Here is a 71,102-nt window from a genome sequence, read left to right on the forward strand (position 1 = left end):
CCTCATTTGTTCTCTGCAGGGATCACGCGTTTCTGACAACAGTGGGTTTGTTTTCTAAGAGCAGTAATTTAAGCTGACAGGCAAGCTTATTAGAGGAAAAAGCCCCTTCACCTAAACACAAAAAATCTATCCAAATGAGATTTTTAATTTAGATCTGTCTCTGGAATGAATGAAGAGATTTTGCATGTAGGAGAAACTGAAGAGTCTGCATTGCTACCAGAGGAATCACAACGTGCAAATCCATGTTATCTGTGGTGCTGAGTCACATCTAGATGGTGGATGTGCCTCACCAAATACCACACCCTGGGAGTGTTTCAGCACTTCCCCTTCCACCGGAACACTGCCTTAAAAAAAGAACTCGGACAATGTGACGAGAAGTGATCTTTTCCTGCTGCAGTTTACATATATTTAAGACTTTCACAAACATTTGGCCAAAAATTGTACACCATAGTATTTCCCAAGTCACAAACACTACACCAACCACTCTTACAGGATACGCTGTCCAAGCAACCTCAGTCCTACCTCTCACTCCCACACACCCTCCCAAAAGTGTTGAACCCTTGAAGGCTTTGACTGTAATTTTTCAGCCTCTGTAATGCTGCAGCTAGCCTTCCACATTTTTCAGGGACTCAAAAAACCATTTAGTTCTTATATTCACCGTACAACATTTTCAGTAAGTGCCTTCGCGCCCTGTTAATAAGAAGAGTTAGTTCACTTCACACCACAGAGGTGGTACTTTCTGGGTTCACACGCATCAACCTCGAAGCATTTCTCAGATCCTGCAGCTGCTTGGCTGGCTTTCCAACTCCTTCCTCAAATCTTTTTTCCACAACAGGAAGGACAGTTTCGTAAAGGAAGGATGCATTCTGCCTAATGAATGCTTTCTTCTCAGGGTCCTGTTCACACCGTAAACTGTAATCAACGTGCTGCACGGCCACTAGGATGATTTCCACAAGACTCTCCAAAAGAACCATGTGTAGCTCTGGAAAGTAAAGCTTTAACGCTTCCTCCAAGAAGGCCATAGTCTGCTTAGTGAAAGCTACTACGGTATAGCTAAGGTTGACCCAGCAGTCATCGCCAGTGTACTGGTCGAAATTCCCCACCCCGCAGCTCCTCATCTCCTCTCTGAGCTTCCCCAGAGCCTCTGGGGTCATGAGGTTCATCCTTCTCCACATCTCCTCAGAGTTGCGGTGCTTAGTGGCCTCGATGATGATATCCTTGTAGCTCTGTAAAGCACCTTTGATATCCTTTACCAGGAGGGCATGAATGATGAAGGTGAGATCCAGTCCAATCTCGCTGAGCTGCTTGCAGTGCTCTTTGGCTACCTTGGGTATTAATGAAAAGCAAAGCGTTAGTAGCTTGCATGCCCCCTTTACACTTCAAACATGAACTTTTTTTCAATCATTCTCAGAAAGCAGGGAAGCATTTGTCATGTTTCATTTACTTCTTCTGCCTTAAGAAAATCCTTATTAATAAAGAAATCAATAACTGAAAGACAAGCCATGCACGTCAAAAATACTCTGGACAATTACTTTACAACTCCTTCCTTCCCCCATCAGTAGCTACTATAAGTAAAGATACCATAACCTGAGAGAGCTGGTCCCACAAAAAGATTAAGGAAGCATAGTCCAGAGTAGGATTGGAAAACAAACAAAAAGCCTTCAAAATACTCATCGTTCAGATGTGTTTTTACAAATTTTAGGATCTCCTTCTGGTCAATGGCAAATTAAGAAAGAACACATTCTGTGTTTCTGATAAGGGCAGGGTTTTTCTTGCTGTGCATTCTCATCTTAACACTTTCTTCTGATAAACTGAAAAAACACACAAACCAACCCCACATGACTATGAACTGTTCAATGCAGGAAACCTCTCCAGCAACACTCTGTCAACAATTTCTAGGGTTAGAAAGATTTAGGGTTCTAGGGTTAGAAAGATTTGCAAACCTTATAGCTTGCGTTCAGGCCACCTTGTCACACCACCCTCTGTGGTCTCACTTACCTTCACGCACTCCGCTGCAGTCGACAAGCTCTCTTTGCTGTCAAACACCTGCTTACTGAAGGCATCTACAAACATCCTCATGGACGAGCGGGCCCACACAACGAAGGCAGAGTAGCAGCCGTTGTTGCCAGCGAAGTCCGTCTCAAACTCCCTCGCCGTCTCTAGAAGGCTGGTGAAGAAGACGTGGCAGAGTTTGTGGATGTAGAGCAGCGTGGCGCCTTCGATGCGCAGCTGCCGGATGGCCGTGTGCACCGCAGCCGCCCGGTTCTTCAGGAAGAGCTCGCACGCCTTGGTGGACTGACCCAACCGAATGAGTTGGGACACGGCTCGGCGCGTGGCCCGCGGCCCTCCTCGCAGCGAGCGGTCTGGAGACAGCTCGAACACCAGCACGTCCGTGAGCTGCCGGACCCGCTCGTCCACCTTGGCCCGCAGCTCCTTCACGGGCTGGCTCACGGGCTTGTCCCCCAGGTACTCGTTGAGCTTATCTAGGAGGTCCACCGCCCCCTCGAAGTCCCGCTGAGCGATGCAGACGTCCAGGTCCTCCGGCAGCTCCTGGATCCACTCAAGCGAGAGGTCGACCACCTCTTCCTCTGCAGAGGGCTCTTCCTCCTCTTCCTCATCCTCCTCCTCGAAGGGGTTGGTGGACTCGGGGGGCGTCGGGGCGGGCCGGGGCAAGGCCTCCTGCTCCAGCCGTCGCTTCTCGCTGAGGGCCCGGTTGCGCTTGGTCTCCTCCAGCACCTCCAGCCACTCCTTCTTGATCTTGGCGTTCTCGGCCTGGAAGATGCGGCTCTCGGGGAACATGAGCAGCTTGAACATGTCCTTCATGGGCGGGTTGTCCTTGACGTTGACCACCGCCAGCCCGTCGAGGGGGTAGAGGGCGTCGTAGCGGTAGGCGCCGCGGCGGTTGGGCAGGGCGGTGGCCACGAGCAGGCAGTCGTTCATGAGGAAGGCGTGCACCCGCTGGATCTGCGCCATGTGGTCGGCGTCGTACTCCACCAGGTCGCCGTTGTACACCAGGTACTTGCCGGGGCTCTCGGGCAGCAGGTCGCGGCAGCCCTCCACCTTCTCCAGGAGGGTGGTGAGCGTCCGCTGCCGCCCCTCCTCGCCGCCGCCCGCCGCCTCCTTGGCCGACAGCGGCAGGAACGGGTCGGCGGCGGCGGCGGCGCGGCGGGGGCCCAGGGCGGGGTCGTCGCGGTCTGCCTGGAGGAGCAGGGCCTGCGTGACGGCCTCCATGATGCCCTTCTGCTCGGTGAGGATGTGGCTGAGCTGGTACATCTCGCTCTCCAGGTAGCTGATCTCCCGCGCCGTCTCGATGAACTGCCGGTAGTTCTGGTAGACGTTGCGCTTCAGGCTCTGCGCCGTCTCCTCGCTCAGCGCCTGGATGCGCTGCCGGTGCTCCTGCAGGTCCCGGTCGCCGTCCGACTGCTGCGACAGCTGCTTCACGTACTCGCCCGCCACGAAGCCGCCCGACTCCAGCTGCCGCCGCAGCCGGCTGCCGCCGCCGCCGCCTTCCCCCAGCGCCATGGCCCCGCCGCCGCTCCGCCGCCGCGCCTGCGCAAACAGCGCCGCGGACGCCCCCGGCGCGACGTAGCGCCCCGTACGCCGCCTGCGCCCCACCCGCGGGCAACGGCGCCGGGGGAACGGCGGAGGGAGGGCGACGAGGCGGGCGCGTGCGTAGTTGCGAGGCCGCGCCGTTTGTGGCGCAGTGCGCGTGCGCGGAGGCGGTGGGGCCGCCAAGATGGCGGAGGCGGCGGAGGGGGGGGGCGGCGACAGCGACCTGGCGCTGGCGCTGCAGCTGCAGGAGCTGTGGGAAGCCGAGGACGGGGAGGCGGTGGCGGCCCGTGCCGAGCCCCCGGCCGTCCCCGAGCCGCTCCGGCCGCTGTCGGTGGTGGACGAGGCGTGGGAGCTGCTGGACCCCAGCCCCGACGTGCGCGGCCTGTTCGTGCAGCTCAACGAGGCGCTCTTCTGGGGGCGCCTGGCCGCCGTGGAGGTGGCGTGGAGCCCCCGCATGACGCTGTACGGCTCCGGGACGGGGACGGGCTGGGAGCCGCGGGCAGCCCCGTGTCTTGCCGGCGGGGGCCGTGCGGGGCGCCCCTCGGTCCCTATCGCAGGGTTTGGGGAGCTCCCGGGTGCGGGCAGCAGGTGTGCAGCTCAGGCTGCTGGAGTCTTTCCCCCTCTGCTCCTTAGTTTGGGGTATTGAGCTGCTAGAAGCATAATTCGGTACCGACACCAAAATTTGAAATGCTTTCTGATAGGTTAACCCACTACGTAAAGGTTCAGTGAGTCAAAAGAAGCAGAGGGAGGATGAAATTGCAGCAGCCCCGAGTGTGGACCCGTAGCCCCTGCTTTAGATGTTTCTCTCCGTCTGCAGTTTTAATGAACGCAGTGCTTTACTTCCTGAACACATTCGCTTGGAATATTCTTTGTATTTTATTTTTTTTTCAGGATTGCCAGGTATTAATTAAGTGTTCGCAAGAGTTCTAATAAATTATACTTTATGTTTTGGTAGTTCCATCACAGTTTATTAAGAACAACTTGTGAGTTTTTATTCCTCGCTTAATGATGTCGAGTTCTTGGAGTAACTACCAAAAGCGTGTTTCATATTCAGAGCTACTTAGCGTCTGTTGGAAGGGGCCAGCATTTTAACTACGAGTTCTCAATTTACTTCATCTATTGCAAAAACACGTAGCTTTCAATATCTTGTTTCTGTGTCTGTTTCAGCTGTGCTGGAGTGTGTAGATATGAAGGAAAAGGTGGAATGTGTTCTATTCGTTTAAGTGAGCCGCTCCTTAAGTTAAGACCGAGGAAGGATCTTGTTGAGGTATTTGAAAATTGCTCATGAATCTGCACATACAACATAGTGCACCTCACCCCCCATGTTTTACATTTTGTAACGCAATTTTTATGTATGGTGACTTACAGATCATAGAACAGTGGTGACTATTGCTGTGTTTGTGTTGCTTGTGTGGGCATTGTCATTTTAGTTGTATGCTCCTAAATGAGCAGCTCCAAGTAGGAGTCCAAAGTCACTTTTTTTACTGATTTAAAAGCCAAAAAAACACATTTCTTTGCTCCTAAATTGTTCTCTAATATTGGAAACAGAATAGTCTGAAAGTGCAAGTAGGAAAATGGCTGTAGCTTCATCTTTTAGGCCAGTAGCAGAAAGCAAGGATATAGGATATGACTGTAAATATATTTTTGTGCTGCTTGTTATGCGTCTGTCTGACTACTCATTTGAGTTGGCTCGACATTCAGGTTTGCTCAGTGAAATAGAGTCTCAACCTTTTTACAAGTATCTCTTTCTTTGGTTGCGGAGGAGATGACCCCTTTAAAGATCTGACTGGGCTTGAGTATTATTTCTCCTCTTTGGAATGTCTCTTTATAAGTATTGTATGGAAATTGAGTTATTCTACCCATCATATTAAGTATTGTGTTTTTATGACCCAGGCTCAACATGCAAACGCATGAAAATTAGATCAGTACCAATATAAACGTAAAGGAGTAAAATACTTCCAGCTTAATTCTGAAATTATATGTAATGCTTTTCAGTTAATAACTAATAATTTTCATCGTTTCAGACACTGTTACATGAAATGATTCATGCGCTGCTCTTTGTCACTAATAATGACAGAGATCGTGAATCTCATGGGCCAGAGTTCTGCAAACACATGCGTCGCATTAATCGCTTGACTGGAGCCAATGTCACAGTAAGCATAACCCACCCGATGTAATATTTTTTTTTCTTGATTTGGTAACAAGTTTTTCGATATTCCGGATGTGGTATGAGTAATCTAGTTGTTTTTCCTTGGCACTCCGCAGTTGACACCACTGTAAATTTGCATCCAATTCTGACAATTCCATAGTTATTTTGTTGGGGGGTGATGGAGGGAACAAGTTGAGGAAGATGCAGTGGGTTTTTAGTCATATAATTACCATACATACCCTCTGTACAAATTTTCCTTTAAAGTTTGTTTTAACCTGGAAACAACTTACGAGTTCAGAGACAGAATAGCTCCACGTTCAGAATAGTATTTGTGGAAGAGCAGTCTGTTTTAGTTGAGATTTGTATCAGTAGAGGCTGATGAGTGGATGATACTTAAAATTCGTGTCCCTGGTAAGATCAATTCAGATAATAGCTGGAGGGAGAATGCAACACTAGTATTGTTTACAATCCATTCTAAACAATGTGTTGTTTAGGGTGTAATAATAGATATACTTTTAAAGTGGTTTTATTGCAGTTCAAGCAAGATAGCCAGGACATGTGCTTAGCAGAAAAAAGAGGGTTTATAATCTTTGGAAAAAAGGGCGGGCCGCTGAGGAGGACTACAAGGATGTAGCGAGGCTGTGCAGGGAGAAAATTAGAAAGGCCAAAGCTCATCTGGAGCTCAACCTGGCTACTGCCGTTAAAGACAACAAAAAATCCTTTTACAAATATATCAATGCGAAACGGAGGACTAAGGAGAATCTCCATCCTTTACTGGATGCGAGGGGAAACCTAGTTACTAAGGATGAAGAAAAGGCTGAGGTGCTTAATGCCGCCTTTGCCTCAGTCTTTAGCGGCAATACCGGTTGTTCTCTGGATACCCAGTGCCCTGAGCTGGCGGAAGGGGATGGGGAGCAGGATGTGGCCTTTGCTATTCATGAGGAAATGGTTGGCGACCTGCTAAGGAGCTTGGATGTGCGCAAGTCGATGGGGCCGGATGGGATGCACCCGAGGGTACTGAAAGAACTGGCGGAGGAGCTGGCCGAGCCGCTTTCCATCATTTATCGGCAGTCCTGGCTATCGGGGGAGGTCCCAGTTGACTGGCGGCTAGCCAATGTGACGCCCATCTATAAGAAGGGCCGGAGGGCAGACCCGGGTAACTATAGGCCTGTCAGTTTGACCTCAGTGCCAGGAAAGCTCATGGAGCAGATTATCTTGAGGGTCATCACGCGGCACTTGCAGGGCGAGCAGGCGATCAGGCCCAGTCAGCATGGGTTTATGAAAGGCAGGTCCTGCTTGACGAACCTGATCTCCTTCTATGACAAAGTGACGCGCTTGGTGGATGAGGGAAGGGCTGTGGATGTGGTTTACCTTGACCTCAGTAAGGCTTTTGACACCGTTCCCCACAGCATTCTCCTCAAGAAACTGGCTGCTCGGGGCTTGGACTGGCGTACGCTTCGCTGGGTTAGAAACTGGCTGGATAGCCGGGCCCAAAGAGTTGTGGTGAATGGAGTCAAATCTGGTTGGAGGCTGGTCACAAGTGGTGTCCCCCAGGGCTCGGTACTGGGGCCGGTCCTCTTCAATATCTTTATCGATGATCTGGATGAGGGCGTCCAGTGCACCCTCAGTAAGTTTGCAGATGACACCAAGCTAAGTGCGTGTGTCGATCTGCTCGAGGGCAGGAAGGCTCTGCAGGAGGATCTGGATAGGCTGGAGCGATGGGCTGAGGTCAACTGTATGAAGTTCAACAAGGCCAAGTGCCGGGTCCTGCACCTGGGGCGCAAGAACCCCAAGCAGAGCTACAGGCTGGGAGATGAGTGGTTAGAAAGCTGCCTGGCAGAGAAGGACCTGGGAGTATTGGTTGATAGTCGGCTGAATATGAGCCAGCAGTGTGCTCAGGTGGCCAAGAAGGCCAACAGCATCCTGGCCTGTATAAGAAGCAGTGTGGCCAGCAGGTCTAGGGAGGTGATTGTGCCCCTGTACTCGGCTCTGGTGAGGCCACACCTCGAGTACTGTGTTCAGTTTTGGGCCCCTCGCTACAGGAAGGACATGGACGTGCTCGAGCGAGTCCAGAGAAGGGCGACCAAGCTGGTGAGGGGTCTGGAGAACAAGTCTTACGAGGAGCGGCTGAGGGAGCTGGGATTGTTCAGCCTGGAGAAGAGGAGGCTCAGGGGCGACCTTATCGCTCTCTACAGTTACCTTAAAGGAAGCTGTAGTGAGGTGGGGGTTGGTCTGTTCTCCCACGTGCCTGGTGACAGGACGAGGGGGAATGGGCGAAAGTTGCGACAGGGGAGTTTTAGGTTGGATGTTAGGAAGAACTTCTTTACCGAAAGGGTTATTAAGCATTGGAACGGGCTGCCCAGGGAGGTGGTGGAGTCGCCATCCCTGGAGGTCTTTAAAAGACGTTTAGATGTACAGCTTAGTGATATGGTTTAGTGGAGTACTTAGTGTTAGGTCGGAGGTTGGACTCGATGATCTTGAGGTCTCTTCCAACCTAGAAATCTGTGTCTGTGTCTGTGTCTGACATATTGCTATGTATCTTTTCATTTTTAAAACTCTGTTTATTATCTAAAGATCCAGCCAGGTTCAGCTGTTTTAACCAGTAATGTGAAAATCACGGCAGTAATATATCTTGGGGATTAAAATGTAAAACCAAGGTGTGGGGAGCAGGGAAAAGTTGTTTCTCACAGTAGTGGTAGAATAAATTTTTTTCAAAGCGGGACAGTAAAATTCAGTGGAACAATGCAAGGGTTTTTCAAATCACAGAGCACTTGCCAGTGTTCAGGTCCCCCTAGGAGAATAAATCATGTTTATTTTGCGAAGAAGGCACTTGGAGAAGGACTTCCTTTCTACTGTGTCTATTCCATTAGCAGATAAACACTGTTTTTGCTTCTGGACGCATTATCGATGTGCAGAAGTACTTTATCTGTGACCTGTATTATGAAAGAATGGAGTGATGGTGTGTGTGTGTGTGTGTATATATGAAGTTTGTAGAGATAGTGACTAATAAAATCAGAAATTTTTGTATGACTGGTGCTCCTTTTTGTTTTTTAAACCTAGATCTATCACAATTTTCATGATGAGGTAGATTTGTACCGCCAGCACTGGTGGCGATGCAATGGCCCCTGTCAAAATAGAAAACCTTATTTTGGGTATGTGAAACGTTCGATGAATAGAGCACCCTCTGCACGAGACTTCTGGTGGGCTGAGCATCAAGAGAAGTGTGGAGGTACATTCATAAAAGTGAAGGAGCCAGAGAACTTCTCTAAGAAATCCAAGGAAAAAAATGAGCCAGCAGAACTTCCAAATTCCAAGTCAACTAACAAAGGTATTTAAAATATTCTTTTCTTTTCCAAACTGTTTCTGTCCTAACAGTTCCTTGAACACATACAGGTCCGCCCTTATGTGAACTTCATGTTACTATTACGTAGCAAAGAACAGAGCCTATTTTGTATGTGCATTTCTAGGCTCTTTCTCAAGTGTTTGCAGAAGATTTATTTTGCTGCACTGTTTTCAAGCAGCAGACTTTTCATGTGAAGGACAAAATTCTAAGCCAGTGGTTTGTATATGAAAAAGTTACTAGCTTTTCTTTTTTGCAGACAAGAAACACGTGGATGCTAAGAAAGATCTGATTCCTTTTAGTGGAAATGGCTATCGGCTTGGAGGAAGAGATGGTGGACTCTCAGAAAAAAACATAAATTTCATCAGCAGCATTAAAAACAGTGAAAAATCTGATTGGCAGCATCGATCAGCAGGAAGCACAATACCAATCCCTAAAAACGAGATAAAATTTGAAAAATCACCCCGTAATGGTATCTCTTTTCCGTTCTATACTGATGATACCAGTAAGAAGGTGAACTTGGCTTCGAAGCGTGATTTCCCTAAACTCTCTGTTGCTGATACAAAAGCGTACAAGAATGTTGACGGATCACCTGTTAAAATTTCTCGTGCCACGGAAGAACAATCAAAGCAAGGCTCTGCAAAAGGCAAGAGGGCTTTACCATGCTATAATAACAGGCCACCAAAACAAACTTGTTTTGAGCAGGCAACAACGGGTCAGGTAGCATCTGAGAAGAAAGGTTTAGAAAATAGAGTGCAGCAATGGCCAAAAAAGGAAGACAAAACTGCCTTTGAAAACTATTTCATAAAAAAAGAGAGTACTGATACTACTTTAAGTATAAATACACCCGTGAAAACCAAAGCTGAATCTACAGTGTCCTCCTCTGCAAGTTCCAGTGCTACTGAATGGAAGGAAAAAAAAGTCAGTTGTCCTGTTTGCCAGGCTGAGGTTTTGGAGCCGAAAATAAATGAACACCTTGATTCTTGTCTTGTATAAAGCCTCTCGGAGGGCTGCCTTGAAAAAAATAAACCAAGGCTGAAAACACTGCTTGAAAATTAGTTTGCTCAGGGTTTGCTTAGCTGTAGTTGTTTCTGTGTGCCTGTCCTGAACTGCAATTTAAACTACTGTCAGCATGCTGAAGAGTAAGTTCTGTGGAGCTGCACATCAGCACTGACTGGAAAACTAGCTGCTAGTTGTGTTACAAAGACTCTAATGCTCATGTTTTAGTAGGTGGATGCTTGTGCTAACGTTCTTATTGCACAGCCTGGGTATTGCAAGAGAAGGTGGATACTTGCTGAACTGCAAGTTTTCAAGGCAGTTTTAAAAATGAAGACACTTTAAGTCCTGCTAATTTATCTTTGTTCCTAGGACCATTTTTTATATATTTTTGGCTGTTCTTAAAGTTAACTACTTGTAATAGATAAACATTGTCTACTGTAACGTAGTTAAACACCAGATAGTTTTAGAACAGCAAGTATTTTGCTTAAGCCACCATTACACTCTCAGGTGGTCCTTCTAACCTCTGACCTTTTAGAGAAGATAGATGTGAATGAGAAACTCACGGGAAATCCAGAGGGGCAATAAGGATGCTAAGAAATCAAACACAGAATACTTGGTAGATTAGGAGGAGGCTCTAGGCTATGAGAGCTCATTAAAAATAAATAAATAACGGGGCTTTGTTTCCAAGAGGATTTGAAAGCTAGCTATTCTGTTAAAAGTTGCAGTGGTCAAATGCAAGCTAATAAACTTCGGTCTTCTGTGTGTCTTTTGGTCAAGGATCCCAGCTAGGTTCTCCATCCACTCTTTTTTCTGATGTTTTGCACAAACTTGTTGATAGCTCACTACTTCTCAGCATACAGGTATTATGTACGTGAACTGCCCCACGTGGGCTGGCTCTGGTAAGTGAAAGTGAGGAATATTGGTAGCAAGACTGGTAAAGACTGTTTCTGGCCATGTCATAACAGGCTTCACAATTTTTCAGTTTTCAGTTAAGCTTCCAGTGCTTTACAGACCAAAATGGCATTGAATTGACTTTAGCTGACAGTCTTTGTTTTGCTACTTCAGTAAGTCAGCCAGTTTGGTGTTTAGTATTCACCAGGCCAGGCAGTTGAATACTAAAGCCATTGTGCTGTAAATTGTGACTGCTGAGCAGATGTGTATTCTATATAAACCTTCTGAAATGTTTATCGTTCCTTTTGCTGCTGAAAGTACTTAACTGGTTAAACAATTAACAGTTTGATTCCTTACTTGTAAAACTGGTTATAATTAGTATTGTTAGAAAAGGAAAAAAAAAAATGCTGTTTCATATAATACCAATGCTACAACTTTAAATGGCTATATTAGCCTTAGATACACATATTTTATCTTTATATATAATACTTGTAGTTCTTTTTTGAGACAAATAAACTGATGTGCAATAGAATTTGGTAAATTATCTTTACTCCTTGAAATGGTGTATTTTAAAGTTTTGACGCTACAGATGTTTAATATGAATCAGTTTGTTCTTCTTGCATTTCCTGAATAAATTGTTAATTTTTACATTTTCATTAATCCTGGTTTTCACATGACAGTCATGGCCATCTTACATTACTCATCAGTGCTTTCAATTGCTTATCCAGTAGCTCGTCTGGTTTAATAGATCCTTTCTATATCAACATTTTCCCTTTTTATATTTCCCTTTATATTCACCAATATCCATTTTTAAATTGTATTGACCTCTGCCATCTCCACTGTATGTATAGACCGGTTTAACTTCTGTTGCATTTCATTGGAAAACGCTGATTTTTACACAAACTAATGTTTTCTGCTTCTAAAACTTGATTTGGCGTGTTCATTTTCCATACATCCTTCTTAAAACCACAGTGTCTATTAGTATTTCCAGTGAAACGTGACATTACAAGGACAGCATTATTACTCGGAAGTATTTGGACAGCAAGGTGTGGGGTTTTTTTGGTGGTGATGTTTTTTTCTTTTTTTCACGACAAGGGTGGTTACTACAAGTCTCTCACATGAATGTTTTTTTGAGAGATGTTTCTTCTCTATCAGGAAACTGATGAGAAACAATAGTTTGTCTTCCAACTGCAACTGGTGAGAGTAAAGGAGAGGAGCGGATTATGGGTGCTGGCAAATGTATTAGTCATACTGGAATGGAATTTTTTTTAAATGGTCGTCTTTTACATCAACAACGTTTATTTGAACAGCAAATAGAAAAACAAATGTGGGAATTGATCTGTAGTATTCCAGTGAATAATATAGCCTATGAAGCGGAAAAATAGTATTAACTATTAACATTGGAAAGTCCCATTCAAATATAAAATGTCCTAAAGATGCAGTAAAATATCTTTTAAAAAAAAAAAAAAATAAATTTGAGTCAGAAAACAGCCTTCATATCCACCCAGCTTTTTCAGCTGTTTTTAACAAGTTCATGGCCTCATTTTGGGGTATGTTATTGTGAATGCTATTTCAGTCAGAAGTAGTTCTTGAATAGTTTCCATTCCAGCATTATGATAATGAGCACCATGCATGCTTTTTAGAATTTGCTAGTAAATTTGGGTCAAAGGGAAGAAATTTTGCTTTCTGTATCAGTTGTCTTTGTCCTGAGGAGCTTGGAAACCGCCTATAACAACACAGGCTGGTAGAGTTTAATGAATATTGAACACAACTGTGCTCTTAAGTTGCCTTGAAAATGGTTATTGAGCAAGAAATCCTGAAGGTCAAATATTTTCAAGTATTTTTTTTTACTTTTAATGGAAACAATTATCTAGGAAAGTTTGGAGCTCCTGTTTTCCACCAAAGTAGAATTTTTTCTCGGGGATTTCTGATTAATAAATGAGCATCTTGCCAGAAAGATGTGTAATAGGAATAGTCTGCTTTATAACATGTTTAAAAAGTGATAATGTGCCGTTCTGTATTTATCTCCCGTAGTAACAGCCACTGTGTATTCACTTGGGATATCTAGGTGCTATAGGAGGTATAATCTTACAGCAATTCAACCCTAATTTTACTCTGAGTAAGCTGATTAGCAGGCTATTTATATGTCTAGGTGGAAGTATTGATCCTCAGGGGAGGAGTACTGCTGCTTGCCCTGGCATAGAAATTAGGTACCCGAGCCTCCTTTCTAGGATGCTTTCAACAGAGCTCAATGTTCATGTAGAACAACCTTCAGCAGGTCTTATGCTATCATGTGCCACCTGCTGGTGTACTGTGTAATGGTGTGTTCCAGAAAAAAAATAAAATACAAGGGGTAGGGAGGGCTTAGTTGTAAATGGGAAATTCGTGAATAATCCCAAAAATGCAAAGTGGCTTTTCAAACTTCAAGCTTCTCTTCTCACAGCAACAAGATGTACTGTGGGTGTAATTTACTGTAAGGATTTTTCTTCCTCGTGTTGTTCTTCTGAAGCCCCTTGGTTCTGTTTTGTGCTTTTCCATCCACACAGAACATGCGAGCCAGCACTCGTTAATTTTTTGCTCTAAAATATTCAAGTTCTGACTTGCGTTTGATCTATTACTGCTGCTTTGAAGTCTGAAGATTGATTAAACAATTTGTATATGACTCGAAGACTCTGCATTAAATTGCCCTTAAAATGTAAATTACAGGTAGACAGCCATGAAAGTGTCTTGCATTTTCAGTATGTTCTGTCCTCCTATATATTAAAAAACACCAAGACGGCAGGCTGTGTGGGACACCTTGGGATTCTCCAGTGGGCCATTAGATGGCACTCCTTACACTTAAGGAGTCCTTATTTCTTCCTTTCCAGCTGTACAGAGAAAGAGCAGGAAGTGTGGAATTAGCACCTTCTTGTTCCACCTATACCGGCACTCTAGGCTGAAGATGGGTCAGGGCCCCAGACTGGACCATAGCTGAGGTAGAGGAGGAGGAAAGGAAGGGAGGTCTGCAGCCATCTGGGAGCTGAGAAGCAAAGTGTACAGCTAAGTGGCTTTTTCTGTGAGAGTTAAACTTCTCTGTGGGAGGGACTTGGAAGATGAAACAGGGAGCTCCTTTTCAGGAGCTCAGTAAATAATGCAAAAAGGGCATCCTTTTGTGGTGCATGTATACCATGCCTCTTACTGTGAATTTTTTTTTTTTTTGTCAGAATTTGGCATCAATCCAGCTCTACAAGAGAGGCGGGACTGAGCTGTTAAGGAGCCAGAGAGGGTCACAAAATAAAAAAGCGTAGCTGTGCAGAGGAAAAGGATCTGGGGGTGTTGGTCGATGCTCACCTGAACATGAGCCGGCAGTGTGCCCAGGTGGCCAAGAAGGCCAACCATCCTGGCTTGTATCAGGAATAGCATAGCCAGCAGGACCAGGGGGGTGATTGTTCCCCTGTATTCAGCTCTGGTGAGGCCGCACCTCGAGTGCTGTGTTCAGCTTTGGGCCCCTCACTACAAGAAGGACATGGAGGCCCTGGAGCGTGTCCAGAGAATGGCTAAGAAGCTGGTGAAGGCCTGGGACACAAGTCCTGTGAGGAGCGGCTGAGGGAACTGGGGTTGTTTAGTCTGGAGAAGAGGAGGCTCAGGGGAGACCTTATTGCTCTCTACACTACCTGAAAGGAAGGTGTGGGGAGCTGGGGGTTCAGCCTCTTCTCACAGGTAACTAGTGATAGGACTAGAGGGAATGGCCTCAAGTTGCGCCAGGGGAGGTTCAGGTTGGAAATGAGGAGACATTTCTTCTCAGAAAGAGCAGTCAGGCATTGGAACGGGTTTTGTTTTCCAACCTTAATGATTCCATGATTGTATCCAACCAACAGCCATTTTGGGGCTTTCCTCTTGATGGGGGCTTCCACTTTGCCCCCAAGAGGGGTTTTGAGGAGAACCATGCCACGGCTGCCCAGCTTGGATGTGGCTCCGGCCACGGCTCCTTCTCACTGAGAAATCCAGGGCACAGTCCCAAACATGGGGGGCTCAGGCCCACCGCTCTGCTGGTCAGACAGTTCCCCCTGTGTGGACTGCAGCGGCAGCAGCAGGCTTCGAAGAGCGCCTGCCCGCGTCCTCCCCAGCCTCGCCGCGGCCTTTGTCGCCTGCCGGTCTCCCGGCGACAGGCCCTGTGACCTCACACAGGGCCGGGCATCAGAGCAGGCTGCGGCTGGGCACCACTGCTAGTGCTGGTGGTCACTGCCGCTAGTGCTGGTGGTCACTGCCGGAGCTCTGCTCAGCGTGACAGCCATCTCCAGCGTAGTTTTGTGTTCATCAGGAGAGAGCAGCATGAAGTTCAACCTGGCTCTCCTCCTGGCCATGGCTCTGGCCGTGGCTGTGTTCCGCGCATGTGGCCTTGGCCTCTGCGGACACCGCTCCTGGGAAAGGGTCAGGGTCAGCAGGAGCCTTGGCACCAAGCACCAGGTCTCCAACTGGCCCTGCAGCCTCGGCCTTTCCAGCTGCCCCAGCTGGATCCGGCTCAGGCTGAACACCATGGTCCCTTCACAGGGACCCAAAGCAACGTCCCGTCGGCACCGAGCGCCAGCCCTCCGAGCTGCCCTACCCCCTGGGCCACTTCTGGGAATACCTTGCCCAGGGCAGGAGAGTCTGGCTGCTGTGCAATAACTGGGACGCCATCTGCCTCCTCGGCGTGGGGCTGCTTGCCCTCAGCCTCTGGAGAAGTGTGAAGAGATACAGGAGACAGGTGAGTGGTGGAGACGCAGTGTGCAGGAAAGGGCCAGCCTGTGGCGAGCGGACCACAAGGACCTTGGCCACGAAGGCTTCCCAGGAAAGAACAAAACCCAGCAGGCATAAAGAAGCCTTAGCAGGCCCCGAGAGGCCCTCTGCCTCTTCCCCAGCCGCACAGCTGACAGCCACTGGGAGCCCCAAGCATGGACCGGGGCCTGCCGGTGCTGTTGTGAGGCCCCATGACTGCCCGGAGCAGTCCTATGAGGCTGGACGCTCCAGAGGAAGCCGAGCCCAGCAGGACAATTCTCCACCCCGCGAGCCCTCAGCCATGCCCTTCACTGTGCTGCTTCTCTTTTGCTTCCAGGGAACGGTCCGGTGGGCCTCAGCTTCCGTGGGGACAGACCACCGGGGAAAGGACGCTCTGGATGATTGTGCCTTGCTCTGCCGGATGGAGGCCAATGCTGCTGTCGTGGTGAGGTGCCTGAAGCGCCTCTACCAGCTCCGCCTGCAAGAGCTTGGGCTCCCACTGCCGAGGAAGAAGGCACAAAACAAGCACAAGAAAAGAACAGTCCCCTTGCATACCCTCCGCAAATTCATCTAGAGCGTGCACGCCGTGTACCGGTGACAGGAAAGGCAGTGCGGCGAGTGAGTGCCGCTGTCCATGGGTTTGGGGAGGCTGATGCTCCAGGAGAAGGGGGGAGAGGCGCTAGGAACCCATGGCTGTGGGTTGCCCCGTAGGAGCCCATGACCCAGGAGAAGGGGCCCATGTTCCTGTAAGATGGCAGTGGCCAGGGAATGCCCATGACCAGTTGGGTTAGCCCTTGGACTTAGGACCTCCAAGGCCCATGCGAGGGTAGGCATCGCACCGGGAAAAGGGGCAGGTGGAAGGAAGTGCCTGGCTGATAATTCTGGCACAGCATTTTCACCCATCTGACAGTCAATTCTCTTCAGATTGACAGTGAGCCGGTGAGGCAGGACACACCTCAGCCCTCCGAAGGCTCCTGCCGTGAAGGCACCTCCCCTGACAACTGGATGCCAACATCGCCCTGAACACCTCCTCCCTGCACGGGCACCACCGACAATGCCAGCTGTCCCCTGGTGGGCTGCCCGTGCCCTGCCAGCGCAACAGCCAGCGAGGACTCGGCATTCATCTCGTGAGGACCTCCGAGGAGAAGTCCCCTTTTCCATCCTCCCAGAGGCACCGCTGGGACTGCTGGCATCCCAAAGGACATGGCTCTGCTTTGTTGCTCCACAGAGGACAGCAGGAGCATGCGTGTGCAGCAGAGCTGGCTGGGGGACTCCTGAAAATTTCTGTTGGTAGCAGACCGCTTCTCCCAGCTGAATAAAGATCATCCGTACAGGAACTTGTGTCCTTTTGGTACCAAGGGGCTTGGGGCAGCAGCCACACGGGAGGCAGTGGGGCAGGTGAGGGCTGCTGCGTGTGGGTTTTAGAGAACACACCTGCAGAGGAATGGGGGAGCTGGGCTGGGAGAGAAGAGCTGCGAGGTGCCGCCCAGGCGCCCATGCCCCAGGAGGAGAGACCACATCCTGGCAGGGTGCCCGTGTCCCACTGAGGTTTCCTTGGGGGTGCCCATGGCCCTGGGAGGTGGCAGTGGCTGGTGAGTGCCCAGGACCCTGTGAGTCATGTCCCTGGGGGACTAATTCCAGACTAACTCCACTCCTACTTCACAACACTTTACATTTGAAGGCTCTGCATCGGGACCTGGAAAGTTTGGATCAATGGCAGAGGCCAAGGGGATGAGGTTCAACATGGCCAAGGGCCGGGTCCTGCGCTTCAGCCACAACAACCCCATGCAGCGCTACAGGCTTGGGACAGAGTGACTCGAAAGCTGTGCAGAGGAAAAGGATCGGGGGGGCTGGGGGGGTCAATGCTCACCTGAACATGAGCCGGCAGTGTGCCTAGGTGGCCAGAAAGACCACCAGTGTGCCTGGCTTGTATCAGGAATAGCATAGCCAGCAGGACCAGGGGGGTGGTTGTTCCTTGTATTCAGCTCTGGTGAGGCCGCACCTCGAGTGCTGTGCTCAGCTTTGGGCCCCTCACTACAAGAAGGACGTGGAGGCCCTGGAGCGTGTCCAGAGAATGGCTAAGAAGCTGGTGAAAGGCCTGGGACACAAGTCCTGTGAGGAGCGGCTGAGGGAACTGGGGTTGTTTAGTCTGGAGAAGAGAAGGCTCAGGGGAGACCTTATTGCTCTCTACGACTACCTGAAAGGAAGGTTTGGGGAGCTAGGGTTTCGGCCTCTTCTCACAGGAAACTAGTGATAGGACTAGAGGGAATGGCCTCAAGTTAGCGCCAGGGGAGGTTCAGGTTGGAAATGAGGAGACATTTCTTCTCAGAAAGAGCAGTCAGGCATTGGAACGGGTTGCCTAGGGAGGTGGTGGCGTCACCGTCCCTCTGGGGGTTTTTAAGGAAGGGTTGGACATGGTGCTTAGGGACGTGATTTAGTGGGTGATATTGGTGGTAGGGAGGTGGTTGGGCCAGGTGATCTTGGAGGGCTTTTCCAACCTTAATGATTCTGTTTCTGAGTTTGCCCAGAGAGGTGTTGGATTCTCCCTCCTTGAAGACATTCAAACCCTGAGTGAGTAGCTGGGTCAGGGTGACTGCTCAAGGGTAGGGACCTGCACCAGACCTTCTCCAGGAGCCACTTCCCACCTCCCCAGCCCTGAAATTTTGCCTTACAACCCCACAAGTACTTCAGGATTGACCGAAATTACAGCTGAAGGCAGTTAAGACCCATCTTGCCCTTGCAGTGGAACAGCCTAGCGGTGCTCACACCATCTCCAGCCATCGTTTTTGTTTCCAGCTGCTGCTTTTGTTGTGCTGCTTTTTGTATTGTTCTCTCCCTGCAAGGTTCAGCACAGGCAGCTCTCCTCACTGCCCCCTCCCCGGCCACATCCAGTAGGGACAAAGCCCCAGCCCAAGCATCAGAGACGTCAGGCGGAGCCGGGCATGTGGCATGACACGCAGGAAAAAAAGGTGAAAGGAAGCTCTGCCCTGCCAAGCCTGGCAGAGGAGTGGGCAGCTGCGTCACCACTCCTCACTGCCTGGCTGGAAAGGCGATTTTTTAATTGTTGCTTCTTCAATGAGCCGTGAAGGGGGAGTCAGGATTATCAGTGCTTCAGATGACGTGAATTAAAGCTTAGATGTAACCAACTTGGAATGTACCTATAAGAGACTTAGGAGGCAGGAAAAGCATCTGATGGCAGGAAGCGGGAGGGATTTCAGGCACCACAAAACCCCAGAAGACTATTCAAGCTATCTGGCAACATTTCCCTGGCAATTTTACAGAGTTAAGAGGACACCACCCAAGAGGTTTTACTGCTAACATTTGTGCAGGTACTTGCTTCTTGAAATGCAGTTTTGTCAAAGCAGACACGTCCTTAGTGGTAAGTAATGGCTTTGGAGCTTTTTGCAAGGCATTTGGATGCCAGCATTCTCCAGAATAAATGAGGACACCTGAGGTTGGAGCAGGATGCATAAAATTGCCTTAATTCAGGCTTCCTCCCAATTCCTTTACATGCTCTAGAAATGCTGAATTCCCTCAGGATTCTCCTGTAGCTGAGCTCTCCCAGACTAAATGTAAGGCTTTGTACCGCTAGCAGTGCATGTGCTGAACCACTTGTAGGGTTGTGGTCAGTCTGTGCCCACCCTGGAGCAGATACCTAGAGAAATGGGCCTTAACTTCTTCAGAAAGGGCAGGGGCAGCAGAAATCTCTGCTGTTGGGCAAGCATCCCCAGCATTGGGTTGTTGTATGATGTGTTGATCCCAGCCCGTGCTGGGACATGTGCGCACAGGCACTTATTTTTGTGTTGAAGTGTTGTCATTTTCAGGAGATTTACAGCTAGATGCTCTGTTTGTGGATCCTGCACCAGTTTCCAGTATCCTGGAGTCGGTCCCTACCCAAACTTCATGTGAAATGGCTCCTGGGTGTCCAACAGCAGGGACGTGGGACTCGCAGCAGCAGCCGGAGGCAACGCTCCTGGCTGGGACTTGGCACGGGCTCTTCTATAGGCATTTTTTTTTTTCTCTCCTCGGTCAAGGGCTTAGCTACCACTTGACCTCCTGGAATCGCCCAGCAACCCCAAATATTTCCCTCAGCCAAGTATTTTATGATTTAATCCACTGCCCACATGAAGGTAGAGTGGAAACCCCTGCAGATCAGCTGAAAGTGCTTGGGACAATGCTTCAGGACTCAGCGCCACCTGGAAACCAGGGCTCTCATTGGACAAAGGAGAGGATGCAAAAGCATGCAGGGCTCCCCAGGCAGGTGCATTGGCAGAAATGGCACCCGGCACGGTGGGCAGAGCTGCTGTTCTCCATGCACTCTTGCCCAAGGATGCTGGAACAAACTTTCAAGCCTCCTGTTAGCACTGGAGGTGTGACCACCACCTCCTCTGCTCCCTGCTCTTTCATTCTCAGCCCCAGTGGATGTTAGGTTGCAGGTGACATCAAGGTGAAGCAGCCTCACAAGGACCTAAAGAAGAGTTTGCATCGACAAAAGCCTCCCAGCCCAAATGCCCCCCCTGTGGCTGCTGCAAGCTAAAGCAGCGCGGGCCCCCTCTTGCCGGTGGCAGCACTAGGGGGACCCAGCTGCTCGCTGTTGCTTCGCTCTGGCTCGCTCCGCGGTTCCCGACGTGTTTCTGCATTCCTGCTACGTGCCCTACAGATAACAGCTAATGCGGGCAGGTTTGCTGAGTCATAAGTGAAAATGATCACAAAAAAAAAAAAAAAAAAGCAGAAAAAAATGAACACTATGTGCTCTCCTGGTTCTGTAGAAGCCTAATTTTTACTGTAAATACATTCCCTTACAGATTATTTCATACAAAATTGTGGCTCTAGCTACACAAAGTTGCTTCCTACTTGTGCTGTTTTAAATTAAGCTTTAAAAAGAAAAAAAAAATATTCCCATAGTGCACATGAAGAAAAAAACTAACCTAAGAAGTTTAGAAAGTGTTACCTACATCCCTTTAGAGTTCTGCATAGAACAAAACTTTAGGTCCAAAGAGAGTTAAGCTACTACTACAGTTCTTGCTTGTTCTTTAAAATATGACTGTGCAGAACATGCACCCATTATTAGGTTGCGGCTGGGGAAGGGGAAGTGAAGGGAAAATAAATATGCCCACTCCGGCAGCTGAAACTTTTTGCGTTTTGCTGTTGGCACACCATCTTCGCTGAAAGGAGCAGTGTCAGCTGGGTTCTCGTCTCAGAAAACAAATTCAGTTATTACACGTGGCCCTGCGTCCCTTTACCAAATGTTAGTGGTTTCCAGAACCACATTTTCCTTGGAGAAATGGTTACTCCTTGATGTCCAAAGATGCTGCCAAGTGCTCAAATAAAAACAGTTCTGAAATATCTTTCAGCTCCAGGAACTCAAGGTACTGCAGTCACCAACAGTTGAGATTGTATTTGTCAGGTTTGGGACTGGTCATGTTTAGTTTGTTCTAAAACTAGGTGGTTTTGTTTTGCCTTTTTTTTTTTTTTTAATGCATTCATTCCCATTCTCACTGTATGAAAAACCTTCTCTGGATTGCAACAGCAATTAATCAAAGCCCCAAATTCTAGTTTTCCTACATTTTTAGCCTTATGTTTCAACATGTCATCTACTACAATGTAATCCTTATTACTTTTAAAACTTTATTATTTTTAAAGCTTGCTTACATGTACTAATGCAAGCAAGATATATTTATAACACACGATTTATGCTAGTTCTGATTTTTTTTCTCTCTCTTTTTTTTTTTCCTCCTTGGACCTTTGTTTGACCCTTGCTTTCTTTAGGCAGTGAAATACCAACTCACAACCCAATTCAATATGCTGGTATTAGGCTTTCCATTTGTGAGTAAGAATCAAATTTCTACATTTTAGTTAATGCTAAGTTTCTTTTTAAAAGCAAAAAGAAAGCTGAACCACGTCATCTCTTGAAAAGAGCATAGGCAAGGAAGTGGTTCCATCCTAACAAACCACCCCAACACCCAGACAGCCCCCCAAGGAACACTGGATTCACACGGAATATTCTGAGATGAAATTTTGTTTCCCATGTCCAACCAAATTTGAAGACAAAAATGGGTTTCCAGTTTGGACACTGCCCCAGAGCAGCCCACCTGTGTATTTTACAACCCTCAGCTCCCAGATGTGAGCCATGCCCTGCAAACCTTCAGCCACATGAAGATGCTGGTATTGGGGCTTATAAGCTAAACTACCCGGTCACTTTTTCCAGCATTTATTGCCACATTGTACACAAGATAGTTATAATAATCTCTCCCGAAGAATGAATGAACTATAACCAGTACAAATATAACATTTGTGCTTGGTTATATTCCATATTCCTCTCACCCACTCCACATGCCTTTTATTTTGGGCTCAGGCATCAGTCTCTTCCTGTCCTACTTTACTATTTCTATTAAACTCTTCCTTCCTCCCTGTCATGCTAAGGACTTCAGTTTATCCCCAGTGGGTTGGTGATTTGCATCTCACGTGCTCCTTCCACTTTTTTACTTCCACTTCTATGGGAGGGGGGGAAGCTATGGGCTTTTTTTTTTTTTTCTTTCTCATCTGTTTTTAGGAAATGGATAAATGTGCTTACACTCAGTCATCTTCAAAGCTATGGGGAAAAGCTCAATGGAACGGAGTAAGTGGTTGCAAAAGTCAACAGAGCAAATTCTCTGGAACTGGTTTTGTCTGGTAGGGCAGAGGACCTCGAACCCACTTCTCTCAGCTGCTGTCCGCTCCCACCTGGCAGGGTCAGGCAACTCTGATGCAGCAGGCACCTCGCAGAGCTTCTGCAGCAGTGTAATAGCACATACAGGCTTCAGTGCATTTGCAGCAATCGTTCACATTTACTTCACATTCCCCCCCCAAAAAGGCTAAATTGTTATTTTATATGAAAGCCGATTGTCAGAGCCCCAAGGTTTCTGCAGATCCATACCCACCTCCCAAAAATGCAGATGAGATCCAAATCCAAGCAAGTCCCATGAATGTCTACAAAGTCTTTGCTGCTGAGTACTCATAAATTCCCACTACACATTTGCAAGTCCATGCAGCTATCTGCAAGCCTACAGGCAAAGTACATGTGCTAGACTTCCGGATTTTTCAGATTTTGAGTTTGCTTTTGTCATTTAGCAATCTCCCCTCTTCTTCAAAGGATTCAGCAGGCACAAAAGCGGTACTTTCCAGGCTGATTATACTTATCAGCATGACTTAGAGATGTGGTCTTTCCACTCCTGACCTTAGAGTGGCCAGCACAGCCAGATGTTTTACATAAGATACTTGCCTCCCGTGCTCGGGCTGTCAGCTAGCTTCCTGTCAGATTTGCAAGTGGTTTTCTTTAGAGCAACAGCCAAAAGACTTACTTCATCGTTCCCTGGTGCGGCGTTCAACTTTGCAATGCAAACTGATCCCCCTGCATACTGTGCGCAACAATGTGATAATTAAAAATCGCGTCTGCACAAGATGGTTGTGAGTGCTATTAGACTTGTAACTTGTTCAACAGAAAAGACGGGGAAGAGAGTATTTCAAGAGAACCTAAGCTATATGTCACTGAAGCATGGAAAAGCCTCAATCCACACTGGACCAGCTGAGTGCTGCTGCACTTAGGTATGAGCCTAGCACACTGACAAAAGCCACCTTAGAGCAGAGCTGAGCCCAGCAGGTATTGATAGGTGTGCCAGAATGTGCACTACGGCTGGCAGACTCATCCAGAGATCCAGGCAACTCTTCCTGGGCCTGCAAGGACAAACAAGGGCACGTAAGAGTGCTTCACAGGAGCTGGAGCAATGGCTCCACTCAGATGCTTCCTTGATTACTGGATAGCCCTTTAAGACTCAATTGAAAACTGTAGGAAAATGGTGTGGCATCTTGTATAGGCTGCCTTCTGTAGACTCTACTGCTCTCCGGCCGTCTTCAGAGGGCTCGCTATTCCCTAGGAGCCACGTAAAACTGAAGAGCTCCCATTAAACCTTACTAAAGCCTATCTGAAGGGGACTTTCATTTCCTACCTCTTGCACATATCAGAAAGTGGTGAAAACCAAGAACTGTCTCTGTGTAGGTCATTACTCCAACAGGTCAAAACCTGATGCTGTTTTTGATGGAGAAAGTCCATCACATGAAAACTGATCACCACACCCATGTAATTAGGACAGTTCAAAAAGAAACAGACCCTCCTCTAGAGTAAAACCAACTCTGATTTAAAGCACAAAAATCCATATGCCCCTTTACCAGGGGCATTTATAAATTAGTTACTATGGAGTAGTTTTTAAAAGTCACATAGATCACAAATAACCACATTGTTTTCAAGAACCTTTATACATCATCTTTTTTTAATTAGATTAGCTTTACAAGCAACTTGAGAGCTCTTTCATAATGAACACTGCTTTTCAAATTACACAACTTTATAGGCAACCTGTAAATGAATCCTGAATTTCTTTGCCTGCTATAGATAAAGGTCTCATATTTTACAGCTGGCTAACATCATGAATAAAAATAGCATTATGAAGCTTTATCTTTAACCAGGACTAGACACATACAGATCATAAGACAGTTTAAAAAATATTTTTAAAACAAGGACCTGCTTGGTGATGCTCAAGACTGAATATTCAACCGACATGAAATGAACAGTTTCTAAAGGACATTGAAGAAATGGCTGACCTGATTTGTTGACCCTATTGCAATGACTTACATGGAGTGAAAAGTTAAGCACTTTTTAAACCTGTCTGGCAAGCACAAACCTACAGTGTGATTAGAATTTGATACGTTGTGTAACTGCAAAAGTTTGAATTACAGAGGGACTGAAAAGAGTTTAAAGGCTTATGCTGTACATTTCTAAATCAAAACCAACCAAACCTCCATTAAAGTAGTATTAAAGAAGATGAAGTAGAAGAGGTGGCTTTTTGCTTGTCTCATTGATAGCCTAAATGCACGGCAGACAAGACAGTAACGAAGATTTGCACTCCTTGGCCAGGTTGGCAGAGGCACTTACAGTAAAGGAATCCTGTCTTTTTTTTTTTTTCTTTTTTCTTTTTTTTTTCTCTCTCTGGGAAGAAATGAGGAAAGACGAAGAGTACTGTAAAGGGCAAGAACTTATTAAAGAAAAGGAAAAGCAAAATCAAAACAAAACTGGGATTTCTGTTGGTTCTCCTAAATGATATACCAATACTGAATTTTTCCCCTTTCTGTCAGTTTGTTATTAAACAATTAGCTTTTTCATGTTTTACATGAACAATAGTAATCTTTTTAATAAAAAATTACTGAGCTTTCCATAGAAAAGGTCTCTAATTGAATACAAACTATACAGATGCTAAAATTGTCACAAGTTGTAATATATACAGAAATATTTCTGTACACTCACATTGTTTTGGCTAAGTAAGGAAATAAGGGACAGATAGAAAACTGCAGTGGGTAAGTTGATGAACCCCCAAACTCCTGTAAATATGAATGCTGTCTTTTATAGGTTTGCTTTTGTTTTCTGAAGCTTTTAAAGCTCAGGAAAAAGAAGAAAAAAAACAGTGTCCAAAACATCTATTTCTTAAAATTAAGAGTATCAAAGTTTCTCACATCATTTTTATTCTGTGATGTCCCCTTCTCCTTCAAAAAAATGAAAACAATGTAAAAGAAAGTAAAGGTTTTCTTACTAAATATATATCTCAGTATTGATCAAAGGCCAGCGCCTTTTTGGGGAAATCCTTCAGCACAGTGAAAATCTAAAGGTGTATTGCACAAGGAGCCTACAGTGATGCACTTCAGCTTCAGTGTGCCGACCATTTCCTTGATACTATATAATAGATCAAGGTGTCAACTTACAGACTGCACGGGACACCAACATTTGGAAAGGAAATTTTGTAAAAAGTGAATTTTAGATATTCTATTAACTTATATACAAAGGAAAAGGGGATGGCAAGTATTCTTTAGAAAAGGGAGAAAGCTCAAAGTTTTCTGTCAAGTACATAAGGAGGTTCTGGGTACCTCTAATAGCCTAGGAAAGCCCTTGTATGTTCTTGTAACTTGATGGTATTTACCAGGTCCCCAAAGCCAATGACAGCAACCGATAGTGTCAAGTTCACTTAGTGCCAGTCACTTAAAAACAAAACAAAACCAAAAAACCCCAACCCAACAACAACAAAACAAAACCAAAAAAACAGAGACTGAAACTTCCCCTCTGTGGATTCAACATACAAAACCACAAACTGAATGTTACTAATAGCAAGATACTGATTTGCTTCTGTTAATAAGGTTCAAGAGGACATAGTCAAAAAACAATACAGCAGCAATTTTTAAAAGTTAAGATTAGTGTGAGATATGATATAAAACAATCAGGTTTTTAGCTGGTAATTAAAGTGCTCCTTTTCTGACTTAAGCTGTAAAGAAAATTAAAGTGATTATCAGTTACTGGCAACCCTTATATTAAATTAGGTCTTTCATGGCAGAGGAGAACAGTATGAACAGTTTTACAAAAATAGATTCATGTTATTTTGGAGAATACTGTAATTTTTTTTCCCCCGTTTTTCTTTTTTTTTTCTTTTTTTTTGTTTTTTTTTTTTAAGACTCAATTTTGATAAACTGTACCTGGTCATACAAAAATTACCCAAAATTCAAACTTTTACCATATAAAAAAAGGGAGAGATGAATTGGATTCAGCTGGATGACAGGTCTGGCAAAATATAAGGATGAACAAATTCTATGTAGGGCACTTGTTTATGTCCAGATGCATATGCTGTTTCATACTGATTGCTTATCTTCTTCACATAAGCAGTCACAGGCCTGGAGTCACAATCACATAGTACAATGCTTCAGCAGTCAAAAAATCTTCTATTTGATGCAACATTGAAACACTGTTTGCTTCTTTATTAAAATGTTGGTTTGTTGTTGATTTTCCTTTATCTTGTTATTCACATTCAAAAGTTAATAGATAGCATCAAGATTTATCAGGGAGAATAGCAAGGGGAGTTGCTAAATCATAGACTTATAAAACGTCTTTCCCAACCGAGTCAGAAGGTTTATTAAGTTCAACCCTCACACCTTTTTCACCTGCAAAACATGAAAAGGAAATCAGTATTATTTTTCAGCATTTATCAAAGTATAGTTTACAGAATTGCTACACCACTTTCCAGATTAGTTCTACAAAATTATCTTCAAGGATTATCTAGCACACATGATCTATCATTTTTGCACATATGCTCTGTATGCTCAATGAGCTGTGGTTACTCTCCACCTCTGAAAATAGGCAATTATTTGGCTGCCCAAATAGAAAATGGAATACTTCACATCATATGTGCAGTTTGAAATTCACCATCTCAACGAAGGTGAACTTTAAGAACAGCTGTGTGAGAATCCGAGGATTTGGTCCATTGTTCTTGATCACCATATTCATAGTTTCTGGGTATTTATCCTTTTAAAGAAACTCTGAGGGATTTTTAAACTGCAATGTTGCATTTGACTTGCTCCTAAAGAAAAAATACACCTCTTCTGTCCATTTTTTCCTAACAATTAACCTTAACAACTTCAGGTACACACAAAAAAGTTCAGCTATCAAAACATTAACAGACAATATTCCATATCCATGAAAAATTCACATGTATTATGCATGGCTTTGGTAAGACTGACACTAAGCCAAAAAGTTAATAGCTTTCAATTTTTTATTTTATAACTTTATACTTTCCTATCAGTACAAAATAAAAAGATTCTTGTACAATTCTTGCTATGGACACAGAATAAAGAATGCAATTTTAATTGCCAATGAAACCAAAATCACAACAATATGATAACAGGAATAAGTTATAGAGCAAACCAGTACCAAAACTTAAATTTCTTCCTTCCTTCCTGAAGTGCCTGCAGTGCAGGGGGACACTGGAGAGGGAGGGGAGCAGCAGATACAAGCTCACCTGAGCCATTTCTGTGCATTTCTCCAACAGTAGCAGCTGAAGCTACATGGAGACGACCAAAAGGGCTCCGACCGTTCTCCAGCTGGCTCAGAAAGCTGCAGGGTCACACACGGGTGACACGAAGCCTGACTTACAAACACCGACACACTTCATGCGGGGCCAGGCAGGCGTCACCCGGCATTCTCGATGGCCTGCAAAGTGCCACTGCCACCCCAAACGCACGCAGGCCTCGGGACCAGAGACTCGCTAACAAAGCGCTTCAGGCACCAAAAAGACATGAACAGGAATCCGATTTGGAAGTGACTGGCCTAACGTGTTCAAAATCATCATTTTCAGAACATCTGATGAAACTGTCCAGAAACTGGCCGTCTGTGTATGTGCACCTGCAGTACACCTGATTGTGGTTTATTTTTAAACTATCGCAGCAAATGCAAAATCATGATGCATTTACGAGTATGACAGAAGTCCGAGACCATTTCTACTTATAATGCTAATTTGAACAGGAAAATTAGATCAACTTCCTCTTGAGGGAGAAGCCAGAAAAGGAAAACAGATGCTAGATATGTGGAATTGGAAATAGAGGAAGTCACTCCATTCTTTGATTCCAGACTTTAATTTTAGGCTTTTGTTTTTCCAGTACAGAAATTCTAGTCAAGTTAAGTTGCATTCACCTGTCAGATCACTGTATCCTACCAAAAGTATTTACACGGCTCTCAGTTCTGCAGTGCCTCACAAACTCTGGTGTATTTGTTGTGTTCCACACCTACTAGAGAGACACAAGTAAGGAGAAGCTGTATCCCCCATATGAAAAGCCTGACCAGCCTCAGGTCCCACAGGAAGTGTGTGCAGAACAAGGAGTTGACCTGGATTTCCCAAGTCACAGGCTAGCAGCTTAACCACTGGATCACCTTCCCTGTAAAGCCTATATGAGTTAAGTCTTGCTTTTTCCTCCTGCTTTTTTTGCATAAGGGAGATGAGGTTGGAGTGTTATTATTCCAGGGAAAAAAAATAAAGAAAAAAAATTAAAAAAAAGAAAACAAAAAAGAAAAAAAAAAGGAAAAAAAGAAAAAAAAAGAAAATAAAAAAGAGGAGATATTAATGAGAGATTACCTGTTAGATATTTTACTTTAGCTCGTGCTCTTTCATCTGCATCAAAATACCACACTGTTATTGCGTACCTAGGGAGAAGGATGAAAAAAGAACTCCTGAACTATGAAGGAAAACAGACATACTACAGTGAAGCACTTGACATACAATTCAGACTAAATGAGACAAGATTTCTGCAGTTCAACAGATACAACAGATGAAAGCTTTCATAAAGCAAGCAATTTTTAATTTTTTTCCTGCTAGTAGGCATTGTCTGACCAGTCATTGAAAGGGTGACACTGATGCTTTAAGTGTACAATTTTTTTTTTCCCCCAGTGAGTTGTTATTATCGTTCTTGCCCAGGAACTGTAATACAGTCTCTGCCTTGTGACCTCATCTTTGACTTTACGCAACTATTGCTTTACCTCAGCTTTTATTTTACTTTGTCAAGTCCACCTCTGAGTCACACAAATCTTTTTTGGACGTTTGCCATAAGGGAAAATTAACTACCCCCTTCTTACACAGTTCCTTTGGTTTTCCACGGCCCACAGAGGATTTGAATATGAAATGCCAGCTATTGAGAAAAGACTTTAAGGAGCTTTAGTAAATGGCATTTCACCCTCTGCCTCTGCCCAGAGCGTGGAAGGGGGAAGGGAGAGTGGGGCAGCCTTGGGAAAGGCTCTGAGTGCTGACTGCACTTTCGAATTACTTCTTGCAAAGGTACTTGTGTTATCTCACAGCCCCAGTTAATGTTCAGTGCTCTGACCATCAAAACCTGTTGCAACATGTGCAACAGGAAGTTTGGATTAACGACTCCAATGATTTACCTATTAACACTATCTGATAGCATTAGTTAAAATGTCAGGCAGTGAATGCATTCACATTTAGCATCATCTTCTCCCCAAAACAGGGACAAAAGAGGTTTCAAGTTCCATCCGTGACTCAGACTGGAACGAACTCTTGCAATACTCCAAAGAAGAGTTTTGTGTATCAATGGTTATTACCGCCCCACAGCCCTCTCCCAGTTCCCAAACTAAGTCACCTGTAGAGTAAAGAAAAGGGAGAGTGAACGTACCTATTTGCTAACAACTACCTCCTTCCCAATGAAAGCAAGCATAAAACTGAAGCTCCCGGTCAATCTTTAAAAAACACAGAACTGTGCTAATGACAGTGGGAAGGGACCACAGTATAAAGCCATTACACAGAAACAATGCAGACCATTAATCAATATTAATCAATCAATATTAATCAATCAGTATTAATCAATCAGTATTAATCAATACCGCTTGGCTGTGCGTGGTGTCATCCAGCTCTGTGAATTACACGCTCAGAAATTTCTGAGGATTCAAGTACCTCCCCCTATCCACCTTGGCTAAGAGAATGTTCTCTCCAAAATGAGAGATCAGACATCGGTACCAATTCAGCAGCACAGCATAAGTCTATCCAACCATTAGGAAAACAAAACCAAACCAAACCCTTTGCCATAGTGTAACTGGAATGGAATCCAGGTCCCGATCTAGGATCGGGTTCATAATTCACAGTTTAATACATTTCTTGTTAGGAATCCCTCACCTTTTGATAAAAGAAGCATCGTGCAATGTATCTGAGTCCATGAGCCCTACCTTGTAGCAAATGCTGGCTGTACTTCATGAGGGTTGCGGCGATCAGACCAGAAGAATAGCAGTCTATCAAATTTGGGTTCAATATCTGCGAATTGGGCTTTACCTTCTGGAAATATCCGGAGGATGCCTCCACTTACCTACAAATTAAGTATTTAAAAGCAGTGCATTAAATATAATGAAATATTATTTTCAAAGTACTGAGTATCATATTTAAAAGTATTTCAGATGTATTGAGCTGAAATAAAAGCCTTTATCTTTATACATGCTACAGAAATAATGATTCTATGGCTTTCCTGTAAATGCACTTCATGTAGCAAGTTTTACATATTTTTCACCAAGTAATTTCAAAATGCTTGCAAATATTAAACCTCCATTCCTATTTAAATAAATGGCATGGTTTTAGATTGGTTGGCTTTTAGTTGTATCACCTACTTGCAAAAAATAAATGAACAAAACTGAATGATATGATGCAGGTGGCTAAAAATATGCCCATACAGTACAGAAACGTATTTCACATCTGAGTATCACCCATTCCCATTAACGGGATCAATTCATTTAACAGCAGCAGAAGCAATAGTTTGATGTCTTATTTCTATAATTAAGATGAGGAAAGACTAGGGAACTACAATTTAAAGCTAAAACCTGTATTACTCCAATTTAGATCCCTTACAGGCTTTGAAAATCAGTTGGAGCTACCTATACACACCTAGAAAGTATCACGAGATCAGACTGTTTTTAAGTCACGTTAACTTCTTCCTACTGACAGTATTGATGTTGTTAAATGCAAAAGAGGTTTTGCAGGAAATCACATACCTTTGTTCATAAATTAAATAACCAGCTAGTAAATTTTTAAAGTTATTGGGAAAATGCAATCTGTTTTAATTCTAGAGTTTGAAATGCATCCAATTGTTCCAGGAGAGAAACTGTAATCCATGCACATTAAGATGTTCTGTCCAGCCAGTACACTTGTGAAATGTACAGGGGAAGTACACGTCAAGATGCTGTCATAGCAAAGAAAGTTAACAATTTATTTCCTAATTGAAGGATGAAATTTGACATTTCAAAGAGCAGTCAAAAAGATTCAAGTGCACCCATTTCTCACTCAGCTTTCTGATCTGCAAGTTTTATGTGAGTATGTTCTTGGTCTCATTTTCTCATCCAGCTCTTGTAAGAAATGGATTGCACCCGTAAGGAAAAAAAGAAAACCTCCTAGCTGCAACTTGCTATCTATATTTGGTGCCCCCGATTCACACAGAAACTGAATGCTCAAGTGCTCTTCCACTTTTTATTTCCTAGGTATTATGGCAGAAATATCACTTATTTTTTTTCCCCATATACAATGAGAATGAACTTCTGTACAGCTGACTGCACAGCAGTCACAGAACAAACAAAGCTATCTTTGCATTACTCTCTCATGCCATCAACACACCCAGTTAATTATATCCCTTCTCCAAATCTACCTAAACCACTGGATTGCAAGGATAATCCTTATTAAAAAGTTAGTCATCACATCTATGGAGAGTTTTAAACCGATGGCAGTAAATTCTTAGACCACTCTAACTGTTATAAATGCTCATCTATTCTACACCTTGCACCCACAATAACATTAAGACTTAGGCTGATTTGAATTATACTGATACCTTGAAAATAAATGCCTCATCTATAAAGCACCTCACTAACTGCTCGATCAACAAGGCAAAGGACATCCACAAATAACAAAATGTAAGAACAGTACTAAGCACAGACGTTAGGAAGGACATGAACAAAAACCTACAGCAAAGATGCATTAGCAAGTACATGTAAAAAATTATAGAAAGAAGTTGCATACCTTGGCATCCCAGTCTTTATTAAGGTAATATATACATGTAACACATCTTCCATCTCCATTTGGGTTATCAACATGGCGCACATATCCTGTTCCATTGCCTGGATAACAAGCTACCATAGCCTAGAGTCAAGGAAGCAAAAGTGATAATTACTTTCTCTGTGCTGGGGGAAAAGTCTATATTTTATCTGTATTGGCTCCTACATAATCCATACATAAGCAACACAAAATTTAGATAAAAATTCTTTTACCGCTATTTCTAATGAAGTTTTCTTTGTAGTTAAGAATAGCTTTTGAACACGAGCAGATGTCTACAACAAAGGCGTGAAACACATTGTGAGGAACACTGTTAAGGTATTGGAGGTGAGGTTGCTCCCATGTTGCTCAGACTTCCCTCCCTTGACTGAGATATAGGAGAGGGAAAGCGTCTTGTTTATAATTTAGTAGCACACGCTTCTTCTTGTGATAGAGGTACTAGTTCTCCAGACTCAAGTTCACAGCTATCCTTTTCATGTTTTTTTCTTTTTCTTCTGTTTCCAATGTAAAGAGTTCCTCCTCAGAAAGTAGTGCCAAACTTTATTGTAGGAGACTTGTTAGACAACACAATTAGCCCATCTTACTCAATCACTCCAAGTGCATTCTTTGGCTTGTCTTTTGTCCTGTACATAGGAGGTCTTTGAACCTTTGTTGGAACAAGTCTACATGTACAACAAAAACATACCTTTCAGTCAAGTGAGAAATTGAAAATTGACACTGAACAGTAATATCAAATAACCTTAGAACATCAAACCATTTTCAATACAGTAGTATATTTAACTTCCTATGCCGCACTTATCCAAGGTGACTGAAAGACCCCTGGAAGGTGGTTTAGCTCGTTAGGACTTGGACGTGCAGATGTGCATGTGCAACAAACTGGCCGTCTTGCTCACTCATGGTCTGATTAGCTTGATTAGCTGCCTCTTCATGAGCATGGCCGGTTGTGACCAGCACATCTGCACATCTTTATAAATTTCCTGGAAAAAGTAATCATTTCAGGCTTTTGAAAGAGATCAGAACAAAGTTTTCCAAGCCAAGTTATTTCATGTATTATTATTCACGTTATTTCACTGCCACAATACCCAAATGTCTACAGAGACAATGCAACTTCTGCAAAAAGTCATAACATGAATTTCAGAGAAAAGCAAAAAAAAAAAAAAAAAAAAAGTGGGTTTCTACCAGCAATCCAATACATTACGAACCTGAACGAATGTCTGCTGCCAAAAAAAAAGTTTTAGCACAATCATTACAGTACAAATTTAACCTGGTTTCCTTAGAATTTGAAGTCAGACCCCCAGATGTTCAAAATTCAGCTACATTACTCTTATGTAAAATATCAAAAATAATTTTCCCATTAGAATGTTAACTGTGAAAATGTAACACACCAGATTAAAATAATTTCAAATAAACTGTTTCAGTGCATTTTTTGCTTCTTTATACTGATTTACTTTTTTTCCCTTTTTAAAAAATTGTAATAAAGTGAAGCTTTCCACAGTTTCCAATACTTGCAAGAAACTTCTTTGAGCAGGCTGAGAAGTAGTTTAAAGTACTTGTGTTTCAATCAGGAAAATATCTGTATATGATATGCAAGTAGAATGTATTTTGCTATAGCAGTAAACCTTTATAAACTTTATTTCCAGATACACTCTAGTAAGGGAAGAAGCAATTTTTTACTAAATCTTTGAAGGATCTATGAGAACATGTTTTTTCTAAAGAACAGCATAGTGGCTATAAATAACAGTAAAAAAAATAGGCCAAACTATTCACATGAAATGGAACTAACTACCCTGATTGGGCCTTGCACAAAAATTACTCAAAAGTATAATATTGAAATATATTTGTAATTTTGAGATTAGGCATTTCAGCTTCCAAGTCCATTTACTGTAATCATAGCGCAGTCAGCATTACAGGTCTCCCATTATGTAAACATATTACATATATCAAATAATGTGACCTAATATTTGGCAAAGCTATTACTTATCAGCTTTGCAGGAAGATAAACCCACAAAAATCAAAACACTGAGTTAAAGATACCAAATAATGTAATAAGCGTTCTGTAATTTCCTTTCTTAGGGAGAAAAAGGGAAGAAAACAAAAGCGAAGCTGGCCTGGAAGAGGAAGGTATTTGGTTTCCACTGTAAGCCAAACCTCTTGAAGAAAGGCCCATGTACCACAGAGCCCGTGCTGGGCTCCCATGGCACGTATGCGGTGCTGAACACAGATCCTGACTTTTCCTGGATCCAAGCCTGTACCAGCATTCCTAATAATGTGAAAACTTAAATTTAAAAGTTCTGCTGTGAAGTATCACGAAAGTTAAACACTGACATTCACTGCTCCTCAGCACCCGTGTGAAACAGCTGCTAAATCTCTTTCAGAACGAGGAAAAGACTGAGGCCAAGCAGCCACAGCAACTTCAACTTTCACTGAAATCACGAGTTGGACTCAGATATGAAAACATCTCCAGGCATGTAAGCGACCTCAATATCTGTCCGCGCGTTAAAAGACCCTACAGTTACAAGTTTAGGAAGCACTGTTCCCAGGTCACCCTACTCGACACCATATTTTTTCCAAAGGGCATGATTGCCTGCCTTCTGTTTCTCAATAAAGTTAATTTTGCAGCTAGTTGAGCATAAATTTGCATCCTGTTTTTCTCATCTCCTTCCAAGGAAGGCACTGTTTTCTTCACTTCAGGGAAGTCCCCACCTGCATCCCCCAAAGCTGAGCTCTGCCCAGGAAAGCAAAAGAGGATCTTTTAACCTCAAACCTGCTGAAGGGAGAGGACTAGCAGCTCTTGTCAGAAAGTCTGGGGCAACATCAGCTGCTGTCAGCTTAACATCAAGATCAGCCACAGAGATCGGTGTTAGAAACGTTTCGTACCATTTGAGTCTAAAATACAGTCACTGGAAGGAAAAAAAAAGCACTTGTTTTTGACTTTGGAGCCTGAAACTTCTGCTATCGTTAACTGCAAGAGAGAAGAAGCAGTGTTGCAGCGATAAGTTAACTATATGTGTTTGTTATAACAGTAACAATGACTCAGCCTTTAGCCAGAAATTGGAAAGCAAACAAATTTGCACATCAGCCAGTGCAGCACAATATACATGGCGTTGTTCTCCAGCTAGTGCGGCAACTGCCTTTCCCCAGTTGAACTGTGATAAGAGAAGCTACAAACTTAACAATTTGCAGGACGTGAGAAACACATTGCTTTGTGAAACAATGCAAACTGAGCTCGTGTCAAACTGTCATGGACTGCAAGATTAGTCACGTTTCTGTTCTGTGGGAAAGGACAGAAAAGTTACCCATGTAAATAATGATATATTTTTAAACCATTTTACAATACACATAAGCGTGCAAATATGTATGTCAGGCAGAGAGAAAATTTTGGTTTTGTGGCTTTTTTTTTTAAACATTGTTAATGGCAGCCAAAAGAAACAGGCATCTGAGACCAGAATGTCCAAAATTCCTTAACATTTTAGACTATGAACAATACAGTTGTTAGCTCTCTGAAACAAAGCTACCTGTCTCATTCGTTCTCCCATAAAAATAATTAGCAAATTTAACTTAAGACATTACTTCCATTTTTATAATTGACAAGGTCTCCCCTTTTGTGCTTCTCAGGCATTACAGCTTTTAATTGTTCAGCAACCTTAACTTCTGCACAGAATGTATTTAAGTCACACACAGGATTTGTTCACCCTCTGCAAAACACTTCCAGTGTTAACCTTCTTTAATCCAGCAGCAGCATTCTCTCTGCCCGAGCACTCATGCCTAGCACATGAGCGCTGTCCTAAGATACCCTCTGGAATTCATGAGTAATTGAAAAAGTATGAAAGCGCCCTAGCAGCTCTGCTAGCACAACTTGGGTCTGTCAAATGAAATTAATCACACACTTAAGCAGCTGTTGATCACTCATTCACACACGTTCTGCTTCCAACTGTTCAGCTCTGGAAAATTAACTTTAGGCTTTTACCCCAAACAAGCAACACTAAGTTGTTACCAGAAGAATTAATTGAAACCACTTTTTTTTTTTTTGCAAAGCATCTTCATCCTTAGTGTGTCAACCCTTACTGTAATTAGGGATTAAATGAAGGTAACAGAGGGAATAACCCATAGTCCATACAGTTTTTGTTCACTACATAAAGAGGCATCAGCTAAGACACCCAACCCTGGCAGGCACAGCACATCAATTCAGCAGAGTTCTGATGAAAAAAATGAAAGAAACGTGAAGTTGAGTTCAAGGGGAAGCAGTCTCAACCACCTTCACAGAGAAGAATGAGAGCCTAACCCATATAAAAAGAAGGAAGAGTTGCAGGTAAACAGACTGAAGCTTTTTCTCTCTCCTCTCCCATTCCTCTCACAGCTGGATACTGACACGTTTAGATACTTGCTATTCCTTCCTTCTTTTAAGGAACAGTATCAAATTCTTAGGAAAGAGAGGAAAATACCAGTTACATGACAACATTAAATTCTTCCAGGAAAACAAACAAACAACAACAACAAAATAACCCACAATAAAATGAAGAGAGGATGTGTGTTATGTCACATTAATTTATTAATATAAAATAACTTTATTGTTTAGCTCAGATTAAAGAAAGCTGCATCAGTCAAGGAGATGTCACTTTTGCTGTTTGCTGGAGGAACTGCAAATCCCAGTGAGCAAAACAAGATGTCTAAATGCAAGACCGATGACTTCCTAGCAAAATTTATCAGACGCTCTCACAAAGACTTCACTGGAAATCCTTGGCGTGGGTAATTTGACAGATTATTCGAAGAAAAAAAAATACACCACTGGAATGAAGAACCAAAGTAAAGAATAAAACATCTGACTTGTCTCTTTGTGGTCGATCTAATGCATCTCTAGTTCAAGTATTTATTTGTTCATCCTGGAAAAACAGCAGTCCCAAAGAAAGACATTTCAGTTTGAGCACTCGTCAGTCTGAGATTTTTCACAAGGTGTACAAAGTAACAACTGATTGAAAGAAAAAAAGACTGCATTGGTACTACCTGGTGTGAGCACAGTCAAGATTACTGTTTTAGCATGCTAATGTGGTACAAACTGGCTTGAATTCATAGCTCTTCTACTGCAGGTTCTTCACAATCTGAGACGGAAGCTTTCAACAAAGACAATATCAACTGGAGAGAAACTCCTACCAGTTCTACCCAAAACAGAGGAAGTTGAAAGTGGTAAAATAAACTCTTTGGGTCACAGCTAATCCAAGTATTTCAATACTGACTTTCATCCGAGTAAGACTTTACGCTGATATACTCCATGTATTGCAAGTACTCCTGGCAAGTAAGGCCGGGGCACCAGGTGTTTACAGAAGTCAGAACTGTGAAACCAGAAAAGCCGGAGAGAAATATCAACTTTGGCAAAGATTCCCTCAGTAAAGATCTACGCCTTTTAATCACTGTCAACCGAAGAACCTAGAAGAAGAAAGCAATCTTACATGTTATGGGCTTAAAAAATAAATAATGGTGGTTCACATATCCACAAGTGAGAATGGGAATCTCTAGATTTGAGTTAGAAACTAACAAAAACAAGAGATTCACCCACTGCAGCAGCTTTGAAGCCCTCACTGCCTAAACCACCAGCTATCTGGATCCTATTCTGGCAAGCGCAGAGCAAGCTGCTCTTCTAGGAAAAACCAACTGAGGGTAAGGATGAGAAGCAGGGGTCACCCCAGGCCACAGGGACGGCTCTCGGGTGGCCGCAGAAGGCGGTGGCAGCAGCAGTTTTATCAGGAAAGCAGGCTTGGCAAAGCTGCCAGCCCTTCAGCTGGCACACCGTAGGCAAACCGAACGGAGAACAAAGTTGAAAAAACAAACTCAGATAGGTGGGGAGAGAAGGAAAACAAGAGCTGAAATAGCTTCTTGCTCTATAAATAGAGTCAAGCACACAGCTATGTGGGAGGTTTATATTTTCCGTGAACTTCCAGGCAGTCCAGAAAGTAATGGCAAGCTGACCTGTCTCACCCTTCCCCAGGCCTCTTTCGGTGCAACGCCCATTGCAAGCTTTCTAGCTGCTCTGACAGAAGCATACTTGTAAGTAACTTTGGCACAACAGCTAAATGATTTTACCACTTCACTTATTTCTCGCTTTCTAGTCATATTACAAAGACACATGAGGAATCATATGATTTCTCAGCTCAGAGAAAGCTTTGCCCAGTTAGCAGTATGTCTCTTTAGCAGCAGACTCCTCAGTTTCTCCTCAAGTTAACTCACTGCTTTACTCATTAAAATTGCCTTCAGTTTTAAGTGACAATTATGGACTTAAAACATCCACTTCACCCATCCTAATAAACTGACACGAATCAGCAAGTAGAAATGTTCACGCTGCTTAACTGGCCATGTTCAACTCCCCCACACCTACTCCAAATTTACACCAAATGCCTTCAATGTAAGCAAGATGCTGCTTAGCAAACGAGCTCAGGCATCTTTTGGGGTACTTTCATGAAGGTCAGTGGTACCCCCTCTTCACCGTTCAATAAAAATCACACAAAGCTGATTTCCAAATATCATCCCTTTCATTCATGCATGTGTATAGGCTCTAAGAAACTTTCATAGGCTCTTAAATTGATGAATAAATTTCCATACAAATTTGTATAACTCAGCATTTTTTCCAAACGGCACTGGAAGAACTGACGTTGCTCAAGTCTGATATTCAGGAGTCGACTGTGAACACAGGATGAGCTCACACTTTAACGAATAAATCTAAAAAATTTTTAAAAAAGCATACCTAGGAAAGAGAAGCTCCCTTAAAACAATCAAACAGGAGCCATTAACCTTGGGGAGATCTTGAAGGTTCTTGGAAGCTTCGACAGAGAGCACTTGGACAGAGCCCTGAGGAAACCAGGGCAATCAGAGAAACATATCTCCAAAGGCGAACTGATAAGCAACTGAAACCCACATTATAGACAGAAATAACAGGAAGACCTAAAATACGCTTCCTACCTCCCAGACAAGAATTGTAATGTTTTACAGCCGCCAACTAGTCTACTACTTAACTGAGATAACAGCATTGAAACATTAACAAGGTTCTCTCTGCTCTCGCACACCTGAGCTTGGAAAGTTACTAGTCTCAGATCTCCAAATGCAAAGAGAAGAGATCACCAAGCCAGCTTACAAGCTTCAGGGGAAAAAATACAGATGGTATCTTCCTTAATAGTTAATGCACTGGCACTTTCCAGGCTGCTAGCCAAGTTAGGTAAGTCTTGCCTTTTCTCAAAATTATGCCAGTTTAACCAAAAGGCATTGCTTTAAAACCAAGTCAGTGAAATGAGTGCAAATACCCTTGCAGTCCTTCAATCTGATTAAGATCTGGCTTCCATTAGCTTAATCTAACTCCGTATTAGAAAAATAAAACTGGTTTCAAATCTAATTAAGAAAGTCTACAAATAATTGTGCATTGACTTAAACAGGATTTTTAAAAATAAAATAAAAATGTTTATCTAATGCAACTCTGAACATAAACAATGTCTTCAAGCTTAAAATGCCCATATCCCCTTAAAAAAAATTACATCTGAGTTGTTATTTTCTGATGTGCTTCAAAACACTAGTAGTTTCCTTGATGTTCAACATATACATTCTGAGTTTTAATACTAGCCTACTACAAACTTAAAATTCAACAACCTAGAACAGACATAGAAAAACTAATTGAAGCTTCCCAAAGAAGGTAGACGAAAATTGCTGTCACCAAGGGCAGAATGTTCTCTTTAAAATCCTAGGCTCAAACACAAAATTCTACTTTGCAGCTGAGAAAGGTGTTTAAAGCATACTCTGAATGGTAGTAGCCTAAATCTCTCTACAATATGGTTAAATAAATTGACCAACAGACTTCAGATTCAAACAGCTGGTGAAAAATGTAAAATGCGTTTCTTCAATTGGCTGGCCTCCATGGATAACTCCCCATTCACTCCAAGAGAAGCAGACTAGTGAGTCAGTGTTTTGGCGCTATGTAAAAATTTGACAGAGAAGTAAGTCAATCAACACAAATGTTAAGAGTCTGCTTTTAATTTAACATCATAATTGCTTTGAACAGAATAATACCATCCAAAAAAAAAAAAGAAGAAACTTTTGAAACCACTTTTTTCCAAGAAGAGGCAGAACGTTCTGCTCTTGCATGACTCCAGTCAACTTAATTCATCACTAACCATACAGAAAAAGTGCAGGAAAGCAGCATCTTTATGAACTAAAAATAACGCAACACTAAAACCAATTATGATAGTGCACTAAAATAGTAAGAGGTTGTCTCATTCAACTACATCACTTAAAATATATTCTTGCAGTGTTTTGTGCAGACCAGATTTTCAGATCTAACCACATGACACCAGCAGACACACTGATGACTTCACGTCTTACTTGAAACTATCAATTTGTTTCCACTTTAAGGAGCAAAATAACCATGAAACAGAAACTCAGCTTGTATGAAAGATTTATTTATATATGTAGATGAATAATGATTTAAAAAATCTTTTTCAGTGACACTTGCAAGGGGCCATACGGTATTCAGCAACACCCACAGTATCCCAACTTGACAAAGTACACTAAAGCATTCACTTCTACGTTTAAGAGTTCAGACTCATAAACTATTTATTAAAAACAAACAAACAAAATAGCTATGCAGTGAAATGCTAATAGACAAAGTGCTGCTTTAATTTGTATTAACCTTCAGTAGAAGCCTTACTGAGGTTTACAGCCAAATAACAACAAACAGCCCGTAACATGCTCTCAAACCACCTACAACTGAAACCCAAGAAATGCTGACTCTGTCCATACTGGTTTTCATGGGCTTTCACACACAAACTGTCTTTACCCAAGCTCTTCTTTACAGTCCCAGCATCACAGCGTAACAGGGCCTCTCTCACAACTGGTATAAACAATACTTAGGGTTTTTTTGGTTTTAACCAGATGACCCAGTGTATGCAGCTCAAACATAAGCAGGCATCATACAGATCCATCTGTGCTCAACTCCCACTAGTGCCGGTGAAGAGTCTTGAGAAATAGCTATGGCCACACAGAATTAAAGGCTGATCACAAATGCCACGAGCAGGACTTCTGATGTTAACACACACGTCATTATTTCAGCTTCAAGAAGCGCTCTGCAGTAGCAAATCCAGCCCTGACTGCCTGAGAGATGATTTCCACACGAGAAATCAAAACAAAAGGTAGAAACACACCGGCCACAGACACCAAGACACGCAACTTGTTTTTCATTACCAGTTTCAGACATGGAGCCAAATGCCACAAGCCACACCTGAGCACACAGCGCTAGGCCCACCAGGCCTCACATTCATTCACGGCATTTGCTTGCTGCCCTACCACCAAGCCCACACAAGCGTGTGTTGTGACGGGAAAGTTAGGCAGGCACAATGCAACTCCCGGACAAGACTGTCTCAGGAATGTGATTTATTTGCTTTACGAGTACATGTCCGTGTGCACATGAGAAAGATCTGAATGTACCAAGCACTGACTCCAGGCAGCCAGAAAAACTTGAGAGAATTGCCTGCCCTGGCCTGGTTGATACAAAAGCCCCACCATTTCCTTAAACTCCAATTCAGCTGACTCTACAGTAAATTTAAGTTCACAGCAACAATAACATCTCTACTTTAGGAACTGGTGCTGCTCGAACAGGATTTCCCAGTCCTCCTGAAAGTCACCTCCCCAGCCGCGGCAACCACTTCTGCCCCAAGAGAGCAAACAAGCAGCGTGGTGGAAAAACATATCACCCTCGTGCCTTGGGAGAAACAAAATGTGTTGTATTGCCCCCTATCCATTGATTAAAAGGAACCCATCTGGCTTGTTCTTTGTCCATTTATAGATAGCATTATGAAACTGCTAGAAAAAAAAAAACAATCCATGAAAAAAAAAAAAGACGACTTTCCTCCTTCCCACTATAATGATAATGAAAATAATATTTTATATCATCATCAAATTGAAGTATTTGCCCTTCCTAAAAGGCAAGCAGACTCCTCCACAGATCTGTCTTTCTCTGTAAACAACAACTAAAAAAAACCCTGCTGATTCTGTCAAGATTCCCATCAAGCACCATTGCTCTGACTGGATCTCCACAAGCACCGTGGGCAGAAGCAGGGTGCTAACCTCAAACTCAAACTGCATTTTCCACTCTAATACTCAGAAGGTAGCCGAACTGGAACTCTGCATGAATGACAACGTAATAAGTAAAGCTATGGTGTACAAAACCCAAACCTGACAGGAACAACAAAAAACCTCCCTAAAACAAGTTATCACTGAGATTTTTTCCCCTTTCTCAAGGCATTCAGAAGAACCCAGAACCAGAACCCCTCTCCCTTTCTGTCCCATATTACCATACAAAATGTTAGAAAAGCTAACACCTGGCTGAGTTAGCACATAGCCACTGCTTACTTTACACTTCTTAAAAGCATTGCATTTACTAAAAAAAGGGAAATACATTGTTCCAGGTTGCTCCCAGAAATGATGAATTTCAAGACAGAACACATACCTCTATCCTTTCAAAATGTGTGCTTCTGCAGAAAGGTTTTTATGTGTGTCTCAGAAATCCAACGAGTAATATCTTTTTTGGTAAACCAAGTGACAGTTATGGTTTTACAACATCCTGTACTTGCTGTGGAAAGATTGCAGGGACTAGCAGTAATAGCCAGAGGTATCACGTCAGCCCACCAGAACTGATCCGTACGATGTATTTATGCAACCTACATGCAAAATCTGCAAAGCACAAGGTTTATTTTTCAAAGCCTGTTCCCAACTTTAAGCTGTAACTAAGAAAAGAAATCAAAACTGTATTTAAGAATATAAATCTGGGAACATCCTGAAATAACTCACAAACTCCCCATCATCTTAAGAAACAGCAGTGGAAATTAGTGCTGTAAAGATGTACAGTGAAGCAAAAAGAGCTACCAGAAGTAACAGCAGCACTGCCACAAGCAGTTACCAGAAGGGTGAAAATAATGCTGAGCACCACAAGAGCTAAGGAACAAGTGAAACAACAATCAGTTCTGCAGAATGCTAGATTCCAGATTTCTATACAAGAAACAAATTTCCTGTCCAAGTCAGCAGGCAACCAACACAGATTTCAGGGTTGGCAGAAGTGAACCTTTCAGACACAGACCATATTTTACAAGGAAATTTCTCCATCATTACTGAAAACGAGCAACAGCTCTTTTAAAACGTGCACCTATTATTTTACACCACTGGTGAAAACATTTCAGGAAATTTCCTGCTGACAGCCAGGTGATTTACTAACTTTGGTAACACATAGTGATGGACACATATTTTTGTAACAATGGTAATACAGCTCCCAAAACTTCACTTTGCATCCTCTCCAGGTGTTCCTTTGATCCAGGGTACACAACCAAAGAAGAGCAAAAGCAATTTCAAAACTAGAGCATGACTGAAGGGAAAGACAGGGAGAAGGAGGAGCGGGACAAGAACTCGTGGAACGCGGTGGCGCTTGCCAAACATGCGCTGCGATAATGAAAGGGAGCAACTTCCAAAGCACGGGGTTTAATTGTGACTGCCCTGTTACTAACCCCATGAAATCGAGTTGCAAGCATTAACAACTGAGATACCCCAGAAAGCCTCAGCTGTAATTGCTTCTCTGCGTCCTCCAGCCCCTTAATCAACTGCACTACAACGCATCTTGGATATTGGAGGTTACTATTAGCACACAGAAATGTGATTGAAAAAAAGAAAAAAAAGCCACCACACGCCTAGCACACTACTGTCATGCTCATACCCACCCACTGTATGCAGAAGGCTGTTCACGTAATCTGTCTCTCAGATAAAATGTTCTGGCCTTGCAGAAAGCTAACTAGAAACAAAAAAAATCAATTCAAGTGGCAGGTGCTGTAACAGCCGATAAATGCAGTGTTCCTAACAAAACTCTTCCATTAGTTTTAGCTGAAGCTGACTTACTTAGTGTTCTAAATAATTAATTAGCTTTTGCTGGAGGCTGGGTAATCACAGAACTGCTGTATGTAAAGACTGAACTAACACTGAATTACAAATTCTTCAGGGAAGCTGTTGCTTTTGTATGGCAAAATAAGCAAAATGGGATTCAGGCCTATAGGCAGTAACACAAAGCAATGCTAACTAGTTACTAAAAAACATTTTAAAACTAAATTCTCCAATAGGAAAACAGAGCTCAGGATGCCATGTGAAAATGACACAGCCCAGGATGCTGACCAGGAGCCAACAGCAGCCATGGCAGCGGGGAAAGACAGCATTGTATTTTGTTCCCAGAATCAGCAAGCAGTGCTATGCAGTTACCAGAAAGACCGCTAAAAGTTGCTCCAGAAAACAAGAATTTTCTTCCTTTGTAAAGACAACCTCAATTTAGGGTTCCAAAGCCAAGATAACCCTTTCCTGGAAATCAAGGAGACTGGAGGGTGGGGAAGGAAGTATAAGATTTTTTCAAGGGGGAAAATCTCACAGGGACTGCATCTTCCTATCACTGGCCAATTCTGTTCCCCGCTGAGTCCCTGAAGAATTCCATCACTTCCTCTGGAAAGCTGTCCCCAAACGGAGAAAAAATGTGCTTCGGATTTTTCACTCCCTCAAAGGCTATTTTTTCTCTGGCGTTTATACCATGCAGCTATTACTAACTGAGCTGTAGGAGCTGAAGCCTTAATGCTGAGGAAGGGCTATGTGTTACTAGCATTGTCTTTCCATGGGTGTATCTTCAAAGTAGCAGGATGTGTGTTTACAAAAAGACACAGTAAAAAGTAAAACTCAGAAACAGCACATCTGCAACATTTCTCTTGAGATGGGATAAGATTAAACTGAAAATAAAGCTAGTTGATAGTATCTCCATCTACACTTCTTGACCTGCAGAAGTGTATTTATTTCCCAGGTTTGCAAGGCTCCTTATAAAATTAAGGGTCTAGATGGATAAAAAAAGAAAACCATCTTAACTCATTAATACCAACATAACTTACAATACAATTTTGGCCTAGCCTTTGGCTCATGAGAAATTACCACTCCTGTTTTCTATTTTCTCTGAGGAAAATGACAAAGTCAGGACTCCAGTCTAGGAACTCCTGTGTTGTTCTTGAGTCTGTGCCAAGTGTTAGGAGGCCTCAGGGAGTCACTACTTGTCATTTTCTCCAAGCTATAATGGAGATTTTACTCAAGGCATTAGCTTTAATGCAAAAATTAGAAAATTTTAGGTATAAAGCACTTTAAATATGGCCCTCACTCCCAAGGCGTTCCAAAATACTGGAACAGGCAAATGCAAATAGCAATAAAACAGTAAATTGCAGTAGCAATTTCATCAGAGCAAACTAACCTCCGCTCAGTGAAAAAATGACAGCTGCCATCAGGATCCCTAAGGGGTCTGTACTTTTCACATGACCTGGGAAGAGGGGGGCGAGTGGCGGGCTGACAGTGTTCACATGCAATACAGAAATACATTGCAGAATCCTTTCTAACACCAACTGCAGAAAGGTGCACAGAATAGGATGATACCAAGCACCAGGATGACAAAATGGCAGGTAAAATTCAGTAAAGAGTTAAGTGCAAAGGAATGCCCCCAAGAGGGGAAAAAAAAAAAGGCCTTATACACAGTGCTATCTTGTAAGCTGGATACCATCACTTTAGAAAAAACTGTAGTAAATACAGGCAGAATATAACCTCAGCACAGTGGCAGAGGCAACTAATGTCACAAAACAGAATACAACATTATGCCACTATGCAAATTCATGATTTATTTGTACATTAACAATGCAATCCTGGTTGCCTTACCTTAAAGAAGGGTTAGCAGAACCAGAAGAGCTGCATAAAAGGGCAATAGGAACATTCAGACTGCATGACGCAGTACCCAACTGAAACAATACTAAAAAGACTATGATTCTTCAGTTTAGGAGGGAAAACGTGTCAGCTGAAAAATGTATGAAAGCAAGTGTCAGACTTCTTAAAACCATGAAAGATAAAACTACTGGGAAATGAGTTCTCACAATAAAGAATCTCTAGGACATTGAAATCATCAGGCTGTAGGCTTTAAACAAAAGGAAGTTCCTTCCCCATCTAATCAAACGGTGGGACTCATTGTTACAGGATGTCACAGAGGCCAAAAGTACAAATGGCTCTTATAACAAGATTACATAAATTTAGAGCAAGTATGTCCATCCATCTGTGGGCACTAAGAGCAGTGGTCCAGATGCAACCTCTGGCTCAGAAAGTTCCTGAATTGCTGGAAACTGGACATATATAGGAGCATCGTTTTGTCAGTATTTTGAAGCTTTATCTACACGCTGATTATTGATTAATTACAACAAATGCATAATGGCACAACGAGTTCACATACTTATGTGAAAAGGAGACATCTGGTAAGGAAGAACACGAGAAGTTAAGTCACTAGAACTTGAAACGAGATCACTCAGCCCGCGAGATGGGGTAAGATCTGAGCAGAAGGGATTGCCAGCATTTGAACACTAACAACAGCTGTTTTTAACCTCTTCACAGGAAATTTTGTAGCTTCAACCTACAGCTCAGGGATGGTCTAGCATCGACTGTATATAAACAGTTCCTTCAGATGAGCACAACTCCATCTGGCTTCAATTTACGGATAGAGATAGGACACGGATGGTCAAGTGGCACCTCACGAGAGGCACGCAGCTCTTATCTTCCCCACGCAGTCCTTGCGGAGGACAGCTGGCAGGGTGTCTGCAACTGCTGAACACCCAGCAGAGCCCAGGAACTGAGCACAGCCTCGTCCTCTGCACCCAGGCCAGGCAGCCCTGCTTGCGGCGCCTGCTCCTTCTCCACCCATTCACCAGGCAGGGGCTCCATCCTGGCTGCCCTGGGCCTCGAGGGGATCACGGGCAGCAGCAGCATGTGTGGGAAATATAGGAGGACAAAAAAATGGCTAGAAATTACAAGGGGGAAGGGTGGAGGACTGCAGCTTACAGCAGCATAGCAAAACACATGAGCCTGACTCCTGTCAGTGCAGGGGCTCCCTACGCATGCTTCTGCAAAACTGCTTTTTATGTGAAGTGGGTGCCATTTTTCTTAGGATAACTAAAACAGACTGAAAAAAAACTTTGTCTAGATGTTTGTTACAAGTTTACCGCACAAAATAAAGGTAAGTAAAAATATGGGAAATAGAGTTAGTAGAGTAGAGTTGATAGTGGCTATGAGGCAGTGTTAACACAGAGAAAATCATGAAGAAGCAGCAATAGAGACTACAGCACAAGTGACCACCTCCATAACTAAAAGGATCCAAATCAGGAACATTTCAGACTGTTACATTACTTAGACATCCAACAACATTTCTTTAAGAAGCAAATGACAGCAGGAAGACAGACTTCTGGACACTTCACTCCAGCAGAGATGCAGTAGGCAGGACTTCCAACTGGCCGTACCATTGCTGGAAGAAAACTACTCTGACAGACTAAAAGTTGGCTTGCTGAGGCCGGCAGGCACCTCCGGAGATGTCCTGGTTCAGCCCCTGCTCAGAGCAGGGTCACTGGGGCAGGTCGTCCTGGGTTTTCAAGGCCTCCAAGGAGGGAGACTCCAAAACCTCTCTGGCAGCCCATCTCTCTGTTGCATCACCCTTCCATCGAATAAGTTTCTTATACATAACTGTAATTTCTTGCATCCCGATGTGCACCCTTTTCCTCTTGCCCTGTCACTGGGTGCAACTGAGAAGAGCCTGGCACCATCTTCTGTACTGTCCGCCTCAGGTACCTATACACACTGATTTGGTCCCCCCGAGACTTCTCTTCACCCCAGCTCTCTCAGCCTCTCTCCGTATGACCTGAAAAAGTGACTCCACTATTACAAAGAAAACTACTTTTGACTGGATGATGCTCTCTAAAGGAGTCAATAACAACGTTAAGCCCAGAAGAGGCACAATTAGCCAACATCTATTTCACAGGGCATCATATCGTATCATATGCCTGCTGAAACTGAACCAGTTTGAGATGCCCTTATCAACTGGCCACAGTTTCCTTTCTCACAGTGGCAAGGCTGCGTGCCAGCTGCTCAAACAACAATGCAGCAACCAACAGCAACTAGGAGGGCCTGACGCCTTCAGCTGAGCGCCGACCGAGCGCTCCTCACACACGGCAGAAGCTGTTCACACAGGCTGGTGTCCACGGCAAAAGTTCGCTGAGCAGATGTCTGAACAGGACAGAAAGCAGCGACAGGAAAAGTACGTTATTAGTCAACCGAAAACTGCTCTGAAATCCTTTCGTGTGCTACATCACTTTGTCTTTTCCACAGTGCACAGCTGCAGAGAACTTTAATATATGAGGATTTCTGCCTCAAACTGAGTATAGACCAAGTTTTTGATCTACAGCAATTTAAAGTCCACATTATCATATCAGTCAGGTTATTCTATTATTATAAGTTTTTAGTTTAATTTCACTGGTAACTTCAGGACAGTTCTAGATACCTATCTGCTGCTTTCTGAATGATGGAAGCACACAGATAACAGACCCTGGCACACCAAAAGGTCAGCAAGTCACAGGAAGAGTATGCCCAACAGAGAAGCCTCCATCCTCTGACACTTCACCAAGAATTTTGGGCTACCAACAAAGTGATGTGAATTGATGATACAAGCTGTTCCTGTAAACAGATTTTAAATATATTTACATAAAAAGAAAAACAAGCAAACAACAAGAACAACAACAACAAAAAGTAAATACATTAAAAAAAAAATCAAACCTTCAGCTGGTCCATTGCATATTAAAACCTCATACAGTCATCTGACAATCATATCACCAGTTCCTTCACCCTATTACATCCAAAACAGAGGCAGGCTTCCTGAACTCCCTCAGTGCATTCACCTTTGTATTCTTTTCAACATGACGCCTGGTTTTGCTGCAACAAGGCAAGGCAGTTTCACACACAGTGCACTGGGGCCTCATGGCACCATCTCCTCAAAATACTAAGTAATCTGTAGAGTTCAGAAGGTCTTCATTCATGGTCAAAGTATGTGCTCCAAGCTGGTCTAACACTAAATTAATGCGTAAAATTAATCCTTGGGTGGAAAATCGTCTTTTTTTTGTAAGGCCTCATTAATTACCCTACAGGTATGGCGTTTGCGTATGCATTAGGGCTCTGTGCATACAACACATATATCCCTGCCCTACATTCACACACAATGACCATATAGACAGGCAGGCACTCACGTTCCTACCCAATCCCTATTTATAACATTATGCACGAACAAAAATACTCTTGAGTAATTTCAAGTTAAATACCAAAGAACAAGAAAGTCTTCAAGTGCAAGCAGCTGTTACGTGCATGAAAGCATTGCTCTATTTCTGACAGACGCTGTTCTGGAACAGCGAGTGAATTAGCTTTCAACCTGACGCTTATGACTGCAACTTACCAACCAGCTCTGGCACAAGCCTGCACTGAAAATGTGCTTGATCAGCTTTGGCTAACCAATAATCTCTGGAAACAGTTTACAAGGACTTAAAGAGCACCAAATGACTTTTGAAAAAGGCCACAAAGATCAGCACTGGTATTTCTTATACCCTTCAGAAGGAGGAAGCCGTGAGAGTGAAAGACAAAAAGGATATCATAAATAATGCTTACTGCATTTAGGAGTGGCTGGGAAGTCAAACAACCCCACTGCTCTGTTCACTAAAAATACTGCTTTCGTTCTTCGATTTCATTAGTGCAGTGTGAAAAAAACATGCCAATGACTAAAAAACTTAGATTGATATATTCAAAGTAAATTTATTCAAAAAAAAAAATTACTTGCAGAGTCCTTAGATTGTCCACAGTCACTCCCTTACTGTACAACAATAAAATACAATGGCACAAGAGAAAGGGACCCCACCAGCATCCCACTGAAGAACTAACTAACCAACCCAGTCAGACAATCCAAAAATCAGTTTTGAATCAAAAAATAAAATCTGATTTTGTAGTAGAGGTCTCCAAGTGGCCTAAGGAAAATTGATTTATCTAGTTTCTGGGTGAACAAGAAGCTGATTGCTCTATACAGCTTATCTATTTCCCCGTATTAAACAAGTTCCTTTCTAATGCTGCAGAAAAGCCTTCCTCTAAGCTGTAAGGTTAACTGTAGCTTAACTGGCAGATACAAGTACGTACATACATACATACTGACACTCAGCAGAGGGCAACAAGTAGCGAATTCCAATAGCAACTAGCCTGTTTAAACCAAAAGCTGTCAGAGATTAACTGCAAAACACCGCAATTTAATCACAAACCTCATGAATGCAGGTAACCACCACGAAAGAGAATAATATGCTGTTGATTTATTTGCAGGAAACAGCTGGCAAACTATTCAGAAATTAAGCGTGAGCTAGAAAATGGAAAAACATCTCCCAGACACGCAGTCAAGGTCACAGATGCAACTGACCAAGAAGTCTGAGGAGAGCTGCACTCGGACGGCCCCACGACTTGGCAGGACACCGCTTTCAAAGAATTCCAGCCCCAGAGGCCGCTGGCAAGGGAAGGGAGCTCTTCCTCTTGAGCTGCAGAGCTGCGATGCAGAGCACTAGATTTTGGGGTGGAACTGCTGCACTGAGCCCCTCGTGGCTAGGACGGGCAGCATGGTACATGAAAGCAGCAACACTGTCAGAAAAACAGTGATGCCACTGAGAGGAACAAATGCCGTGCACAGAAAGCACTGATGTGCACAAACCTCAAGGCTACAGGTGCTCTGAAACAGCAACAACTTGAAATCTAACTGCAGCCGCACGGCCCCAGGCAGCTGCCGATGGGAGCAAAGTGCTCACAGCACAGGGGATGCCAGCCCAGCTCCGTCCCGAAACAGGGAAACCAGGACCTTCCTTGGTGCTAATAAAACTCTGCGATAAAGGAGAGGGGCAAACGCTGAGCACAAGGAACCTAACTAGCAGGTTGGCTGGCTTTGGAGTTTTGTGAGTGTGTTTGTGTGTGGCAGAGATGCGGGGGGATCACGTGGAGAAAATACTTTTCCTTGTGCAGGTTCCATGCGGTAGTCCAGCAAAGCTTCTGCATAAAACTGTCACAGGGAAGATGCCAGGAGGACAGAACAACACGTTTCTGCTGGCAAAAACAGCCTCACGCTGAGCATGGGAGAGCAAAGAGAAGAAAGCTTAAGAAAAAAAAAATTACACAGCAAGCAAAGATTTCTTAACTGTTATTCAAATTTTCACAGGCGAATTTTGGGATAATCAGTCCCTAAGTGTTAAACTAAGGCTGTAGTTTGGCGAATCCTTTAAGCTGGCATAAATTTGCATTGCTGCTGAAAGAAAGTCTCACCATCTGCCAGTCCCCTGTGCCAGCACAAACATCCGAACACTGAACCAGGAGCACTTCTTTTGCCAGTTTACTTTTTCAGATGGATCGGTTCCCCAAACCAGTTCACAGGATGGCCATGTAAATACTTGTACTGGCAAAGAAGTGTGCCTACTTCTCCAGCAGCACCAGCCTGAAGTATTCACTGGGCTACAGCCTAAGTTACGTCTGTACTGAAACGCTGGTAGGAGTCACAGGCAGCGCTCCCCACCCTCAGACACATTATATTTGCGCCACACTTTACAGTTATAATCACCAAAGAGAAGGGTGGGAACTTCCCAGAACCTCAGAAATGCCCATCTTTTAGTTTTCACTGGCCATAAACAAGCATCTTTTCTGGATACTCTGCTTCTCAATCAGAAGATCATTTGTATTTAGAAATAACAGGCTTCTTCTGATCGTTTGCTCATTTCGGGCCCCAAAACACTCGTACATGACTGGAAAATGAAACCGTACTCAGCTCAGAGCTCTACCCCAACAGGAATGTAAAATCTGTGGGCTGCCCTGAGTATCCGTGAGTCACCACACAATCCTTTGCTGAAGAGCACACACGTCTAGAAGAAAATGCCATTGCCAACAAAAACACCATCAGGAAAAATCCTTAAGCGTAACTATCTGTAATACTCTATCTGGTTCGAGCAATTAAAGCAAATACTGAGAGACTGAGAGAGACCTAGCCGCCCTTTCCTGCAACTCAGGGACAAATTCTAGCCCAGGCAAGCACGCACGATGAACCAGTTAGATCAGCAAGTTGTATTGCTCTTGCCTTGAATTTATTTCTGGGTACAGAGCGATCTCTACAAATGGACATGCCACAGGCAAACGGAGGGGAAGCTCCTCTGCTTCACAGCTGCTCCTCAGGCTTAACCCCAGCTGCAGCTCTGGGCTTCCTCGGGGCTCATGCAGGCAGCATCTGAGCCCCGTGCCCATCTCTGCCCTCGCTCCACGCTGTCAGCACTTTTTGGTACCGGCATGGTTGCCAAGTCCTCAGTCTCCACTTCTTCGTCCGCCGCCTTACTACTGCACAGACACCCACTGGGATATTCTGCAGAACAAGATCGAGTGGAAAGAACATCCAGAAGTCTTGCTCCAGTTTCCTGTACACTGTTTTAAACAGCATCTGCAAAACTCAGAGCTGTGTCTCCTTGTGCCTGCCCCCGTTCAGTGCTTCACCAGCTGCTGGCAGCTTCAGCCGTACCAGCTGATTACCTCTTCCCAGTTAAATTTCTACATCCTTGGCAACATTAAGCCAGCATGTCTGTAGGAAAGCTGCTACACAAGTGTCCAGAGCAGAGAACCTCTTCTCTACGGTTTCTAGAAAAGCTAACTGCTGGATGCGAGAAATCCGCTCACTGTTAGAGGATTATTTTCTAAAGGAGCATTACTAACTCTGAAGGAAGCTAATTTAACAGGACACAGTCAGACTAGTCCAAATCCACAGCACTCTGGGTCTTCAGGAAACTCCAGGACATACTAGTATGCAGCATCACGTTGAAAATTGATCAGTACCCAGGAAATAATAAGCAGCAGTTTAAGTAGTTACAATTGGGTGAGTTTATTTTGAGATCAGAGGTGGGGAGAGAATTAAGAGAGAAGCACTTGGGTAATTCAATAATTTCAAGTAAAAGCACAGGTGCAGGTTTGCACCACATGCAGCCTATACTGAAAATTTTTAAGCCACCGGTGGCCGAGAAGCAGTGGGTGCCACTGGCCTACTGGTAGAGACAGAAGAGCATTAAAATCAAGCCGTCTGAGTTGCAGGTCTGAGTTGCAGCTCTTCTGCTCGGTTACAAAGGGGTGGGAATGACACAAAGCCTCAAGGAATGTAACAGGGACTGTCAAATCATCTGTGTGCTCTCCTTTCAATAAAAGGCACAGGGTAGGGTTAGGAGACGTGGTGCTGGGGGGAGCTGAAGCACAGACAGTTGATGGATCAGATGCCTGTTTATACGGTGATTACTGGGTCCCTGTCTGTGGCTACGATCTCCCAATATTACTGCAGCACCAGTAAAGGAAGCAAGCTTCTGATTTATAAAAGGCTTGAAGTTTTAGATAATCAGCAGAGTTCACATGAGAGAAGGCAGACACGTAACAAAAAAACGTAAAGTCTCTGCTTGGGACGGAGGAAAAACCTCACCTGGGAGAGATTCAGGAGTAGTTCACTCCCAGACTTTGGCAAGCAGGTTTATACCTCCAGTGGCTATCTAGGACAGGACAGGCAGGAAACAGAAATAAGCGCACCTACGAGTGTGATAACTGATAAGAGAAAGGAAAGAGAGAGTTAACATTTTGGGAGAAGATAGGAGAAGTAAAACCAGTAATAACAGGAAGTGGGAGAAAGACAGTACAGCTCACATATGCACGTATGCTTCTTCATGCCATGTGCTGCTAGGAGAAAAAAAAAAAGCCACACAATCTGGAAAGAAAGAGAATAGCAGAACAAAAGCAAGGAATGTAGTAAATCAGGCCTTCTGAGATGAGTAAATAGTTAGCCATTGTGTTATACCTGCAACTGCACTGTATACTCATGCCAAAAGTAGTTTATACCTATTGCTATGCAGATACCTTTCAGCCTGGAGAGTAATCTGCTGATGGTCCGGTCTAGGCTGAACCACATCCGTCGAAGCAGACCAATTTCAGGTAGCCTAGTTAAGTCTAGAGAAAATCCCTAACAAGATGTTTTTAAATGTAAAATCTCAGATTTCTCACACTTAACCTTTCTTGGTGTCCTTTACCTTAAAGACTACCACTGGAGAATGTGGATCAGTTTAAAACAAAATAAATTTCATTGAAACAAGTAGCTTTTCCCCACACAGATGGTTTTACAGGCTAAGAGTGGAGGGTGTGCACTAAGACCTTCTTTTCCCCTTTCATAAACAACATATCTAGAATCAGTATAAGCAATGGCAAGTTCAAGGCCCTAATGCTCACAGGTACAGAAGTCGAGCTATAGCTAAAGGTGAAATTATAACCTACGTATCATCTCTTCCATTTTATCCACAGATATTTTTCCACCACTGTCAAAAACAACCCATGATCAACAGCATCATTAAAACCTTTGGCCAACAATCCATCCATTCCCGTGAAAGTACCCAGCTGCCAGTTGAGGCTCGGAGAACAGAACTCTTTACAGGTTTATTTAGTTAACAAAAATGCTTTTGAATGCTCAGTCCAGAAAGAGGTTGTGAATTTCAGCGCACTGTGGAGTGGATGTATTTATGATTCATTCCTTCTGATAGGATATGCTTGTTTACAGAGCTTGAACTAGACCTGGTAAAGGCTGAAGATTCACTCCTGTGACTCCTAGGACATAATGTCAACCCTTGCACAACATCCAAAAACAAAGCTAGTTTTCCAAGATACTGCAGTGAACACAAAAAAAGTATTTTAAAAAGCAGGCTGCAAGTGGTCTTTTTTTTTTTGATTGTTTTTGCTTGTTTTACATACAAAGGCCCAATAAAATAATAACAAAAAAAATAATTTACACTTAACAAACAGCACATCCCCAATTGCACGAGGCACCCAACCACAGAAGGCTTGCACCGTGCTGCCCCCAAGCCCCTTCTGCCCTAACCCCCCGCCTTCGGAGACAGCGGGGGGGCCCCAGGGGCTGGATTTCTTCTGCTGGTTTGGGTGCTCGTGAATTACTAGTCTCACCAGTGACACTGCCAACTGGCTTATTTAGCGCCCTCAGTGAAACTGTACGCTAAGTTCTCCACGCACCAGCTAAGCGAACTACAGGGTTATTGCAACATACGCTTGCAGGAGTAGTAAATTATTTGGTAGAGCTTACTCAGTGCGTGCAACATTTCTATCTGGTTTGGTCCTATCACTTGAAGTAACACCAGTAAGAATGAAGATTACACGTGGAGCATTCCTTTAAAAAAATGTTGCTGTGAGTGGCAAAATCCGACATACCCATAAAGATTTAGAAAAGGGCTGTACTTGACTAAATGAACTGAGCAGCTCACCACACAAAGTGCACCAACAGAAAAGGTCCAGAGTAACCTGTTGTGGCTATTACAGCATCTCCACTGCATACTCCTCTGTACTGCTAAGAATAACACCCACGTACACTGCAACTCCTGGAGGAATGCAATCAAACCAAGATCCAGAAAAAGCAGGGGCAAGAAGCGAAGACAAAAAATGACTTCAGGTAACCCACAGGTGTCTCCACGTTCACTCCTCTTCCTCCAGCCCCCTACAGAGGGCCAGGAGCTCTGAAGGGACACGTGGAAGAAGTTTGGGCTGACATTCTGCTGCCCCCTGCCACAGCCCTTGGCCTAAACATACAATGACAGCAAGGGCAGAGGGAAGGTACAGCAAAAGGAGAGAAGGTGAAGGCTATCACATTGCTGTTGTCCCTGCAGACCTGATGAATCAACACTGACAAACCCAGTAGAATGCTACAAGCTCCGACTTTGCTGGGAGAAGATTAAGGGAACACGAGAAGACAAAGTGATGCATTTCTGTACCACTGAGCAAAGGACTGCACCTGTTCTGATCCCTGAAATACACGGGAATTTCAGCAGTGACCGAAAGCCAAGAAGTGCTAAACAACCTTTGTTACTTTACCGTTGCTCCAGAAAAATGTAGAGCTATCTGTACGAAGGGATTCATCCCCATCCACAGACATTCTTTGACAATTAGCAAAAGTATCAGTCACCACTTAGAAAGGCAAGATGCAGCAGCTCAGGAATCACGCGCGTGATCCGGCATTACAATGCCAAAAGTCCTTTTCTAAAGCCCTGGCACGTATCATTTACAGAAGCATACCGCTGCAGATAGAAACACAAGCAGTATTCCTCTTTCCTGCATAAAACTGAAACCCAGTAAAGCCACAGATATTTTTAGAGCGCAAGTTTCAAGCGCTGGGGCCTTACAGAGATTTAGAGCCGTCTGAAAGATAAGTTGGCTTTAAAAAAAATCCAACCTAACGGGGATATGGGGGAAATCCAGACCACGTCCCTGCTGAGAGTTTTAGCACGGTACCGGTTCAACCAGAGGTACACAAAGACCTCATTTCAAAAAAAAAAAAAAAAAAAAAAACACAAGAAAAAGGAAATTCCCACCCACTTTTCCGTATCGGAGGAGCTGGGATTTAGCGCACCCAAAACAAACCCAGGGCTGTTCCTTCTCTCCTCCCTGCCAGGCTCCCCAGCAGCTGAGGTCCTGCAGCTGCAGCAACAACAGCCCGTCTGTGGCCGGGCGGCCCCGGTGCTGGGATGGTGCTCAGCAGCTCACTGCCTCCCTTATACTGCACCGGGGGTAGCAGCGAACTGTGCAGGGCTCCCCCCCCCCCCAATCCCTTTTTTAAAAGTGAAAAGCTACTGATGAATATTCATTGCTGGGCCTTTACCAAGGGGTGTGAATTTCATTTTCAGGGCTCGGGGAGAATTGCAAATTAGCCTGACACAATGGGCGAGCTTGACTGGCTTCTCCGGCCTCAAGACACGGCTACAGAGGGAAAAAAAAAATCAGATTTTGGCAGGAAAAAATAAAATAAAATGAAAAGCGTGCTAAGACCTTTCCAAAACCCAGCCCAGCTCCAGCACCGGCTGGGCCCCGTTTTCGGGACCTAATGCGTGCGCTGCTTTCGATTTTGTTTTATTTTTCCCTTTTACACCCCCCCCCTTTTAAGGGGAAGGCCCAGCGGGCCCCCCGGGCCCCCCCGTGCCCCACTCACTTTCGTCCTGCCGTTGATGCGGTAGTTGCCCAGCTTGCCGCTGCAGTGGCGGATCAGATCGTCCATGCTGTTCATCAGCAGGCGGATGGTCTGGCAGCCCGGCTCCTTGCCCTCCACCCAGGTGATCTTGTCGCCGCGGATGTCCTTGGACGAGTCGCTCTTCTGGCTGACGAGCTGCCCGTCGGTGAAGCGGCCGGTGTGGTGCAGGGCCCGCACCTCCTGGGCCACCAGCCCGCCCAGCTCCTTGCCCAGGAAGTCGTCCACCACGCAGATGCCGTGCTTGTTCATGCAGGGCACGATGTACTCCAGCGCCAGCCGCTGCGGCACCAGCGACTTGGTCTGCCCGTTGGGGCGCAGCGCGGCCCCGCCGGGCCCCGCCTGCACGCCTCCCGGGTACAGGTTCGACTTGTCCCGGTACAGCAGCACCGCCTCCCCGGACGGCACCGGCGACGGGGCCGCCGCCTCCGTCTCCCCGCCGCCGGCAGCGGCAGCGGCAGCAGCAGCGGCGACGCGGTTGTGGCTCAGCGGGGCGGCCTCGCCGGGGGCCTCCGGGGCCGCCGCCGCCGCCCCCCCCGGGCGGCCGCCGCCCCCCGCCGCAGCCGCCGCCGCCGCCGCCCCGGCGCTGTGCGCTCGGTGCGGCGGGGGGAGCCCTCCGCGGGCCTCGGCAGCGCCCCCTGCTGCGGCCGCCGCCGCCGCCGTGCCTCCGCCGCGGCAGATGAGCTTGTGCTTCTTCCAGTCCTGGCGCTGGTGCTCCTTGCTGCAGTAGAAGGAGCTGCGGCAGCGCCCGCAGCGCAGCAGGTTCTCCATCTTCCCGCACAGCTCGCAGTACTGCCGGTCCCGCTCGCTGCTGCTGCTGCTGCTGCTCCCGCTGCTCCCGCTGCTGCTCCCACCGCCGCCGCCCTGCCCGGCCCCGCCGCCGCTGTCATTCGCCATGGCGCTGCTCGGCCGCCGAGGGGTTATGTAAGGAGGCGGGCCCCCGGCCGGCCGCGCTGGGAGGCAGCGCTCACTGCATCATGGCCGCCCGGCGCCGCCGCGGCCCCCGCCGGCCCGCGGCCTCCTCCGGGGCGGCCGAGGCGCGGGGCTGCCGCGGGGGCCCCCCGGCGCCCTGCCTCCTCCTCCTCCTCCTCCTCCCTCCCGTGCGCCGCGATCGCCGCTAGCGCCGCCTCATCGCCGGCCGGGCGGGTGCCGCGGTGCGGTGCGGGGGGCGCCGCTCGCTGCCCGCCGGCCGCTCGCTGCCCGCTGCGGCCGCCGCCGCCGCCTCCTCCTCCGCCCGCCGCGCCTCCGCCGCTGTGTCGGGGCGAGGAGGAGGCGCCACACTCGCGGCCCGCTCCGCACGTACGCCACTTCCAGCCCCACAGCGCCGCCGGCGCGTCAGGCGGGCGGGGCCGCAGCGACCGGGCGGGCGGAGCCGAGCCGAGCCGGGCCGGGCCGGGCCGGGCCGGGCAGGGCCGCGTAGGCCGCCCCGAGCCGCTCCGAGGGGCGCCCGGCTCGGCCGTGCACCGGGCGGCCCCCCGAGGAGGGGCAGCGGGCCGGGCTGATGGGGGACGGTGGGGGTTTTGTCGCTCCTCTGTGCCCCAAAATACCCCTGCCGGGTAAATAACGTGACTTCTGTTCGACCTGACCAGGCCGGGGGCAGGCGGCTTAAATAAACGCCGAGAGCAGGAAGAAGGAGCGGGTGATGTGGCCGCTGAAACCTCAGGGAGTGAGGAGCTAGGGTTTCGATGAACGCGACAAAGCCCCTGACGGGGAAAAGGAAATGGGTTTGGCAGAGCAGCCAGGAACCTCTAGAGGGTGAATGGGGAGAATGGCAAGTGCAGAAGCCACCGAATGAAAGGTGTTAATGCAGTCACATCAGTTATCAGAAGCCACGAAAGGACCTCTAAGATGACATATAAGCTCTGATCGATCCAGCTGAACCATAGCTGGTAGTAGGCATCAAGTAAATGTAGCATGTTCTGTAATTTCCTGCCCAGCCCGGGGTGACAGTGTTTTATCCAGCACCTCACAGTCTCGTAGTAAGCTCCCACAACGATTCCTCCTGGGCAGTTGGGGTTCCCGTGGCCACCCCTGCGAGAGCCAGTTCACAAGCAAACCAGAACTGTTCCTTCCATGGGTTTGCCTGGGCTGGGCTGGCTGGTGGGAGGCAGCAGCCCTCAGGTGGTACGCACCGCCTTTCTGGTCAGAAATCCATCCTAAAATCCAAAAAGTGTCAAAGAAATGAGTCAATATCTAGATTTGGAGGGAGAAAGGTGAAATTAGTCCTCTGGTTGGTAACCCAAGATGAGTAGCCTGGGCTTTCTACCTCTATGTTGCCACAGGCTTTCATGTGATTTTGGACAATTCAGTTTTTCTTCACCTCTAGAAGAGAAATACCAACACTTTCACTCCTCACAGGCTGTTGTGAGGCTTAAGACTGTAATATAGTCTAGTAAGATGGCTACACTTATGCTATCAAAATGGATCATTCTCACCATCTGTCTATAGAGAACTAGATTTAAAATTAACTGACATATTAGTAGTACTTAGAGGAATGTTAGGCACCGCGTGTGCTATGTGAAGGATGTCAAAGGAGAAACAAAGTGTGCCAAGGCTACAAATGCCTGTGGTACATACACAGAAAAAGGGAAGGAAAAACAGGGTGAATTATGAGGAAGGCAAAAGGAGGGACTGAGAGGACAAGGTCATGTCATGTCCATGAAATCTCCTGAATGTGATCAGCAAGTGCCAAGGCTGAATTAAAAAAAAAAAAAAAAAAAAAAAAAGAAGAGCTGAAAGAACTGGAAAAGCTGGGAACTGAAAACAGAGTCACAGGTTAGTAATTTCTTTGTTCGTGGCTCTTAAAGGAAGGAAAGTATAATGGTAGAGGCAGAAGGAAATGGTTTAAAAAGATGTTTTAAGTCCAGAGCATAAAGGGGACAGATTTTTAATCTAGGCTTAATGGGAGTTGTTCTTTGACTATAGCAATATGAGGTACGTCAGAAATACTAGGCATTCCTCTAGCGTGCTTTAAGCTGAGATTAATACAGCTAAATTCTTTGGACTTAGAGCATCGTTAAACCAGGCTAAATGAGAAAAGAGTCAAGCCTGTTATTTTCAAAACTTCAAAAATGCAAACAATGCCAGGGAGAAACTGAAGAGTTAAAGACCTTTTGCATTTATTGTGTACTCCTTCGGCAAACATAATGGAGATGAAAGTCACAGGCTCAGAACTCAGTAGTCCAACCACGAAACAAATAAGGACCAAGGCACGAATATGGTGTCTGGCTAAAACCAAACGATAGTTATTAATTCGTGGGCTAATTTGGCTTCAAAACTCCTTTGTTCTTTCCCTCTTTCCCACATGTCTTTTGGGATGCAATTAAAGGTTTTGGTCTTAATTTTTACGGTTACTAACGTGCTGAACTACTTCGAGTTGTCTTGATGTACTACTGTGTTCCCAGCGTGGTCAACAGAAAAAAACAAGATCAACAAAATCCAACTTCAAATACACGAAACATTTGCCATATTTTATGGTTATAGCGTGTCACCAGGGGCACAAAACAATTCCATAGAGGTTGTGATCCAGTGACAAAACTGAAGAAAAGAGCGGTGGTAGGGAAATTCTGAAAACAATGACTATTTATATCACAATTGTGTCTACAACATGCTAGAAATGTTTTCCAAGCATATAAAGACTCTATTCATTGCCAGAGAGCTTGTTCCTTAAAAGACAGCATAAGGGCAAAGCATGACAGAAAGGAACATACAGTATACAAAGCAAAATGACCAACACGAAGGTTGCCAAAACGGAGGGGGAGGGTACTGCCTCCTCTCTTGCCTGTGAGTTACTCTCCACTGGCTCCCTAGCTTGGCATTTCCAAGAGAGCTAATTTCTTGTGTGTGCCAGCGGAGGCTGGAAAAGAGCTTGAAGGGTGACTAGGCAGTGATGAGACATAATCGATTCGCAGAGAATGCAGATAAAAAGTCTCTAAAGTTGTACCAGTCATGAGGAGGAGGATGTGGGATAAACTTAATTCAAGGTCAGAGGGTTTTGTTGTTTTTTTTTATCACCACTTAGATATAGATCTGATGTGTTTATTAGAAATACCTAAAAAAAAATAGGTTGGTCAATGAATAACTTTCCTGTTTTCGTTAAGTAGTAATAATAGCTGCATTTATCTATCCTTACATGTGCTTTATATAGTTCAAGTGCTGCAGTTGTATGGTTGTACAAGCAACCAAAAAGAATCTTTGAAGCCCAGGGGAAGGGAAGAATGCAGGACAGCAAGACTACAGGTGTTGAATTCACAGAACAAAATCAGCTTAGAAATAAAGTTAAATACATCCCATTTTCAGATAGTTTTGCCGTGACAGTGTCACAGTTCGTATTTAGGACTGGTGGGCCTGTAGCATTTGCTCTGTCCCCCCCAGACCACTCCACTGTGTTCTTCAGCCTGGCTGCCCTTATTCCACGTAAGCCATTATTCATTGATCTCGACAGTGGCATTTTTCAAGCTAGCTTTCATACTATCAAGTGAACTGTAGCAGGTTTGCAGCTTTTCCAAATAAAACCAGAGAACTGTTTGTCTCAGTTGGATTCTCTGTTAAGCTCACTTCCTTTCTAATCAGCACAAACTGTACAAAGTACATCCACGAGGCTGTGCAGGTGCTCCTCTGCTGAATGCACACTCTTTTTCCGAGGCCCTCAAAGGGTTAGCGTGGTTTATTCACCTCTCAAATATTGCCCCCGTTTCTGCAGAGCCGGGAAGGGTTCATGCAGTCGTGTTGGTGCTGAGCACATAGGGTGCTGCCTGGCTCTGACCCCTGCAGAAGAGCACACCTGGTTTCCTTCTGTGACAGCTGGGACACTTCAAGGCGCTCTGCGGCCAGCCCAAGCTCTGATACACTGAGGGCTCGATGCTATGCTCTTGCAGGTACCGTCCCCTACAAGCGGAGTACCAGGTGCTCCTGCACTGTCCTGCACCAAACGCACGCTGCTCAGCACCGTGTAAGGTGGCACACGGCCCTTGGGACAACGCAGGGTCGGGCTCGCAGCCCTGGGAATAATCCCCAGTACTCTGGGCCACGTTGCACCCTGCCTTTTGCTTGTTGACACCATCACAGAGTCTCCCTAAAAGTTTTTGCTGAAATTAACGAAATAATTTGGTTGTTTATCACTGAATATCATAATGTTGTAATGTTGAAAGGAAAAAAAACCTTTCATTATAATCTGAGATTATAAGGGTTGGGCTAAATTATAAGGAGAAGTATTCTCAATTACTTTGTGTAAACTTGAAGTGTTTAATACTGCGGGATTCCTCCAGGCTCTTCAACCGAAATTGTTTTTGCTGTCCCTGAATCTGTCTGAAATGATATGCATTTGCTTCTCTGGGAATGTAGCCTGTTTTATTACACCAAAAATACAGCTGGGGTTGATCAAGAGAGATTTATGCAGATTAAAATGTTAGACTGCTTTAATAATTGTATTCGTATTTAAAGAAAAGCGAGTTACAGTAGTGAGTTACAGTATAAGACAATGTTCTTTTCTTTCTTTTTTTTTCTTCCGAAGATGCTGCTACGAGACATCTATTTCTGTAAAGCTACGGCAATGCAGCAGGGCTTAGAAAAAGCTCAAGACTGACTTACTCCAGTCTTGTCTTCATTTTAAAATTTGTACCATGAGAAGTTCAAAAGCTTTTTCCACATTGTTTGTGAGGTTTCTCCAGAGGGAGTATTTCTGGCTCTGGTTAGAAAAGAACTCCCTGTCTCCCTAAAGATTGACAATTATGTACATTTTTGGCCTCTAACTTAAGCAAGCCAGCAGGCCCTCGGGGTGCTTAAAGCCCTGTTATGGACAGAAAGTTACTTTTAAAGAACATTTTTTAAACGCTATTTGAAATCTAGGCTCTGATACAGCGATAAGCAGTTTTGAAAACAGAATTCATGTAGGTCATATTTATCTTAACTGCTCCACACGTTGTTCTCGATTTTGACACAGGCACGTCTCCTAGCTTCAGAACAAGGGACTCGGAGGTAAAGAAAGTCTCTTCGGTGTTTCAGAGGGCCACAGCCATTACATGACCTTTTTACTGTGCATCTGATATGTGCTTCCTGGCCCTGTGTCATCACGGTTCAGCATCGTGACATGCTGAAAGATCATCACGGTGGAAACAATGCAGAGCAGCATTCGGATGGTGTGGCGGCCTGCCCTGGTTATTTTGTGTGTGTACCTGATTTATTGCACATCATATTTTCTCTTTCCTCCTCTTCCAGCTGCCAGGCACGTAGTTCTCTCTTCTGCCAGTGCCTTGCCTTGTACTTGGAAAAGGGAACAGGGACGCCCTGGGGTGTGGGCAAGAAGGGCAGTTCGCTTTGTGCACCTGGGGAGACCCAGAGAGCCTCAGCTCATGGGTTACAATATATGCTGCTATTAGTCTCCATGTTTTTCTCCAGATTGCCTAGAAACTATTATCCAGTGCACAACAGAGGAGCTCAAGAACTGTCCCTGGAGCCACAAAGATGTGTTTTATTAAAGGACTGGACATTTTATCTCTGGGTGGAGATGCAGTTTCTTTTCCCTTTCTCCAGCTGGCTAGCACAATTTTTGATATCCTCCAAGTCTTTTTCTTGTGAAGGCAGTTGTACTAGCGAGAGAGATTCCAAGAAAAAGCTTAGGACACTTGGTGCTGTGAGAGGAGAAACCTGCCTTGGCAATTTAAGAGAGGAAGGAAAAGACAATAGTGAGGGAGTTTTTGAACTGATAACACCAACTATTGAGGTGTTATTCCTCAACAGACTTTGGGTTCTGATTTTTTTTTGGATGAGGCGATTTCTTGAGAAGAATGGGGGTACGCTTCATTTTTATTTGTTTTCTAAGTGAACAATGATGTCCTCCCTCCCCCTTTTATCAAACAATGGGAATATGATATAATAGTTGATGTTTTGTTAAAACTATCAAGCTTGCACATCTGTCCTGAAGAGCTCACCTTTGCCAGGGCTGCCTACATATGTGTTCACGTGCATAAGCATTGTGAGCCTGAACCCGAAAGAGTCATCCCAATTTAGGTGAATTCAGCACAGCTCAGGACTTTGTTCTCCTGCACTGTTTCCCCTTGTCCCAGGACTGCCTGGGACCTCTCTGATGCATTGTCAGGATGTCCTATTGCTCTCCTACATTGCCCTCCTCGCAGTCCCCCCTATCCCAAGGGCTTTCTGATGCCTTTTCTTGCTTTCCACCCTTTCTAAAGACACAGGCTTTTATTCCTTGCCATTCTGTTTTCTGTCAGTGCTCCTCCTGTGCCTTCCTGCAACATTTTCTGTAGTCTGGGCAAGTTTAAGTCATGGTGTTGAGTTGCTGCCCACCAAAAGAGGCTGCTTCCAGCAGCATCTTCCTTCACCCTGCCTTACTTTAGCACCACGCTCGTCTAGCCCTTTGGTGAGTCAGTTGAAAGAGAATAGTTTTCTGTTGGATTAACAAGTTGGATCGGCTTACCGTGTGGTTTGATGTGGTGCAAGAGAGGGTGTGGACCAGCAGGGCCAGGAGTTAGGGAGGGAAAAGCAGGACCACCCAAGTCAGAACAGTAAGCTGACTCAGTCAGGTCATGAAACTTCACCCTTATTTACTTCGTATTATATAACTTGACCCATTTCTACTCTGTCCGTAACAGAGGGAAGTCTTTCCAAGTGACCTGTTAAAATTGTATGGAGAGAATCAGCAGGTCCAAAGTGCGGGATATTGTGATATACCAGGACACGGTAATGGCTGGCATCAGCCAATTCGTCTGTCTGAGAATGTGGGGAGAGGTGCTTTGTGCTTTTGGCTCTGTGAACAGCATGCCAAGGACTTTTACAGGTTATTTTACAGGTTATTTTTCAGATTTTAGCAGTTGAAAGGTTCTGTCTGTTGATTAAAATAGTTCTTAAGATTTTAGAACTGAGCAAATAATGGTATTAAAAATTGTGATCCTGATAAATACTCAGTATGTTGGTGCTTCTACATCTCCTTGTCTCCTGTGCTAACAAGCACGACCCTCTGTGCAAATACTCCAAATCCAATATCAAAGTAGGACATTTCAACTTGTTTTAAAGTACTTCCTGAGCAACTTAACTTATACCAAGAACAGATATTTACTAAAATAGGAGTGCAATGGATGTGTGGTAATTTAAATTCATAAATTACTATGGAAATTTGTTGCTCTCCCCCTGCACGATCTAAATTGACACTATTCATTTCATCTCTGTCAATGGGCATGGTGCTGTTAGTGACTAGTAAAACATAACGTTGATATTGTGTGCATTTATACAAAGTGGTACCTAAATACCAGGTCCCGGAACATTAAACTTAACAGGAGTTCCTGCAAACACACAGCTGAATATGAATTATTAACATCTTTGGTTTTCTCTTGGAGCAGTAGCATGCGTTACAGAGCTGTAATTAGGGCTGGGTTGCGTCTGAGTCTTCCTATCACGCTGCATTGTTTTGTCACTGCTAGAAGTATTACCCCTGAACCTGTTCCTTGCTTACCCAGCTAGCTAATTAGTGACCTGGAGATAAGGTGGCAGTTATTGGTAGTAGAAGAAATGGCCTTTCATTTTTATGCGGAAGCAAAAAGCAGGTCAGCAAGCGATTTGCACATTCTTCATCCACCCACAGCGCAATGGAAGACGATAATGCTTATCTTTGCAGGGGGCAGGTTTCACTTTTTGCCTTACTGTTCTATTAGGCTTACGTTTTCTCCCCGGCATTATTCTTTCTTTTGGTTGTTGTTGGGTTGGTTGGTGTTTCATATGTCTGTTTTGCTTTGTTTTTAATTTCAAGCTATGTCCAGTGCTAGGGCCTCGTTTAGGAGTTTTCATTAAAACAGATTCATAGAAGAGTTCCTCAGATTACAGTTTCCTCACTCTGGGATATAGATGGAGATTCGATCGGAGGGAATAGGCAGAGAATAGATAGTGACTGCCCTCACCTATTTACCAAATTGTAAGCATTGTCAAAATTTGGGTGGGAGGCAAAGCTCCTCCCTTGTGCAAACACAGCCTCCAATAAAAGCCATGTGCTGTGGGCAGGAGTAGTTAAGGGCTTTCATTTTAGTTGTTTTGTTTTTTTTTTAAACAGCAACTTATCAATGTGGGAGGCCAAACGTGGCCAGTTCATATACACACAAAGGCTCGTGTGTCTGCGGATATGCCTGCTCTGCACATCCAGCCTGCTCCTTACCTTATTTTAGCCAGGGTGACCATTTCTCCCCTATTTTAAGAAATATTCCTCATTTCGTATGTCACGAGTAAAAGAAACGCTGAATCATATCTCTGTAGAGCAACATTTTGCACTGCATTTTCTTTTTAATTGAACCTTATATTTGATTTAAAAATATTGGCCTCGAGAGACTGAATCTTTTTCAGAAAGAGCTACAGCATGAAGCTAAAAATTCTCGCTCTATATTATCTTAAGACAGCACTGAATCACAGACCTAGAATAAAAGTTAATTGCGAATGTGGGCTCGTGTTAGAGGGTCTGATTTTGCATTTGTGATCCAGATATGGAGGAGGCACGTAAGGAAGAAAACGTCTTTGAAGGTTCATAAATGCCAATGCATAACACTGAATGCTTGCCTCATGCACTGAATATTTCGCTGCAGAGGTCTAGTGAACGCTCCATGCAGGGCAAAGCTGTGAAGCAAGGTAGCAAACTAGTTTCCCTTGGTCAGCTGTCAGCACAGCCAGACGGGAGCCCTTCCAGAACGACCTCTGGAAACACTCATCTAGCCTCATCAGCGGTCTATAAATAGAGGAGGTTTTCATCCCCAAGGAGGTTCTGCAACGCCATGCCGCGGCTCAGCGCTGCGCTCCCATGGAGGCAGCAGAAGGGGTGTTACAGAGCCATGTGGTGGAACCGGCGCCGGGCCCTCTTCGCATCAAAGATGAGGCCTGCTGGCAGGTGGGGAGGAGAATTGGGCTAGAAGGCTCTTCCCAAAAGCCTCCCAAAACGGGAGAAATTCACTTAGGTACTACACAGAAACTGCTGCCTGCAGAGTGACAAATCCAGCCACCGTGACCTTCAGGGAAAGTGACAAAGACACCTGAGAAAGGAAACTAGAAGTAGCTTCCCTTTCTGAAAGATGTTTCATTTCTCGTGAAACAATACTTTACGTTAGAACATTTAAGGCAGAAGGAGCAACTTGGAAAGATGAAAAAGTGGGAGCTGGAAATAAATTTCCAGAGCAGCAACTCAAAATAGCTGCACCCCTATGTGAGCCTTCCTGGTACTGAAGGCAATTTTACACCATGGGCATAGGTAGGGCAAGACTGGCTTGCCCCGTGCAGGGGGAGTTCAGAACCAGCAGTTCCTCTCCTCCTGTACGGATCCAGCGGTCAGGAAGCGCTCCTGAAGAGGAGAAGACATCTTTCGCTATCCAGAATGAACAGAGAAGTGCTTTCACTGGGATGAATGAAAATAGCAATAAATGCGGTAAGAATTATGTAGCATTCCCTACTGCGTTAATTACCACGTAGATTTTTTTTTTAATTGCTCATGGACTGTCACGTGTGAGATAATACACCGACAGGGTAACCACAAATGTAACTCTAGAGTAAGTTCTGAGAGCAAAACACTTAGAGCTTTGTGTCTAAAACATATGTAAATATCAAAAGCTACCAGCTAACTGCTACAGAACCAAGGGAAAAAAAAAAAAAAAAAAAAAGGTCCTACCCGTTTTCATCAACATAGGTCTCTTTACTGAGACAGCAGATTAGAAAGTGTTGTCTTACAAAAGTTAGTTACACTATGTCTTACAAGATTTATCTACAGTTTCAATGGGGACAAAAATTTGTTGGGGTCAAGCTTCATGTAGTATTTGCAAAAGAAGTAACTTTAAAATTGTGATTGAAAAATAAAATTTGAGTCCGACTTCTGATACCTCAGCATCACCGAAATATCAGTATCTCTATTATGCATCTGAAAGAGGAATACTCTATTATCTGTTAGATTATTTGGAGGGAAAATCTGAAAATATAGGACAAAATGCCATATTTTGGAACCAACATAGCTAATTTGGGAGACAATGTTCTGGCTACAGAAGAATGAAAAATGAAAAATCATTTTCCTGCTCACAGACTGCATATTGAGCAAAGTGGGCTGTAGGTAAGTTAGTATTTGAGCCCAAAAACCTTTGATCTACAATCTTTAAACCTTTTTTCTTCCTGCCAGCAGAGTTTCAGCATTAAAAGAGATCTTTATTCTGTTGTTATGAAATGGTAATGTAGGAGCACTGAGCCATTGCCCGGCAAGATTGTCATCCTTCTGCCTTCCTCAAAGTGTCATCCAGGTACAGTTTCTTTACAGGCATGGGAGATGTGCTGTCTGTGTCAGAACTGTACTTCTCTCAGTGCGCTAAGGTTTTATGGTAGAGTTTTGAGATCAGAACAATCTGATCTTACATGTGCTGGGGTGTATGATATGTACTAATTAAATGGTAAATTGCAAAGGAAAAAAAAAAAAAAACAACTGATCACAGAAAACTTGGTCATGTTTGTGGCTTTTAAATACACCACGACAAAACATAAAAGGCGGAAAGGGATTTCATGCAGTAGTGTGCATGAGCTCCAAACCCATTCCCTTTGCTTTCTGATTCCAAGCAAAATGACCCTAGCCTGCTTACCTGAAACTAGGCTGATTTTTCTGGGAACACTTGGCACTGCTGAAGGCCTACACCTTAACAAAAGTCTGGATTATGTGTATTGAGGGATTCGGGAGAGCCCACGCTCTTGTGAGAGGAGGTGTTCTAGGACACAGCCTTAGAGTCCTGGTTTTCTGCCTTTCTCAAGATGTGTGGTTCCTTGTCTACTGTGATCTCAGATGCCAGAGTGGGAAGAGTTTATGTAAACAAACCTGCTTACATGCACAGAAGAGTAGTCACCCTGAAGCTGGTGTAATCCCTCCGAGCAGCTTCACAGAAACCTTAAGGCTGTACTTTTTAAGTGCTGCACACGTAGCTGCGATGTGTACCGTGCGTGGTTTTCAGAATATTTTGTTACCCTTTTGCTAAGTGCTGCAACGCGCTGCTCAGAAGTTTGTCTGGCTGCACACTCTGTCGTCGGGAGAGTGCCTGAGAAGGAAGGGAGCCGCCAGGACTTGCTTCCAAGTGGTTTATTGACTATTAAACTCTTATAGCCAGATAAAAGCAACAGCAAATAACCTGATACGTGTGTTACAGCAGTGCACCGTCTCACCGTCTCCCTCCCTGCATCGTATTTCCTATCTAGGTCACCGTGCAGCGTGAGGCTGTTGGTTCACCAGATAGTGTTTCCTCACGGCGACCCAGACGCAGCCACGACAGGCACATTTTCGGTCTGTTTATGCAAACCGCCAGTGTCCTGAGCCTGTTCCTGGCACGTATTTCACCTTCTTCCTTGCTGGTTCAGTGCCTGGTACAGCTTGCCCAGCCTTACGGATGGAGTTGGCTACACTGACATCTGAACAGCTCTGGAGATCGAGCCATCTTTGCCTGTCAAACAGAAATTCCATCACTGTCCTGCAACTGCCGTGTAATTAAATCTTCTCCTGCTAAGCATACTCTGGTTTAACGAGTTTAATGAGTCATGGCGGCAAAGGGAAAGGAGAGTCCCCAAAAACAAGAATGGGCACAAACACCCCCTTGATAATCATCTTATTTAGAGAGAATAAGGCTCTTGCCTTTCCAAAGAAGTGAACACCAGATTCCCTCAGATCCCTCGTCAGAGTACCTCACGCTGCTGTGCACCAGGGTACCTGGAGAAAGTGATTCTGCACGTCTGAATTTCATAAGCTGTTGTAGCGTAGATGCTCGCAAGGAAGCGGTTTGGTTTGAGCGTGTGGCATACTGGTTTGTGAGTGCTTGAGAAGGAAGGAAGAGGTGAGAACTTGCCAATTCAGATGTTTGCTCTCATTAACTCAAACCCAAACCAGTCTGTACCACAGGACACTACTACGTGAGTGAGGAGAGGATTTCTCCTTTCCATTGCCAACGCCCAGCAGTCAACATCCCAGCATTTAAAGCAGCATCGGAACGACTCCTTCCTAGCTGCCAGAAACCAGGTGCCTGAAAATGGCTGATGCAAGGATGTCGCTCAGCAGCACCACTCTCTCGCCCTTGCTGAGGCAGAAGAGTGCACACTGTGCATCGCTAGGACCACCTGCACCCTGCCCTGCCAAATTTTGTTCCAGCAGGGAGAGACTGTGCCCCTGGCAGTGTGCAGTGGGCGGTGTGGCATTGCCCCCAGCAATGGAGGCAATGAGCACGGGTGCGCTCTGGCATTGACCCCTCCAACTGCAGCTGGAAGAAGACGGGTCTCCGGCCTGGCCACGGCCATGCGGCCAGGTGCAGGCTATGGCAGCCCAAGCAGGGCTTTCCACAGGGCTGTTCCCCCTCTTCCTTTGCGATGCTGCCCCAGGAGGTGCTGCAGCTGCCCCAGCAGCCAGCCTGCTCCTCCTGCGGCTGCCCTGTGTGTCTGAGGCATCTCCAAGGGCCAAGCACTGCATCCTCCGTGCTGAGCCAGCTGGTGTCCTGTGCTTGTATTGATGCTCAGCACCAATACAGGGCTCTGCCATCCCCCAGAAGGGACGAGGACCGGCCTCTGCTGCAGCTCCTCTGCTTACCTTGTCCTTTCACCTTAAGCTCTTCACCTCTCTGGGTCCCGTTGCAAATGACGAATTAAACCCTTAATACCCCTGAGCAGGGATGCAGGGTTAAATCAGATGAAAGATTGGAGCACCTGAGCAGGATTTATAATGAATTATGGGTCCTGAGTCTACAGCCGGGGTCCCAAATGCCCCCCAGCAGGTAGCCACACCGCTGGTGGTGCCAAGCCATACATGGCACCAAGTCAGCACAAACTGCTCACATCTCGTTCAAGAACCAGCCGTTCTCTCGCTGCACACCTCACTTGGTGGGCAGCCAAATCCATTGGCAGGAGAAAGTGGCACGGGAAGCGCTTTGCAGAGCCCTGCAAACCTGCGACCTGCAGAAAGCAGTGGGATTCATACACAGCCTGCTCCTCCGGACACAGCTGGCTGCTTGCTTCTCCCCTTTTCAGTCCTACGGGTGT

At 44.7% G+C, this 71,102-nt stretch overlaps 3 protein-coding genes across 3 annotated transcripts in view; 1 reads left to right on the forward strand and 2 right to left on the reverse strand.

Annotated features, from left to right (window-relative positions):
• EXOC8 (exocyst complex component 8) overlaps positions 1-3,529 on the reverse strand; it is a 5,519-nt gene extending 1,990 nt beyond the window's left edge. The window contains exons 1-2 of the mRNA XM_035538491.2: positions 1,999-3,529; positions 1-1,325 (exon numbers count right to left, since the gene is read on the reverse strand). The exon at positions 1-1,325 is cut by the window's left edge and continues 1,990 nt beyond it. Coding sequence (XP_035394384.1) covers positions 717-1,325; positions 1,999-3,522 — 2,133 coding nt within the window. The 5' untranslated portion in view covers positions 3,523-3,529 and the 3' untranslated portion in view covers positions 1-716. The remainder of the gene's footprint in view (positions 1,326-1,998) is intronic.
• Positions 3,530-3,701: 172 nt separating this feature from the next.
• Positions 3,702-12,386, forward strand: SPRTN (SprT-like N-terminal domain). Its single transcript, XM_035538493.2, has 5 exons — positions 3,702-4,014; positions 4,720-4,819; positions 5,577-5,705; positions 8,762-9,029; positions 9,301-12,386. Exons 1-5 carry the CDS (start codon positions 3,737-3,739, stop codon positions 10,035-10,037), a joined length of 1,512 nt encoding a protein of 503 aa, XP_035394386.1. The 5' UTR covers positions 3,702-3,736; the 3' UTR covers positions 10,038-12,386.
• Positions 12,387-23,941: 11,555 nt separating this feature from the next.
• Positions 23,942-58,054, reverse strand: EGLN1 (egl-9 family hypoxia inducible factor 1). The gene is made up of 5 exons (XM_035559652.2): positions 57,042-58,054; positions 32,069-32,188; positions 30,241-30,377; positions 28,643-28,710; positions 23,942-26,678 (listed from the first exon to the last, which is right to left on the reverse strand). Exons 1-5 carry the CDS (start codon positions 57,972-57,974, stop codon positions 26,614-26,616), a joined length of 1,323 nt encoding a protein of 440 aa, XP_035415545.1. The 5' UTR covers positions 57,975-58,054; the 3' UTR covers positions 23,942-26,613.
• Positions 58,055-71,102: the final 13,048 nt, after the last annotated feature.

The sequence above is a fragment of the Cygnus atratus genome, chromosome 3 (assembly GCF_013377495.2).
Source record: "Cygnus atratus isolate AKBS03 ecotype Queensland, Australia chromosome 3, CAtr_DNAZoo_HiC_assembly, whole genome shotgun sequence".
In the NCBI taxonomy this organism is placed as follows: domain Eukaryota; kingdom Metazoa; phylum Chordata; class Aves; order Anseriformes; family Anatidae; genus Cygnus; species Cygnus atratus.

Bases quoted from the DNA above. Each gene is read 5' to 3' on its own strand.
- EGLN1 (XM_035559652.2), bottom strand. From the start codon at position 57,974: ATGGCGAATGACAGCGGCGGCGGGGCCGGGCAGGGCGGCGGCGGTGGG. The intron at 28,711-30,240 runs GTAGGGCTCATG...CCTTCTCCCTAG, and splicing joins CAGCCAGCATTTGCTACAAG to GTACGCAATAACAGTGTGGT. The intron at 26,679-28,642 runs GTAATCTCTCAT...CATGTTTTGCAG, and splicing joins TAAAGTAAAATATCTAACAG to GTGAAAAAGGTGTGAGGGTT.
- SPRTN (XM_035538493.2), top strand. From the start codon at position 3,737: ATGGCGGAGGCGGCGGAGGGGGGGGGCGGCGACAGCGACCTGGCGCTG. The intron at 5,706-8,761 runs GTAAGCATAACC...TTTTAAACCTAG, and splicing joins TGACTGGAGCCAATGTCACA to ATCTATCACAATTTTCATGA. The intron at 9,030-9,300 runs GTATTTAAAATA...TCTTTTTTGCAG, and splicing joins TTCCAAGTCAACTAACAAAG to ACAAGAAACACGTGGATGCT.